General features: G+C 38.4%; 1 protein-coding gene across 1 annotated transcript; it reads left to right on the top strand.

The window, feature by feature from the left end:
* Nucleotides 1–21,126: 21,126 nt before the first annotated feature.
* Nucleotides 21,127–50,697, top strand: LOC149207431 (uncharacterized). Its single transcript, XM_089395717.1, has 2 exons — nucleotides 21,127–21,493; nucleotides 49,440–50,697. The coding sequence occupies exons 1-2, from the start codon at nucleotides 21,412–21,414 to the stop codon at nucleotides 50,435–50,437; spliced, it is 1,080 nt and encodes a 359-aa protein (XP_089251843.1). The 5' UTR covers nucleotides 21,127–21,411; the 3' UTR covers nucleotides 50,438–50,697.
* The last annotated feature ends 21,392 nt before the right edge of the window (nucleotides 50,698–72,089 follow it).

Genomic DNA, 72,089 nt, shown 5'->3' with positions numbered 1-72,089 from the left:
TGCTAAAATGGATTCTCATACAGAGCCTCCATGATCTCACCATCCATAAAATTATCATCTTCATAATATTTCTCAAGGCTTTCAATAAAACTATAAGCATGCTTGCAATAGTCATGAACTAAATTTAATGATGGATAAGATGCTTGATATCTTTCAATAAACAAGGCATGAAAATCCTTTAAACAGTAAATACAGGCCTGCGGCAAATTTTCATACCAGGATTGAGCTGCACCTTCCAGAGTGGCCAAGAATATCTTCATCAAGCAATCTTCAGGAAAATCCACCTTCAACTTGCGAATATGCATATGAAATCTAACTAGATGTAAAGCAGCATCCTTCTTACCATCATCATTAAATGTAGGCAAATTCCTTGACCAATCTACCTTCGGAATTTTATTTGGAAAACCAGGGATGTGATCTCGGCTCAGGGGAGCATATCTTCTTGCAATCCGATCCATCTTGAAAAGCTCAAAGCTACTGATCTCTCTGCAGTGAAGTCACCATGAAGCACAGGTGGCTGGATTCTTCAGTGAAAAGAGTCGCCAGGTGAATGATTTCAGCCTTGTCAGTGTCTGATCGTTGTCCACTATCAACAATCAGATCTGAACTTGATACATGTACTGGGGTAAAATGCAAATGAAGTGTTGTATTCACAAGCTCACGGAGATGGACTGAAGCAGCGTTTATCTACTTCCGCTTATGCAAAGCAAAAGCGTTTCGAAGGCTACCTGGCATAACTTCAGGCTCCGTCTAAGACTTATGAAACAAACACATCAACCCACAAACAAGTTTGTTCTCCCCAGTATGGTCGCCAATATGTTAGCGCTTGAATTTGGCCTCAGGCTGAAAAAGACAAAATCCAAGGCAACATCAAACCACTTAGCCTCGTAGCTAGCCCTACGGGGCAGGAGAGGGCTCTCTCCGGGTCTATCTCGGCAAAAGGTTTTCAAAGGGCGGAGATGACCAATAAAGAACACTGATTTTAGGTTAGTAAACTAATTGAGAAGGTTTGATTTCAGATTTTTAGGGTTTTGGTGGAAAACAGGGGGAGAGCAATTTTGGGTGCGGGGATGAGACACAGCTTTTGCAGAGGTCTTTTTGGGGCAAGGTAGGAGATTGTCTTGATGCCTTTGATTTAAGTGAATGGATAGGAATGACCGGTGAGGAGCTAAAGAGAGTAAGAAACCATCGAGAGTTCTCTTTAGACAGAGGAAAACATAGATATTAAGCAAACTTAAAGGCAGAGCATATAAATTATGAATTCTACCTTAACACTTCATTTACTTAATGTGCAAAAAAGAAAAGTGGGAAAATGAGACACATAACAAATCTTACAAGTACATGAGAGAAGCACACCATCAACACAAATAACCACAGGAATCCCAAATAGTGCTGCAAAACCCTGGTCTTTCCTTTGCCAAAATTGCAGAGATACAAAGTGTAATACAATAGAAGCTTATCCCTCCAGAGTCCAACCTCTCCTACCTCTGAAAATGATTGAGAAAATACATAATATAGGCAAGCCAACCTCTTCCCTTGCCTCTAGGGGTCGAGCTCATCATCCTAGGAGCTGTTTCAACCAATTCTAAACAAAGCACTATAATCTAGGCAGTCAAAACAACTTGCCTCTATAAGCTAGGAAACCAATTCATTCATTAAATGTTTGCTATTTTATGAATGAATCTTCTAGAATAGGTAAATAAGTGTCATGTCAACATGAAATTACATCAATTACATCAAGGAGGATGAAAAATCACTCCAAAAAGTCAAAACTAGTCAAATCTGCGTTTTGCTAAGCTATAGGTGAAAATCTGGCAAATTTCCCTGATGCGTAGCGCCCCAATTCTCAACGCGTAGCGCGCCTTTGAGCCAACGTTTGAGGCACTTCCCGGCATCAAAATGAGGAAAAAGTAGGCTTGTTGGAAAGGTTTGGATGTCTAATTTCCAACCCAGGTGGAATTTCTCAATTTGGTGTCCATTTGCCCCTCCAAAATTGCAATCTCCCAAGACTGCTTCCTGTGTGTCCAAAAAGTGGCAGAAAGTCATTTTTTGCATGTTTTTTGACCTTCCGAGGGCTCAAAACCTGATGAAATGTCTTGGTAATTTCTGAGCAAGTGTAATTTGTCATGAAAAATCCAAAAATGCTGAGTTTTTGAGGAATGGACTTGCCCATCTTCAGGGTAGCGCGCGGCGCGCTATGCGTTGAGGGCAAAAACCTGTGTTTGGCAAAAAAAATTCAAAATTGACCAAAATTGCTCCAAATTTTTTGAAATTTGAGTTGGGGGTGTCTCATCAAGTACCATGCTCCTTCAAAGAGGCTTCGGCCAAAATTTGGAGTGGATCGGGCCTTTTTCTCCGTTTTAGTGCTTTGCTCAACCTCCTTGGATCTAGCGATTGTATTTTTGACATTTCTCTAAAACCATGACACCTGTGTAAAAAGTGAAGGAGGTTTTTCTTCCTTGGCCTGTTGTGGACAAAAACCTCTCTCAGTTTTCCAAAATTCATCTTTGATTGCTCTGAAACATCTTTTGAGTGAAACTTATCCCGATGTGTGAAACAAGGAATTTTGTCGAAATGAAGCGAAATGAAGGGGATAAGAGGCTTCTAAATTCTTGGGGAAATTTTTGGAAGTAGGGAGGGATGTTAGGAAGTAGGGGAAAGTGGAATCGTAGAGATCGAGTGAGGGGAAGGGGTCCAAAAGGGCAAAACACAGGCCCAACCTAGAAAATTGCCAGGTTGTAGCAAGAAACTAGGGTTTGTGCAAAAATGAGGAATTTGGCGGATCTAAGGGATGGGAAGCATTTAATAAGGTACTTTAAGGATAGGGGAAGGTGTATGAACATCAAGATACAAGTTTTGCCGATGATTTGACCGTCCAAGAGAAATTGCCTTCAAAACCCTAGGAGAGGGAAATGACCTTACCTAGGCGCAACTGAAGCATGGACAAGGTGTAAAATGACTCATTAGACACTGAGATGATAATGAAAACCCTATGAATGATGATAGACTCAGCTGAATAGTGACATATATTGGCATTTGGGCAACTTTGAAAAGAGTGAGAGCAAACCCTAGACCTAATGCCTAGTGACCAAATTTTGCTTGAAGACTCACTGAAATGACAAAATTTGACCTTGACACTTCAAAATCACTTTGTAAGAGCACGTTTGATCACTGGAGGAAGGCTGGAAAGACTGACACTAACAAGTTCAAAGGATCAAAGAAGAAAGTTAACCTACCCAAGATTGAATACTACAACTGTCATAAGATGGGTCATTACAAAAATCAATGTCCTAAGAATCTAAGGAATAAGAAGAGAGATAGGGAACAATCAAATATTATTAATGAAGCTCCACTTACGAAGAACAATATTGAAGAATCAGAAGTCAAAGACTTATAATATTAAGTCCTCTCTTAGATATCCTTCTTAGTCTTCTATTCTAAGTTTTGTATTGTTTTCCTTTATGTTTTTATTTCTAGAGTTCACGGGTCTAATATGTCTTGTTATAACATTTTTGAATTATAAGTTGTAGGTATCCCTCCTAAAGATTGAATTAAGAGGGAGCCTTCACCACTTTACCAAAGGATAAGTATATTGTTTTGTGTTTCCTCCTTTATGTTTGATTTCCTCCTCACATCAAAATTTGTTCATATTGTATGCTAATAACCTTTTCTTTATATTTTCCTTGGTAGGAAAGGTTGCAGGATACACAAAGGTTATGGAGGAGACTTGAAGCATGAAATAAGTTTTGTTACAAAGGAGGCCCTTCAAGAATTGAATTCCTACAAGGTTTGTTAAAGAACAACTCAAGGTATCTCTTAGACTACAAGTTTTGCTATAAAGTTCTCTTCATGCGAAATGTATGATCATTATTCTTTTGATTTTTTTCTTTATATTACTAACAATGTTATGTCTAGGATTTTGAATCTTAAAGATTATTGTTAGGGTGATTAATAATTAGATTGAATATGCCCTCATTTTATTATCATTTGATCATTCTTATGAAACCCTAACTCTTAGGGTTCAATGTAAAACCCTAGCCTCTTGATGCTAAGGGTATGCCATTGTTAAATAATGAAACCCTGGTCCACTTAGGGGTTGTTGATGAAGTCTAGAACATATGATGAAATCCTATTATTTTGAAGTTTAGGGTTTTTGGTAATGTTATGGTAAACACTATATTCCTTTATGGTTTATTGTTTTTGTCTAGGTTATATAATGAAACCCTAGATTTTTAGGGTTTGGTAAATTAGGGTTTATGGAAAAAACCCTTATAATAACTAAAGTAAGATCCTAGGAATGAAACCCTAGGTGTATATTTTTTAGCATGATTGAAACCCTGGTTTGATCAAAATTGTTGTATATCTAACTTTGATGTATTGATATTTTTATCTAGGTTTTACCTAATAAATATTGATATGAGATGCTAATGCACGATAATGAAACCCTAGATATGTATATGCAAGTATGTTATCTTGATTGAGATTGATATTCTAGGACATTATCATTGATATGATTTAGTTTTGATGATAAAATCTAGGTTTTGCAACAAACCCTCATAGAATATGTCATGTAGTTCTAAAAGCATATTGTTGAAACCTTAGATGTATATCACTATGATTGGATCTAAGGCTTTATGTCTCGAAGACGGAGTTTAGGGTTTGTGACAAAACTCTAGAAAGTAGTTGAAGTATAGTATGTAAAGGGATGTAACCTTCACTAATTATGAACCTATCTAGGTTTAGGTATCTAATATCTAAAGCTTCAATGTTTTTACGTTTCCATTATAATGGCATAATTTTAGTTGACTTCATGCTTCTATTGGTTGTACTTGCTACTAAAGTTTTGAAGGTACATAATCTTCAAAGATATGTTTGTAATTAAAGATGATGAGCATAATGAAGGAAGCTATAAGAATGATAATGATCAAAATGACTTCGATACCGTAAGAAAGAATGAAGCCTTGAAAATTTGAAGTTTCTCCGATGTTATAAAAAGAAGGAAGTTGTTGATCTTCTTAAGTTGAGAGGGATATTGAAGAAATGATATATCTCTCATGTTGATAGGGAGGGCATATGATGACAATCATAGGAAATACCTTCAAGAAAGAATGAAAGTATTGCAGATGGATTTGCAAACAAAATACTTGAAGAAAGATGTATATGGTGCTATTAAAGAAGTGAAAGAAGAAAGGAAGCTTCCAACAACTTGTATATGATGATGATATGAGTAGCATTAGGATTAAGAAGGACCCGAAAGGTTTGTGTTTACTTATATATGTATTTGAAAGTTTGTTTGAAGCATGCTTGATTGGTTAATATATCTAGTTTAGTTGATAAGGAGAGATGAAGCATCTTGTGACAACAAGATGCTTGGGAGGACATATGGTCAGCCAATGTGTTAATGTCTAGATCCCGAAGTAGAAAGGGCATTGTTGGTCATGGTGCTCCAACCTTGGATACACACCTAGATCCTTGGGTTAGTGATAGAGCTTAAAATCTTGATGGTACCTAGAGTGGCTAAAGCTCGAGTTCACCTTAGTCCCACTTGATTAGAGTACCCTGGTCAGGTATCTAATTTGTAGCACTGCGTGCTATGACTCTTCATAGAGTATATCATTTTGAGATCTTCCATATACCTCGGTATATATGTAATTATTAATACCTCCCTAGTTAAGAGGGAGTGTTGAAAAATGTAACTAGTCATGATGTAATATATTTGTCAAAAGAAAGAAAAATATTTTTTTATTATTAAATAAATTGACTTATTAAAGCATGGGTTTATGCTTGGGTCAATGGTTTATATGTCAAATCCTCCATTGTAGGCTTCTAGGATTTATGTCAAGTGTCCTTGTCCATGTCATATTGTAAGAAAACCTTCTTGGGCTTCATTTGTCAAGAAATAAATTTATTTTAATGTAAAATAGGTCAATTAGGCCTCCTCCACCAATCTGGCCTCAAGGAAGGACAAGTCGGCCTCATTAGAAGAATTTGACCACCCAAAAGAACTATATATAAGCAACAACTCAACTTATTTGGAGGAGATCATCAACAAGTTTGATCTATGAGAACTGGAAGCAGTAAAAAGGTACGAAAGTCAAGGAAGAAATAGGAAATCCTAGTGAAGGACAAGGAGGTATTTATCAAGTTGAAGAAATCAAAATTTTCTCTCTCTTGTCTCATGCGTGTGAAGGAACTAAAGTTGCAAGAGAGCTGAAATTGCAGTCTTGAAGCAGGGTCAAAATTCTAATGCAATATGGTCGAAATTTTTTTCTTTATGCAATATTGATGCAATATTGTTGTAGTTGATCTTTGAAGGTTGGAAGAATATTTTGAGGGTTGACTTGGTGGATGAGGAAGGTCTTTTTGTCTAAGTTCTTGGTCTACTCAATTTGAATTTCTAGTGGAAGAGTTTGACTGGGTTTTCCCCTATAGAATGGTTTTAGCCTTGGTTGAGTGCCTACATCAGGTGTCATTGATATTTGTAATGCATCCTCCCACATTTACCCACTTTCACCAACTTTCTTGGGGTTAACATGAGTTGAGGGTCACTATGTTATGACTCAACCTCCTATGTGACCTTAAGGAAATGGAGTCGACAACTGAAGACCTTACTGACCTCTCTCAGGTGCCACAGGACCTATAGGAGTAACCCAACCCCTCCAGGTGTCCAACCCCTAAGACAACTGACTTTTTCCCTGACCTTGAGCCCCAGTCGCTCCCTTGCCAAGGCATTCATGTGACTATGGTTTCCCAGTCGCTCCCATAGGCTTGCATCAATGCGACTCTATCCTTTTTGTGCCCGTGTTGTGCCAGCAACTACGGAAATTAAGGGTACTTTCTAGGGTTGGGGCTAAGACTCTACCCAGAAATCCATGAAACTTCCATAACTCATAAAATACACGAAGACAATTCTTGAAAACCAAAACTCGAACTAGGACTTGACTTGACCATCCCCAACCAAAATTGACATTTTGTCAAACACTTGGTATATATGCAACCTATAGGTCATGAATGTAAGTATGAACATAAGGGATTGAAAACTTAACTGAGGTTTAACAACAAGGATCTCTACCTTCTCACATTAGTTGCCATATCAGCAAGTAGGTATTGCATTCATTGTTTATTCAGTTACATGTAAAAACATGAATAGAGCCATGACTGAGAACTGTCATATAACCATGCTTATAACCAACATACAACCAGATAAATAACCATAAGAGAACAACCATTAAAGCCACATAATAACCAGTACATTTCCTTACCAAAAGCAAGAGAACTTAGCTTTTATTAAACATAGGAAATTACCAACTAGATTCATGACTTCCACGTTCCACCTGACCATAGATTGGCTGAACCATATCTTTCTTTCAGCCAATCACCCCCGTGCCATATTCCAAGCATGAATGTGGGATCTCACTGTATAACCAACCCAAAGACAACCAAGGGAATCGAGAGGTCAAACCACCTCCACCCTCTCCATACGATGATCACACCTAAACCGGTGTCGAGATCACAAAAACAAACCGAGCTTGGATGCCTCAAAATTTCTTCGCCATCCTTAAGGATTTTTCCTATCTCCACCCTCAGGATTTATAGTGTATCTCGCCATTGCTGGTCAAGGGATTCCTATGCCTTTGGGAATTTTCCTGAGACTACCTCACCCTAGATTCTGAAACCATCCGACAATCCAAAGCTCAAAATCGAAAACAATCCCATCACACCATGACTGTCTGGAAATGACAAGGCCAGGCTAAAATCTACTATCGAATCCCAGAAAAATCCATGCCAATGACAACAAAAGAACCATATACCAACATGAACATACCATGCATGTAAAAACCAACTAGGAAATCACACATGAAATCTGTTACTTGCAAATATTACCGCTGAAGCTACTTGATCCTTGCCTTCCTTTGCTTTCCTTGTACTTCTTTGATTTTCTTTTCCTTTCCATGTGTTTCCTTTCCTTTTCTTGCTTACTTTCTTTCTTTATCCTCTTGGGGCTATTCTCCTCTCTGAATCTAATTCCAAAACTGAACTGACAAAAGGTACCAACTGATCCTCATAAGCCTTTTTATCAATGAGGCTTATATTTTCTTCAATTTCCATTATTTTCCTTCATTCTCCTCCTCACATGCAACCTGTGACCTTTCACCTTCCTTTTCTCCTAATTTCCATTATTTTCATAAATAAAATGCCAAATAATGAATATTTTCCTTTCCAAATCCTTTGCCATTGCCTTTGCCAATTTCCCTTAGCCATAAAACACAACAAGTGATGCCCACTAGGATATTTTGCCCAACATTTGGCTTGTAATAATTTTCCCTTGCCCATGGTCTTATTTTACCTTTATTAAATTTTATTACATGAAATTTTAACTTGGGGCTACTACAGACCCCTCCCCCTTAGGGAAACACCGTCCTCAGTGTTCAACCACATCTAGACCCAGCAAAACCACTAAAGAGAAAAAAACATACTGCCTATGGAGCTTTATAACCCAACTTGTTGTAGTATTTACAATAATGTCATGCCCAAAAGAAAAACCATCATGTAAAACATGATAACCATACCACTTATTGGAGCTTTATAACTTAGCTCATTGTGACATTTACAATAGCAACCATAGATAAATATGTACAAATACCAGGACTCATTTTCCTTCACCGAAAAATAATGAAGGATACATAGCTCACATCTGATCAGTCATCTCCCATGTAGCTTCATTGGGCCCAAAGTGCTTCCACTGCACTTTAACTTGCTCGAGTGCTCCATTCCGGAGCATGAGATGTTTCTGCTGCAATATGCATTGGGGTTCCGCTTGTAATTCTCCATCTTTCTCCACCCGTAGTACAAACCAATCAATAACATGATCAACATCCTTTACATATATTTTAAGCAATGAAACATGAAAAAAATCGTGGACTTTCACTATCAGAGGCAGTGCAAGTCAATAGGCCATTGGTCCAATCCTCTCAATGATATCAAAAGGCCCAAAATACCATGGTGCCAACTTGGCATGTGATTCAATCCTCAAGGATCTCTTCTTAGGCTTGATGCACAAATACACTTGCTCCCAAACTTGAAACTCTTTAAATGCCCTGTGCTGGTCTGCATAACTTTTATGCCTATCATGTGCTTCTTTTAGATTCTTCTTTATAATCTACATTTCCTATTCCATGTCTACCAACATGTTTGGTCCAATAAGTACCTTATTCACTGGATCACTCTAGCTGATGGGAGTGTTACAAATCCACCCATATAGTGCCTCAAATTGACTCATCCTCAGTGGCTCCTGATAATTGTTGTTGTATGCAAACTCAACCAATGGAAGGTACTCCTCCCATCTCCTCTGTTAATGCATGACATAAATACTCAACATATCCTCCAATATCTTGTTGACCCTCTATGTCTATCCACCTGTTTGTGAATGATAATTTGTGCTGAAGGCCAACTCTATCCCCAATCCTACAAACAACTCCTTCCAAAACTTGGTGGTGAACTTGGCATCCTTGTCCAACACAATCTTCTTCGGAACATCATGCAATCTCATGATCTCCCTAATGAGAACCTGTGCTACCTCACTAGCTGAATAAGTAGTCTTTACTAGAATGAAGTGAGCTACCTTGCTCAACCTGTCTACCACAATCATGATAGAATCATGTTGTCTTGATGTCCTCAGAATGCCTGTAATGAAATCCATGGAAATGACCTCCCATTTCCACTCTAGAATTGGAATAAGTTGAAGTAATCCACTTGGATGCTTACACTCTGCTTTGACCTGCTGATAGTCCAAACATCTCACCACAAACTCTGCCACTTCCTTTTTCAGATTCGACCAGTAATAGAACTTCTTAACTACTATCAACGTCTTTTGATATCTTGGGTGACCTAAATATGGTTTTACATGAAACTCCCTCAAGATAAGCTTCTTGAGTTCATTGTCATCCGACACATAGATCCTGTCCCTAAATCTCACCAAGCCATCTACTATAAGATGATAATCCACATCCTGATCACCTGTACCCTGTTGTAACCTATACATAAGCTCCCTATACTTGTCATCCTATTGTCCTGCTTGTAAGATCCGATATTATAAATCTATCCCATATGAGCTCACTACTGCAACATGGTTCAACTGCACTTTCCTGCTGAGAGAATCTGCAACCCTGTTCTCATTTCCCTTAATGTACCTGATCTCAAAGTCAAACTCACTAAGAGTAGCCAACCATCTGGCTTGCCTAACATTCTAATTCAGATGGTCAAACAAATATCTCAACCCATTGTGATCGCTCATCAACACAAACCCCCTACCAATAAGATAATGTCTACACATATTCAAGGCATGAATAATAGCTGCCAACTCAAGATCATGAGTCACGTAGTTATTCTCGTTCTCATTCAGTTTCTGAACTCATAGCATATCATGTGTCCCTCCTGCATCAACACTCCACCAAGTCCTCTCTTGCAAGCATTTGTACTTACTGCAAATTCTTAATCTGGATCTGCAATATTTAACACTTGAGCATTTTTCAACAACTGCTTCAACTGCTCAAAACTGGTTGCACAATCCTCTATCCATTCAAACTTCTTACCTTTCCTTTGCAATGATGTAATGGGATATGCAATGTGTGAGAAATTCCCAATGAACCTCAAGTATTAACCTACTAAACCCACATATGATCTGACTTCCTCCACATTTCTAGGAGCTGACTACTCCATGATAACTTTTATCTTCTCTGGATCTACTGCTATGCCATTCTTGGAAACAACATGTCCCAAGTAGTGTGCTTACGTTTGGAAGAAACTGCACTTGATAAGCTTAGCATATAAATGATGCTCTCTTAGTAATCTCAACACTACTCCTAAATGCTCGGTATGCTCTTCCTCATTCTTAGAATATTTCAAGATGTCATCAATGAATACAATAATAAACTTATCTAGATAATGACACAACACACTATTCATCAAACACATAAAAGTAGCTAGAGGATTAGTCAAATTGAATGGACCTACAACAAACTCATAATGCCCATATATGGTCCCGAGGCAGTCTTGTAGATGTCCTCTTCTTTGATGTGTACCTAATGATATCCTGATCGCATATCTATCTTTGAGAACATTGTTGCTCCCTTCAACTGATCAAACAAGTCATTAATCCCTGGCAATGGATACCTGTTCTTGATTGTCACCTTGTTCAGTTGTCTATAATAAATGCACAATCTAAGAGTACCATCCTTCGTCTTCACAGATGATACTGGTGCACCCAAGGGCGATGCACTTGGTCTAATGTATCCTTTATCAAGCATCTCCTTCAACTGCAATTTCAACTCTACTAATTTTGGAGTGCTCATCCTATAAGGTGCCTTTGATGTTGGTTCTTCCACTGGTACCAACTCCATAGAAAAGTCTACTTCCCTGTGCGAAGGCAAATCTGGAATCTCTACTAGAAACACATCCTGAAACTACTGCAATACAAGGTACCTCTTGAAGATTTATGCATCCTCAACATCCTTATCCTTGTCACTAGAAATATGAACTGAAAACATCACACACCCATTCCTGCAACTACGCTTAGCCCGCATAACTATTACCATCATCATCGATGTAGGATTTTTCTTCCCTTGCAAGATTCTCTTCTCTCTGTTATCATGCAGACACTCAATTGCCTTGTCATAGCAATCTACTTTGGTCACGTGGAGATACATCCAATCCATACCCAAAAGCATACTATATGATCCCAATGGAAGTACATTAAAAAGTGATACTGTAGGCATACCATTCAAATCAAATGCATAAGATCTTACCCAATGATGAACTCTCTTCTTCATCCCTGTAGCCAACTTCACCAACCAAGACTTTGCATGTACTTCTTTTCTCAAGCCACACTTATCCACCAGGTTAGGATTAACATAACTATAATTAGATCCAGGATCAATCAAAATAGAAATAATTTGATCACAAATCTTACCATCCATCCCAATGATAGATGCCTAGTGATTCGCCTGCTTGTTGTCCACAACCGCATAAATACGAGGAATGCTATGACCAACATCCCCAACTATTTGTGCCTCCTGAGCACTATAGATTTGAGGCCTACCTCCATGGTACAATGGACAATCCTTCTTACGATGATCTTTGCCACATATCCAACATTGTAACGATGCTCTACTATCACCTCTAGTCTGCTGCTCTCCAGGCTGCGACACATGTCCCTTCTCAACTACACTGAACTTCTTGTAAGGAGAAACATTTTATTTCTCACCTGCATCTTGAGGTCTTCCCCGCTTCGGTGGCCATTTTCCTTTGACTTTATCATTTCCTTTCAAGTCACGTTTAGGCTTAGCTTTTCACTTTGACTGCTCATAACAATGCTTCAATTTACGGATGGCTTCCTCTAACGATCTAGGCTCATCAAACTCAATCTAGTCTCTATATGTTGTTGGCAATCCACTGATGAATCTCTGAATCTTAGCCTTCTCCTCCTTGAGATATGGCACATACCTCAACAAATCCAAGAATCTACTAGTGTACTCATCATCTGTCATAGAACCCATTTGTAGCTCATAAAACTCCTTAGCTCTATCATCATAGTACCTCTCCGATAAGTACTTCTTCTTGAAGAGTTTCTCGAACTCATCCCAAATCAACTAGCCTTCCCAAATTCCCTTGACATTCTTCACATCTTCCCACCAAATATATTCCTTCTCTTTAAGACTGAAAGTGGCTATCTTAGCTTTCATGTTCTCTGAGTAGCTATGCAATCTAAAGAACTTCTTCATTCCAAGAAACCATGCCTCTACATCTTCTAGCTTCTTCATCTCTCCATCAAATGTAGGAGGCTTCACCTTCTTGAACTCCTCAGGAAAATACTCACCCCTCCTATAAGGATGATGATGACAATGACTGTAATGATGTCTCCTGGATGAGGAACTAGAATGATGGCCATACATACCAGTCCTCTTGTCAGGTGTATCTAGTGATCTGCCACCTCTAATTGTATCCCCTCTATGCAACTTGTACCCTTACCAAGATCTACTATGATATGCTCCATTAGTTTTCTCTTCCTGCTCTTAACTTATTCTCATATGTCCCTATCTCTGTAACTCTAACAAGATCTGAAGGATTGTTGCATTAACCTCTACCTGCTTCTCCCGAGCCATTGCAAGTCTTTCCTGAGTCTCAACCAACCTGTCATTATCTGCTTTGCAACTTATGATCTTTGCCCTCAAGCTCCTTAATGTATTTGTTATACTAAGAGAATACTCTTCTCCTTGCTGCCCATCTGATTTGTAGTGAGAGTCACAGGAACTGAAGTCTACCATTTTGCTTGTCATCTTGAATTCTCTTCTTTCTGCAAGGTTACCATGTTAGATAAACCAAATAGATACCAAAATCAAATCCATAATTGAGTGATGTTCAGGGAAGGATTATCTCATCTGCAAGACCAGTCCACATTAGCATGTACATGTACAATCATAAACATATATGTGTAATAATATAACATCACAACAAAATCATGCATGGTCATACCAAATGTATACCCTGATCCCATGCATGACAATCACAAGCTTGACAACATCAAACTTATCCAAAGAGAGCGAAACCATGCTCTTATACCACCTTGTGGTATCAGATATGATCCAAAGAGAGCGCAACCCACTTTGATACCACCCTCTAATTCCTCCTCCCACATTTACCCATTTTCACTGGTTTGCCCAGGATAAACATGAGTTGAGGGTCACTATGATATGACTCAACCTCCTATGTGACCTTAAGGAAATGGAGTCAACAATTGAAGACCTTATTGACCTACCTCAAGTGCCACATGATCTCTAAGAGTAACCCAACCCCTCCAAGTGTCCAACCCCTGAGACAACTAACTTTTTCCCTGACCTTGGGCCCCAGTCGTTCCCTTGCCAAGGCATCCATGTGACTATGGGCTCCTAGTCGCTCCCATAGGCCTGAATCAAGGTGACTATGGCCTTTTTCTGACCGCGTTGAGCCAGCGACTGCGAAAATTAAGGTTACTTTTCAGGGCTGGGTCTAAGCCTTTGCCCAGAAATCCATGAAACTTCTAGAACTCATAAAATACATGAAGACAATTGGAACCAGGACTTGACCTGACCATCCCCAACTGGGACTAACATTTTATCAAACACTTGGTCAATATGCAACCTACAGGTCATGAATGCAAGTATGAACATAAGGGACTGAAAACTTAACTGAGGTTTAACAAGAAGGGTCTCTACCTTCTTGCATTAGTTGTCATAACATCAATTAGGTCTTGCATTCATTGTTTATTCAATTACAAGTCAAAACATGAATAGAGCCATGACTGAGAATTGTCATATAACCATGCTTATAACCAACATACAACTGGATAAATAACCATAAGAGAACAACCATTAAAGCCACATAATAACCAATACATTTCCTTACCAAAGTAAATATAACTTTGCTTTTATTAAACATAGGAAATTACCAACCGGGTTTGAGACTCCCATGTTCTGCCTAACCATAGATTGGCTGAACCATATCTTTCTTTAAGCCAATCCCACTGTGTCATATTCCAAGCATGAATGTGGGATCTCATAGGATGACCAATACAAAGACAACCAAGGGAATCCAAAGGTTAAACCACCTCCACCCTCTCCAAACTGTGATCACACCTAAATCGGTGTCGAGATCACAAAACCAAATCGAGCTTGGATGCCTCAGAATTTCTTCACCATCCTTGAGGAATTTTCCTGTCTCCATGCTCAGGCTTACCGTCTATCCCGCCATTACCGGTCAAGGGATCCCTAGACCTTTGGGAATTTTCCTGAGACTACCTCACCCCAAATTTCGAAACCATCCGATAATCCAAAGCTCAAAACCAAGAACAATATCATCACACCATGGCTATCTGGAAATGGAAAGGCTAGGCTAAAATCCATTGTCAAATCCCAACAAAATCCATGCCAATGAAAACAAAAGAACCATATACCAACATGCACATACCATGCATGTCAAAACCAGCTAGGAAATCACACATGCAATCTGTTACCTGCAAGTATTCCCACTGAAGTTGCTTGATCCTTGCCTTCCTTTGCTTTCCTTGTCCTTCTTTGCTTTTCCTTTCCTTTCCTTGCTTGCTTACTTTCTTTCTCCTTTTGGGGCTCTTCTCCTCTCTGAATCTAATTCCAAAATTGAACTAACAAAAGATACCAACTAATCCTTAGAAGCCTTTTTATTAATGAGGCCTCTATTTTCTTCAATTTCCATTATTTTCTTTCATTTTCCTCCTCACATGCAACTTGTGACTTTTCACCTTCCTTTTGTCCTAATTTCCATTATTTTCATAAATAAAATGCCAAATAATGTCTCTTTGCCTTTCCAAAGCCTTAAGCATTGCCTTTGCCAATTCCCCTTAGCCATAAAACACAATAAGTGATGCCCACTAGGATATTTTGCCCAACATTCAGCTCGAAATAAGTGTCTCTTTCCCGTGGTCTTATTTTACCTTTATTAACTTTTATTACATGAACTTTTAACCCGAGGCTGTTACAGTCTTGGTGTTTTGTTTTTTATGATTGCTTGATGAAACAAAGATAAAAGAAGAACATAATAACAAAATAATATCACAAGTAATTGTCAACATAAGAAAATATTCTGCCTTTCTGATTTTCTAATAGCGTTGGCATCCTTAGACATTGTGTACTACCACTCAACTTACATTTTAGACCATTTATTTTTAGAAAGAGTGAGTTTCACTTTCATCTTTGTGACCTCACTCATGCAACCTCTAAGTCCCCTTCTACTCTCTACTAATGCACACCAAATACATCATGTAAGGAAACATTTACATCCTTATTTTAACAATTCATCTTGTCATAAAAAGAAGGATATTTGAGTTCGCATACCTCTATTTTTTCTAAAGAACCATGTCCCATCAAAAGGAAATTCTCCAATGACCCCAATACAAGCACTGATGTTACTTCCACTACCAAGGATGCCCAATAACCTTATTTCTTGTAGAATTGGAAACCTTGTAACTTGGAGAAGAAAGACAATATTGCATAAAAATCTCCAATAATGCCATAAGCCAATAAACCATGCCTTCATCTTGAAATTGAATGATAAGAAACTGCATGGCAATTGAATATATTAACTCCATCCCTTGCCCTCACACAAATGAATTGATACATGAAGAGTTTGATATATGCCATGTCAAGATATTTAGATAGTACAGATGTCATGGAAGGGGAGGAGGAAATGGACCCCAAACCCCCTTTTGTTAGCACATTCCTTCCACTAATTCAACTCCTTCATTTGCTTTTGAATTTACTAAGTGATTAAGTTTGTGTGGTACCTAAAGGAATGAAATAGTTTCAAATTCCTAATTAGAGATTGAGATCTATTCATGATCCTTGTTAGGGGATTAACCTTTGTAGATGAAAATAAGTACATATGGCTAAAGACAATGGAGTCTCTTATCATTATGGGTTAGCTTATTACTCTAACCTTGAACATCACTATTTCTTGATATAAAGGCAATGCCTTCACTTCATTGTTTAAAGTTGTCTATTAACCCTCATTTAAACTTGTTTTTTTATTTTCTTTCCAAATCTAACAATATCTTTATACTCACTTTCCTTATTTTAAATTTCTATTTTATTCCTAAATTCTTTAAGACAAAATTAAATGCACTTTAGAGACTCAAAATTTAACTTTAACATTTGAAAAAAAAAACCTATACCCACACTATAAACCTAAATACAAAGAAGATAAGTAAATAAACTTCTATATTTTTAAGACTTAAAAAATCACTCTATATTTAAGGCCATAACGCACACAAACTCTTTTAAAATGTGCAATTGCGCGCACACATATATACCTATTTAAAGCCATAACGCACACAAATTCAGCTTTGAAACACACACAAACTCTTTTAAAATGTGCAATTGCACACATATATGAGTAAGAAATTAATAATGATATTTGCACAAATTGAGGTGCAATAAGTAGTTGCTATAATTATTCTTTAAGTGGATGTTGTTACAAAGTGTAACTCACACAAAGTAAGTGTTTGATTCTCTTCTTTCAATAGTGGATTAGTAAAATACAATAAAAATGGGGTGTGAATTTGCTTGGAAGTTTCAAGACTATTCCTATAGAATAAATTGAGTACAATAATAATATTATGTTAAAGGGATTTGGGTTGGCTTCTAAAATAGGGTGGCAACATTCCTTTTATTTAAATATTCCTGGTAACATGTCCTTTTACTGAAGTTTAAAAGTTCCTTCTAGTAAAGGTTTTACGTAAGAAGATACCCAAGTAAGGAAACACATTTAAAAAAATTATAATATTTAATTTTTATAATTTATAATTTAATTTTTTCAAATGGACAAAGAAAATTTTACTCGAGAGAAAATTTTAAGACATAAAATAAGTTTATGAAATATTGAAATTTTTAGACATAAAATAAGTTTATGAAATATTGAAATTTTTGAGATAGTATTTTATTATTATTTAAATATTTTTAATAAATTAGATTAGTATCTTAATTCTTGTTTTATGGTTTATAAAAAAGATATAATTATTATTGATTATATTGTATTTAATTATTTCTTTGCTAAATAAAATTGATAATGCTGAAATAAATAATGATAATCAGTTAAATTTTAATCACCAATTTATATGGTAAGTTGAAAAATAGATAAGACATTTAATGAAACTAAAATGTATGATATAAGAGCTTAACATGTTTTTATCAATTTATAAAAGTTGTTTAATTGTTATATGAAAATGACAAAATTGAGAATTTATATGAAATTTCATTTCAAAGCCTTCTTCTTCTTTATTTTTGAAGGTGGGAAGACTTATCATAATTCGATTGTCAATTGAAAATGAGGACAACCCTCATGGGTTGATATTTACAAATGCGGGTTGACTCATCCCCACTATTCAAGATAAACTGCGCCACTTGAAATAACTTGCCACTAGTTCGTAAGGGGTTAAAATTTCACTCATTCCAGATGCCTATGGGTCTTGCGGTATTAGCATGTTTCCTTACATCTAAAAAAGACAAGCCCTTAGCCAATTAGAAGCAATTTTAGGTCTTACTCTAAGGCTAGAACACAATTTTAACCTAGATAATATTTGTGATAAAACAAATATGCCTTGTGGTCATCACATATGATACCTCTAATGGATCATGTGTTTTGTAGTCATTCTCTACCCTTAATCCCATATCTGAGACTAGATATTATCCCTAGTTGCAATTTAACCTTTCCATCAAGATGTAAATTGCATTCAAACTTTCTTTATACTTAGAAAAGTAACATTGCAAGAAGAGATTTAGAAACAAAAGAGAGTAATAAAGATATTAAAATTAAATATGATAAGTTCTTGATAACAAAAACATCAATGCATTTTTTTCCTTTTTACAAAAGCAATTATTTTTGCATCACAAAAGTGTTGCAAATTCATTAGTTAGCATAATGATACGAAAAAAACTATCATACAATTTGAGCATTAAAAGATTTCTTAAAACTTGTTGTGAAACAGGAAATAATGTCTTGTGCAAAGGACTCTATTTTTACTTGTATAAATCCTATAAAAAATTCCTAATACTAGATATGTCTTGTAATAAATATCTACCTAAATTATTGGAAAATGTGTATACTATTTGCTTCCTCATTTTCTTCTAGAATGTGTTGAAAATCCTAAGCATCCCTAATCATATCCACATCCATTAGTGGTTGTTGAATAGAGTCCTCCTTTTCGTTTTCTAAAGCCATGGAATCCATAGACATCTTGAAACTGGAGGCAAACTATTGGGCATTCTTGGGCATGCTTGTGATCACCTATCTTAAAGCCAAGCATTTTGCTTCAAAACCTTTACTTTTTCATTTTTATTGTATCAAATTCTCCATTACAACTACATAACCAATAATGTAATTCTCTTCATGAACATGATTTTTACTATTACTGAAAAGATGGAGGTCCTATCATCAACAATTAGGTCCTTGTGCCTGTAGAGAAAATTATAGATATCTAGGATCTCACAACAAAGATTATGCCCCATATGACTGCCACCAATAATGAAATTCAACATTGAGCTCAATATCTAGGACAAACCCTTCAGTTTTCCCCTCAATTTGCTAATGAATTCCTTCCAAACAAAGAAAGTTGAACCTAAGACTTACCTGAATTTTGCAGGGTACCCTATTCCAATCCACAATCTCTAGGGACAACCCATGGTCACTTGTAGTGCTATCAATGTATGAAGGGCAAGTCCAATTTCCATTGGGAATCCACATATTCATTGAGTCAAAACTAAATGTGAAACATAATAACCACATATATGAATCAGGAGGTTACTAAGATTTCCAGAGCAAACACTATATGAAGGATATCATTCAAAGTTGTCAGCTGCTTGGACAAACCGAGACTTGGACTTTTCCTGCAACATTCATAATCCTACATGCACTCAAAATAATAACAAACTCCTTAATTATGCATGTCCTCCATTAATATTAGAGTGTATGAGGGTACTTCTAAAGTTATGAAGATTTTAGTGCATTCTTGTGATTTGATTGCCACCTATCGATTCACTTGAAATACTATATCCACGTAAAACTTTATTTTGGACATTCAATTGAATAATTAAAGAATTGGGGAGAAAGAGAAAGCCTACTTTTTTAACATTCCCATGACAGGTTTGAAGGCCTCATTTACTAGATGCTTTACCTAGTTGTTCCAAGCTCTTAAGACATGGTAAGGCCCTAAGAACTTAAAGTGACTAGCTTCGTTTTGGATTTGTTGAATGATTTTATCAAGTTTACCATCCATTGAAGATGAGGCACTTCGTATATGCCTTATGAAAACCTGAATCTCCTATGATAATAAGATTCCTAATTCTCCTTGAAAGAGAGCAAGTACTTCAACTTGATTATTATGGCTCTACTCAACCCTCATTCAAAACTTACTTCTAGATTTCCATCTAGGTTAAGTATGCCACCCCCAAACTCCTCCTTACCTTATGCCTGCAACCTCAAGAAAAACATCAATATTTAACTAGAACAAGAGAACTTTATAGAGTTATGTAAAACAAGGCTTGAATTTTTTTTTTGGCTAAGATCATCCCTGGAAAAGATAAAGATTTAGGAAATATTAACATAAATAATTGGAACTTCTAACTTGCAAATTCTATATTTCCCCTCAAGTTTTGGAGGATATCCAATCCACGCATCACCACATTAAGGTGTTTTAAATTAACAATATTAAATCTAACATTAAGCACCTTGTTAATAGCAAAGCTGAAGACATTAAAGAATACCAAGCTGAGATCTCAAAATTTGGGAGTCTAATCTTGATGCCTCATATTCACATATTTTCAATCACACTATCAAGCAAGGCTTCCCTAACAATGATTTGGAGTTTAATTGTCCTTATTTTCAAATCAAGAAACAAGGTTAACCTATCTAATTATTGAACTATCATTATTAAACCCCTTTTAGCAATATCATCTCACTTAATATTTGAAAGGAAAAAGAATATATTACTAGAAGACAATAATAAGAAGGCCAAAGGACAAACAAAGTTCAAGAATCACCATGATACAATTGCTCACCTTACTACCCTGGGGTTTACGTTGAATATTATAGAGACAAAAACAAGATTTGATCTATTGTTTCAATAATTTTAGAAAAATCTTCAAAATTATACTTAAGTTATGAAAAAGACTAAAAAAAATTAATATCCCTTCAAAGTTATTATATAATATTATGATTAAACCCTATGAAAATATAATTATTAATATACAATTTAATAATATGAAATCTATATACATTAATTATAATATTGATATTAAATAAAAATTACCTCTTTATCCCACTTTTTTTAACTCCTATTGCAATAAACTTCTAGCAATATTTATTTATTTTGTCATTTATATTATAAAATTAAAAAACAAAATAAATATTACCAAAATTAAAACTAATATTCATAACATTTATGAAAATACTAACATTAAACAAATTCAAAAACTCGATAGAATTGATTCCCACTTCCTTAATTTACCCACGTAACGCTTATTCTCTCTCTTTATTTATCAAATAAACCTTAGTACGCACGGAACATTTTATTCTATTTCTCTTATTTATCGATTAAACCTTTAGAAAGTAACACAGCACCACCACCATGATTCTGATGAGGCCTTAGTAGCCGTATTTCCATGGCGGCAAATTAACTCTGTTCAAGTTTAGGTTAAATCTGTTACAGCTTATGGAAATTAAATTGCGTGGTTCGCTCTCATCCTCAATCCCCATGAGATAATGAACTCTTGAAGTTGGGGAGTCCAACCCGTGGTCAGCCTTTCATGTGTGGGACGTTACAGAGACCCAAGGATCTGAAATATCCCCCACATGAAACAAATGTTTCTTCATACGAGGACGGGCGTGGCCTTCACTTCATCTCGCACAGGCACCATATGTGGACTTGAACTCGGTTAGTCATCAAAATTTCTTTTCGTTAGCTTCATCAAAATGCATTTGAAAATCAATCGAATGGGTAAATTTGGTTTCTGCATTTTCGCCTTCTAATTGCTTATGAATTTCTATCTGCCTTCCCTATTATATCATGTGGACTCTGGTATTATAAATTAACAGCTGTATTATTTGGGGCTTTGAATACCTTCAGAAAATGCTTGTATCTGGTTCCTACGATATTAACTGTAATGAGGGTATATGGCTTCTAGGCCTAAAGTTTAGACATAATTTTTTGGGGGTATTTTTACAGAAACATGGCTCGTACAGTGGATTGATGTGGGCTCTGGACTTATACAATGAATGGACTCTTCTACGTTGTGGATAGTTTCAGAGAACCTATTTTTTCCCCTCACTGGAAAAAATCGTAATTTTGTCAATGATAACAAAATTACATTTTTCAGTTATTCTGGTTTACAGGAAAACATCTTCACTAATGTTGCTATAAAATTCATCTATACCATCAACTACCTAGCTTCTCAAAGTTGATTCTACCATCCTCTACATCATGAACTTATGGCTTATCCACGATATAAACAACATCTATGAGCATACTAATCATATACAACAGTTTCTATATTCATTGTATTCAAATATACGGGTTTTCAAGTCAAAAACTAGTTCAAATATAAAAAATCAAAAGAGGACTCTACAGTTACAAAAATTGTCTACATCTCAGCGTTAGACGAAAAGCAGAAACAGGATATATGCCAAAAAAAAATTCTTCTCAATGTTGATGATAATTTCTGAACCAGCAACCTGCCAATTAATTCCCTCTCACCAGATTTACGTCTACTAAATAAAAGCACAGCTGTGTTTTTCACATAAACAAAAAATATTCAATGGAAGCACATTAAATTAACCAATCTCACATAGACACACACAAGTTTCTGCCCAATCACAGCTCTTCATTTTATTAGTCAGAACTTACTTGGGTTCCTCTACTGGGAAAATGGCCCAAACTGAGGAAAATACATACAACAATTTGGATCTGATCCAGTTGATCAAGCCCTAGACTTGGCTGATCTGGATCTCCTTGCTGCCCCCTTTGCACTTTCCTCGGAGCCAACACACTTGAGTAGAATTCCTTCTCCACCTTGTCACTAAGATGTCATTCTCTCAATCTTGTGCTGCTGTGTGGTGTCGTGTCTTCTCCCTTGGTCTAGTCCTTTTGATAAGCTTGAGTTATGACCAAATTCATAGTGATTGATGGCTGACATTATATCTCACCTCACTTGCAACTATCAATATCAAATGAGGCGAGATCCAATCTCGAACATCAATCATTGTGGATTCAATCATAACTCAAGCTTATAAAAAAGGGCTAGGCCAAGGGAGAAGATACGACACAAGATTGAGAGAGAGATTTTCTCAAGTGAGTGAGATACTCATGTGTGTTAGGTTCGAGGAAAGTACATGGAGCAACAAGGGAGATCTAGATCAGCCAGATTGAGGACGGATCTAGTGTGTGATTTGTTGGATTAGATCCAATGTATTGTTGTATATGTAATTTCCTTAGAGGGCCATTTTGCCAATAAGGGAGCTTGAGTAGGTTTTGAGATTAATTTAATGATGAATGTTGATTGGGTAGAATTTGTGTGTGTGTCAAATGTGCGATTGAGATTGGCGATATTTTGCTTCTGTTGAATGTTTATGTTAAAAATCCAATTGTGCTTTTATTCAATAGATCTGAGATAGTCCGCTAGAAATTAATTGTTAGTTGTTCGGTTCATGGAAATTTAACATGGTATCAAAGCAGATTCAGATCTCCATTTGTGATCGTGTTTGGGGATGAGACTTGTGACGAGGGAAATTTTAAGCAAGCCTGGCATAGTGGGGCCATGGACTAGGAGGACTTCTTGCAGGAATGAGATCTCGGGTTTGAGTGGCGGCCACTTGATGATGAGTCGTAGAGCATCATGCTAGGCTATACTTCGGGGACCACATCGAGTCCCAAGGGTGTGGTATTGAGCCACTGTGGCATGTATGTTGTGTCCCTCAATGCTGCTTTGGCTCGGGAAATGAAGGATGGTATTGTTTACCTTTGGACTTTGCCCGTGTTCCACTACAGTGGTTGGTGCTATGCATGGGGCATGGTAGCATTCTGCAGTACCAATATTTGCTTGTGCCATATGACCACCCAAGTGATCTATGTGTCCATAGTCGAACATAAGGTGATCCACTTCTGTGTGGCACCAATGGTCTTGAATTGCGTAGTTAATTATGACCCCTAGGATCAAGTGCCCATTCTATGCGATGTCAATGTGATTATAGTTGGATCGTTGCCCCCATTGTCTGTCCTGGTGAAGATGGAAGAGCAAGGCTTCCATGTGATGCACACATACAATTTTAGCGAGACTTGTAGGCCATCTATCGTATGTGCATGGAGGGAGGAGTGAGACTTGATTCCTCTGCGGAATCGAGCTAGACTAAAGGCTTGGAAAGATGTGTGCTACATCTTGATGGAGGGGTTGGATGTGGTGAATTCAGATAGTATGGTACTCGTCTTGACCAATGGTAGCATTGTTAGGGAAATACGCAGTTGTGATGAGGGGCAACATGGTGATGAAGGGCTACCTCAAGAACCCGAAGGCCAACCAGTAGTGCTTCAGGGGTGGGTGGTTTCTCTCTAGCAAGGTGTAATCACATCAGTCGCCTGGGTACGAAGGAGATCTAGATCTACTGTGAAACCAATAAGATTGATCAGTGTGCTATGGATGGGCTAGTTAATGGAGGAAATGATGTGGGGTGAGTAGGGAGCCACTGAGAGTCGTGAGAAAAGGTGAGCAGTTTTTGCGAGGATCTGCATAGGAGGTGATGCAAGACATAGGCCATGAGTCGAGTCGTAGGATCCTAAGTTAGTTGCCATCGCAATAACAAGGGGCTAGCGCAGAGATGTAGAGAAAGGTGCTGTTGGGTGTGTAGTAAGTAGCATTCGACAAAGACAACAACAAGATGAGCTATGTAGGGTTAGTGGTCGCTAAAGTAAAGGAATCGGGCTACGAGTGCTGTGAGGAGACAAAAAAGAGGATCTTTCTGCTTGTTCCATAGGCAGAGTGTCATATTGGGCATGGTCGAGTAGCTATGGGACGCAATGGCAAGCAAGAAATCAAGAGGTCAGTTTTGGCTAGTGATTATACAAGGTCGCAAAGTGGTGTCAGAGTGCAGTGTTTCCAGTGTGATTGGTAGAGGTCAGCCCTTAGAGAGAGACCATCCTTGTTGAGGGTTTGGCAATGGATTTTGCGGGTCTCTCAAAGGACCAAGACAAAGCCACAAGGAAGATTTATAAATCACCAACAATGGTAGAAGGACTTAGCACAAGGGCTACAAATCTAGACATGGAAATAGACCAGAGGGTTTGGAGAAAAGCCATGGTGAAGAGGGATGCTCAAGAGTTTGTGGAGGCTCCTAGGAGCATGTTTAGGGAGAGCAGACTTTCGAAGAAGATATAGAACTGGGTGGTAAGGAAGGCTTCCAGTTCAGAGGTGGTAGCCATTGTAACTGATGCAGTGTGGAACATTGTTCTAGTACTGGAGCCAATTCTAGGTGGTAGAAGGACCTCCCTCGCTAAGAGGGAGTGTTGACATTTGTAGCTTGGGTAGGTACTTCTACATAGGGCTAGGTGTTTGGGCTTGGATAAGTTGCTTAATGGACCCTTGAACCTTTGTAATTACTTTAATAGTTAAAGTAATATCCTTTATAAGGAAAAAGTGAGTTTAATCTATTTAATGTAAATGTTATTTGCATTAGTAAATTAGATAAATCCCAATGATCTATCTCAAGTGAGGCGAGATCTAATCTCAACCATCAATCACTTTGAAGATTAGGGTTGTCGATTTGGTCATAACTCAATCTTATGAAAGAAGGGCTAGGCCAAGGTAGATGACACAACACCAAACAACGACACAGGACTAAGAGAGAAATTTCCTCAAGTGAGTGAGATACTCATGTGTGTCGGGTTCAAGGAAAGTGCATGGAGCAACAAGGGAGATCTAGAGCAGCCAAATCGAGGATGGATTTCTGGGTTGATCTACTGGATTAGATCTAGTGTATTGTTGTATATGTAATTTCCTTTGAGGGCCATTTTCCCAGTAAGGAAGCTCGAGTAGGTTTTGAGATTAATTTAATGATGAGTTGTTGATTGGGAAGAATTTGTGTGTGTGTCAAACGTGTGATTCAGATTAATTAACATTTTTCTTCTGTTGAATATTTATGTTATCTTAGATTTCCTTAAAACCCAGTAAACTGATTCACAATTTTCAAAGTTTAAAACCCCAAAAACACAAATAACTGATATTTTGGAAACTTTAATTGCAAATGCATTGAGTTTTCTAACTTAACATGTGCAATGGAAAAGAAATCAGAAGACAAACACATCAACACATAGAACACAAGATATACATAGGAAACCCCAACTCTGGATAAAACTTGCAACGTTGCGTATCTTTATTATTTTCTTTAGCAAAGGATTTTTCTTCTGAGAATTACAACAAGGGAGAAACTTCTCTTTTATCACAAGAATAATTGATCAATCCTTTAAGATGAATCAACCCCCTGCCTGCAAACTAGATCTGCAAAATCCCTGGGCAAATCTGCTAAATTGCGCACGTGTGCGAGCGCAAATTCTCTCTCCTGCGTACACATGCGATTGATATGACTACATTGGGGCTGTAAGAGCTCGACCCTCATTCAATTTCTTCTCTGATATCACTATGATCTATTGAAGCCCTTGAATCTTCCTTTGTTGATCTGCCACACACTGTGCATGCTCAACTAAATTGCCACTAACTTGCCCCATCTCCTCTTATAATTTCGATTTCAACCATAATCTCCCTCTCAATGGTTGAGATTAAATCGTGATCAATGGTTGAGATTAAATCACAAGTCAACTTATGTTAAAATTGGCAACTAGGGCCAAACTCCACATGGGTCATCTTATTTATGACAACTAATATTTTTCTTGGATTCCTCTCTCTGAGAAGTGTAGGATTGATATAAAGACCATCCGATTCTGACATGTACAAATGAAGTTATGATTTTATTTTGATTTTGGTCAAATTGTCAAGGTCGACCAACAAACTTATGTAGGCTCAAAAGCCCAACAGTCACGTCTATTCATCTTCAACGTTGCATATAAATAGAAGGTGATTTAGCCTCATTTGGACACACTCATCTTCACACTTCTCTCTCTCTCTCTCCTCATTGATTTGGTACGGATTTCTGGGCCTCTCTCTCTCCACACGTTCAAAATTTCAGGGGAGCGAAATTTCAGGAGGCCAAAATTTTAGGAAAGCAAAATTTCAGGAGGTCGAAATTTTAGGAGGCTGAAATTTCAGGAAAGCAAAATTTCAGGAGGTCGAAATTTCATGAGACCTAATTTTTGGATAGTTTGACCAAGCGTTGACCTTCTTTGATTGCATTTTTGTGATGGCTATCTCTGTTTGGGCTGATCGCAGGTGGGTTGTTTGACCAGACTTTGACTGGGCTGAATTTGATTGTTTTGAGGGCTGTTTTATCTTGCTGTTTGGAGGTCGAAGTTGACTGAAGTTGACCGATTTGTTGAGGGTTAAATCTGCCCTGTTGACCAACGTTGACTTTTCTGGTTAGGCCTATTTTGCTACTGTTATAAATTATCAGATTTGTAAATTGTACTATCTCTCTTTGCTGAACTATTGAAGACGAAAAGAAGATTTGATCAAGGGTTCCCCACATTGGGGTTTGTCCCTGGCTGGTGCCACATCTCGTGTCCTCTTGTCTTGGCTTGTCTTCTACTGTTTAGGTTTATGTTCTATCTGCATTTTACTATCATGTTGATGTGATTGCTAATAAGAATATTGATACTGGGCTAATAAGGAAATTGAAGTAAAATTGCTCTAAAGCATAGAACATACCATTGTCGCCTAAAATTAACATGGAATCAGAGTTGAGGTGAAGACAAAGCCCAAGCAAGAGTGAAAGAGAAATCACCAAAGATAGTTGGACAAGGACAAAAGGTTCAATGGCTTCCTCATCCTACTTCCTGACCAATGTTTTAAGACTCCGACTCCGACTCCGACTTGGCCGAGGATCGACTCCGACTCCAGCTCCGAAACGGTAATGACTCGGCCGGCTCGATTTCAATGACTCGGTCGTTGTAAAAAATACATTAAATATTTATTTTTTTTATTAAAAAACATAATTTTAAATATTTTAAACATAATTTTAAAGATTTTCATTCATGTTTCCAAACACACAGCATTATAATATAGATGGAAGACAACATATGATCAAAGTAGGCTCTTTGCTTCTGTTCAATTTGTACATTAAACCTTGACTGTCAATCTTGACATTGTCACTAAACTATACAACAACCACTGTTGCCCTCGACACAAACACTGCAATGCTCACGAATGAATATGCAATAGGGAGCTCATGGCGCAGTTGCTAAATCAACTATGCCAAGCTGCTTTCAATCTTACACTGCTGCACTGGTGCCGAAAGGATGTATCAACAAATATGCTGCGAGCAGTGAGGCTCAGAGCTAGATGTCTTAGGTCAGCTCTATGACCTTGAAAATATCTCAACCTCTGCCCAAGGAGGCTTACTGGCATGCGTCTTATAGCTGCTCAGATATAGCAATGAAGCACCTTCCAGAGTGCTACAACAATGATGAAACATAAACCTTTACTGCCCCCTATCTTAGAATGAAGGACTGTTGATGAAGTAAGCCAGAATATGTAAATGAACTCCTGATCATGAGACCAATTTCGATGATGATAACCTTACTAATAACTATAGACAAAGACATATTCTTCTACAAATCTTCAACTTCAGTCAATAAGAGGAATGCTACTACATACAGTGCCTCTGTCTTTTCACTTAGAATCATCAAGACTCACAACTGCAATGTGAATACCCTTACTGCAAACCAATGAAACATGAACCTCTCACTGCTGCAATATAAGCCACTGAACCTTACACTGTCAGAAGGTGCCTACCATTAATTTCTAACTGCTACTATTGGAGGCACTGCTGAAGTAATGATTGATGACCGAGTCAAATTGGATCCGGCCGGGTTGACCGAGTCATGTGTGACTCGGTCAACCGGACCGGTTACTTGGCCGGGTCACTCCTCCAGCAATCGACTCGGTTCGAAAACCGAAACGGCCGGTTTGTAAAACACTCTTCCTGACTGAAGACAAACTCCATGATAAATCTGACTATCATGGATGGAAGATGTCTCTTGATTTGACCTTGGAAGAAAAAGAAGTGATGGACTATGCGCAGGGTAAAATCCCTGAACCTCCTTCAAATGAACTGGCTGCTGTGAAGACCAAGTACAATAGGGTTGAAGTCAAAGAAAAGAAGGTTATTAGGGATACCATTGACAAGCATCTGGTGGCCTGCATCTTTGAATTGAAGACCTCCAAGGAGATCTACGACAGGTTGGTCGACATGTTCAAGGTTAGTAATGCTAATCAAATTCAATTTCTCAAGAATAAGTTGAAGGATGTTAAGAAGGGCAGGGACGAGGATATTCAATCCTATTTCTTGAGGATTATTGAGATCAAGAATGATTTACTCTCGATTGGAGAAGTCATTCTTGATAGGGAACTTACTCTCACCACCCTTGGAGGACTCCCACCTGAGTGGTATGTATTTAGAACCACCGTCCTCAACAATGATCGAATTCTAGGGTTTGAAGAATTGATGTCAAGATGCATTCAAGAAGAAACAAGAATGGTGGAGCAAGAAATGCCTTCTAATAGAAGCAACCCCATTGCATTCTCCGCTCATGCCAAAAGGAGAAATAATGTAGGGTCTAAAGGTCATTTCCATGGAAAGCCTGGATCTAAGGGAGGAAGGAAGGGCAGGTGCTTTGTTTGCAATAAGTTTGGCCACTATGCAAGGGAGTGTCCAAATAGAAGGGACACATCGCATGATGATGATCACAATCATTCCAGGGGCAACTTCAACAACAACGATCAAAGGAATGGCAGGTCCAATGGCAAAGGAAAAAGGAATGCGGGACATCAAGGAAATGGTCAACCCTTAAAGAAATCAAGGAACTCAAGGTTTGAAGAATCGAATGTTGTTAACAAAAAGCAAAAAGAGTACTATCTTATATTGGCCCTCTCCTCCGGACACTTTGGGAAATTCAGTGATTGATAGTGGTGTCTCAAGGCACTTCACTAGATACAAGGAAGCCCTCTCTGATCTGATAGAAAAGGATACAAACTTGGAGATCATCCTTGGAGACGATGCCACCTATCTCGTGAAGGGTGTAGGAAATGTTACCCTTCAATTGAATCAAGATAACACTATTTATTTGCAAGAAGTACTATATGTACCTGATATCAAGAAGAACGTGGTGTCCATTTCAGCCATGGAGGACAAAGGATTCAAGATGGCATTCATCGATGGAAAGGTACGTGTTTGGAAAAGAAATTTTAAAGATGCTTTTACTCTTGGGTTCAGGGTTGATACTTTGTATCAAGTTGGAGGAAGTCCATTGGGAGCCATGTCTTGTGACACATCTCTACAATCTGAACTATGGCACTAGAGGTTTGCCCATATTCATTATAAAGCCCTACCCGATGTGAGACAGATGGTGATAGGTATGCCCGAGTTCAAAGTAGAGCATGAAGGTGTATGTCCGGGATGTGCCAAAGGAAAACTTACAAGGGGACCATTCCCCTCAAGTAATAGCAAGACCACAGATATATTGCAATTGATCCACTCCGACATATCTGGTATGATGCCCGTAAACTCTTTGGGAGGATACTTATATTATCTCACCTTTACGAATAATTATTCTCACAAGACCTAGATCTACTTCTTGAAGAAGAAGGATGAAGTGTTCACCTGGTTTTGACACTTCAAAGCCTTGATCAAAAACCAATCCGAGAAGAAAATCAAGATATTGAGGACTGATAATGGGACCAAGTATGAATCCAATGAATTCCAAGATTATTGTAGAGAAGTTGGCATTAAGAGGGAGACTACAACGCCATACACTCCTGAGCAGAATGGTGTGGCTGAAAGGAAGAATCGCTCTATTGTAGAAGCAGTTCGTGCCATGCTTCATGATCAAGGCCTTCCGAAGTTCCTATGGGCTGAAGTTGCAAATACGCTGTGTATGTTCAAAATCGATGGCCTCATCAAGCATTGGACTCCAAGACTCCCGAAGAAATGTTCATTGGTAAGAAACCTGATGTTTCTCATTTTAGAATTTTTGGAAATCTCGTATATTTTCATGTGCTGAAAGAGAAAAGAAGCAAATTGGGTGCGTCTGGGAAGAAAGGAATCTTTGTGGGCTATAGTGAAAATTCTAAGGGATATAGAATTTATGTGGCTGGTCAAAAGGAAGTTGAGATAAGTTATGATGTCACCTTCGACAAAGATATGGCCCTCAGGAAGATCAACAACCTTCCTAATCTAAGGAAGGACAAAGAAGTTGACATCGAAAATCAGGGTGCAAAAGAAGACGAAACGATGCCTGATGTTGATGAACCTATGGATCCTATTGATCCTCCTCCTCATGAGCCCTCCTCCTCCAAAAGGAGACCCTCATGGCTTAGGGAGACTCTCGAAGATGCCGAGAGACACATTGCACCAAGGGGGACTTTCCGTGGAAGCAAGAAGCCGAACAGGTATCAAGGATATTTGATCGCCATGAGCACTATCGTTCAAAATGACCCTTCATCATTTGAAGAAGCCGTGAAGTATCAAGTATGGAAGGATGCTATGAATGAAGAATACGAGTCAATTATGAAGAATGATGTCTGGGATGTGGTCCCTAGACCCCAAGACAAATCGATTGTCACCTCTATGTGGCTCTACAAAATCAAGCATGGAGCTGATTTAAGTGTAGACCCTCTCATTCACAAATGTAAGAGGGAGTTGGCTTCTGAATTTGAGATGAAGGACCTAGGATCGATGCACTATTTTCTAGGGTTGGAGGTCTGGAAAAAGCCAGGGGAAATTTTCCTCTCTCAAGGAAAATATGTTGTGAAGATATTGGAAAGATTTGGGATGGTGGACTACAAGCCGGTGACTACCATGATGGAACTTAACTTTAAGAAGTTATGTGGTAGTGTTGCTGGACCTGAATTGGGAAATGCTTCTGAGTATCGTCAACTCATAGGAGCATTGATGTTTTTGGTAAACTCCCATCCGGACATATGTTTTGCAGTTAACACATTGAGCCAATATATGGTTGAGCCTCATCATATACATTGGATTGGTGCCAAGAATCTTCTGAGATATCTTTGGGGCACAATCACTCATGGACTGAGATACACTGCCGGAGATGTGAGGCTGCATGGTTATTCTGATGCTGATTGGGCTGGCAGTGTGGTGGATCGCAAGAGCACTTCTGGATGTTGTTTTTCTTTGGGTTCTGCTTCGATATCCTGGATGAGCAGGAAGCAAAAATCGGTTGCCTTGAGCACCGTTGAGGCCGAATACATAGCTGCTAGTATGGCCTCTTATGGAACTCTCTGGGTGAGGAAGCTCTTCAGTGAGTTGTTTGGACATGTGCTGGATACCGCCGTGATCCTTTGCGACAACCAGAGTGGAATCCGATTATCAAAGAATCCCTAGTTTCATGATCTCTCCAAGCATATAGATATCAAGTACAACTTTATCCGAGATATGGTACAACGAGGAGCAATAAGGCTCCATCACATTGGGATTGATGAGTAGGTTGTCGATATTCTGACTAAGCCCCTGGGGAAGGTCAAGTTTTTGGTCTTCTGAGAATGACTTGGAGTTGTGGACAGATCCTCTTATGAGGGTCCTGTATGAGATGGACATTGAGCTCTGGGAGCTCCGGGGGGCTTGGGGTACTTCTTGGAGCGATGAGCAACCATAAGGTGAGTGGTTCAGCGTTCCCCTAGTGGTTTGCTGTGTACAGGGTGAGTGGTTCAGCCTTCCCCTACGATACCCCTTGGCGACATGTAGGCAGGATGAGTGGTCATCCTTCTCTTGCTGAGACATCATACCTATGCAGTCTGGAACTCATGGGAAGTACCTCTCATTTGGCCAATGAGTAGGGAAATGAGGATAGGGACCATAGTACTACCAATGGACACGTCGTGTACTACCGTACCCCCTATCTAGGATGACCCATATTGATTTGGGGTCAATTGGAACTGACTTCGGGTCAATAATAGTGGTATGAGACACTCTCTTTTGATTGGAACTAACTTCGGGTCAGTAAGAGTGGTATGACACACTCTCCTTTGATTTGGATTGACTTTGGGTCAGTAGAGAATGGTATGATACATTCTCGATCACTTCTTCTTCTTCATAGTTTAGCAGAGCAGAGCAGTGCATTGATGGCAAAGATAGTATAGGTTGGTAGATGGATTAGCAGATGGAGTTCTCCCTAGTTGAGAGGGAGTGTTAAAATTGGCAACTAGAGCCACACTCCACATGGGTCATCTTATTTGTGACAATTGATATTTTTCTTGGATTCCTCTCTCCGAGAGGTGTAGGATTGATCTAAAGATCATCCGATTCTGACATGTACAAATGAAGTTATGAATTTATTTTGATTATGGTCAAATTGTCAAGGTTAGCTAACAAACTTATGTAGGCTCAGAAGCCCAACAGTCACGTCTATTCATCCTCAATGTTGCATATAAATAGAAGGTGACTTAGCCTCATGTGGACACACTCATCTTCACACTTCCCTCTCTCTCCTCATTGATTGGGTATGGATTTCTAGGCCTCTCTCTCTCTCCACACGTCTGAAATTTCAAGAGAACGAAATTTCAGGAGGCCAAAATTTCAGGAGAGTGGAATTTCAGGAGGTTGAAATTTCAGGGGAGTGAAATTTCAGGAGGTCGAAATTTCAGGAAAGCAAAATTTCAATAGGCCGAAATTTCAAGAAAGTGAAATTTCAGCAGGCCGAAATTTCAAGAGACCGAATTTCTGGACATTTTGACCTAGCGTTGACCTCCTTTGACTGCATTTTTGTGAGGGCTATCTTTGTTTGGGGTGACCGTAGGTGGGTTGTTTGACCAGAAGTTGACGGGGCTGAATTTCATTGTTTTGACGACTGTTTTATCTTTCTATTTGGAGGTCGAAGTTGACTGAAATTGACCAATTTGTTGAGGGTCAAATTTGCCTTGTTGACCAGTGTTGACTGTTTGGTTAGGGCTCTTTTGCTGCTGTTATAAATTATCATATTTGTAAATTGTACTATCTCTCTCTGCTGAACTATTGAAGACTAAAAGAACATTCGATCAAGGGTTTCCCCACATTGGGGTTTGTCCCTGGTTGGTGCCACATCTTGTGTCCTCTTGTCTTGGCTTGTCTTCTACTGTTTATGTTTATGTTCTATCTGCATTTTACTATCATGTTGATGTGATTGCTAATCTGAATATTGATACTGGGCTAATAAAGAAATTGAAGTAAAATTGCTCTAAAGCATAGAACATACCATTGTTGCCTAAAATTAACAACCTAGGAATTTTTAATTTTTCCTAACTTTAGGAAATAGTTAAATAATTAATATTCTGCTAATGTGGTAGTCCTTTGGGTTCTTCTACTACTCTTAGCACTTAGACAAGCAGAATCCTTACTTCTTTACCCCAATCAACACTCCCTCTTATAGAGGAAGGTGTTTTGCACTACACCCAACTTCTCTTTGAGGTATACACATTTGGTTCTTGGCAATGCCTTGGTCAGAATGTCTGTTGTTTGCTCCTCTGTTAGTGCGTATGAGAGTGAAACTATACCTCTTTGAACAACATCTCTGATGTGGTGATAATGTATGTCGATGTGCTTAGAGCGATCATGAAACATTGGTTTTTCAGATAGCTTCATGCAACTCTAATTGTCACAGTGTATCACTGTAGGCTCCAACTCTGTCCTAAACACACTCACAAGAAGCTTCCCTAACCGAATAGCTTCACACCCTACCAAACCGACAACCATGTACTTGGCCTCGACTGAGCTCAATGCGACTAATCTCTACTTCCTGCTGAACCAAGAAACAATTGTTGATCTAACACTGAATGTGCAACTTGATGTGCTCTTCCTGTCTGTGGAGCTCCCTGCCCAATTTGCATTAGTGAAGCCCTCAAGCTTCAACTCGTCAACCTGTCTATGCCACAACCCATGCTCTACTGTTCACCTGAGATTTCTCAACACGTGCTTAGCGGAAACCCAATGTGCTCTGGTAGGCCCAACCAAAAACTTGCTCAAGAGTTAACTGCAAAACATATATTTGGCCACGTACTCACTAAATTCATCAACGACACCATCATCTGCCGGTAAAGTGTAAGATCTACTTGCTCCGATTTGGATGTATCCACCTTCCTCCATTTTGTGACTAGAGGCGTGGTCATGGGCTTGCAATCTTGCATGTGAAATCTCCTTAGAATCTACAAGGTGTACTTGCCCTGTCCCACAAAGATCTTGCCATCACACTGCCATACCTCCAGCCCGAGGAAATAGTGCATCAGTCCCATATCCTTCATCTCAAACTCGCCTGCAAGATCTCTCTTGCACTCCTAGATGAGCTTGTCTGCGCCTATTAAAATTCGATTGTCGACATATAGCACCATAATATGCGGCTCACCTGCAACAATAATGTAGTAGAGGTTAGGGTCCACTTTACTCTTGGTGAAGTCTAATCCTTGAAGGTAACTGTTTATTCGAGCGTACCATACTTGTGGAGCCTGCTTGAGCCCATATAAGGCTCTCCCGAGTTTGCAAACGTGTGTCTCTCTGCTGCATGTCTCAAATCCCTCTGGTTGCTCAATGTAAATCTCCTCCTCAACAACCCCATTGAGGAAGGTTGTCTTCACGTCCATTTGGTGGATCTTCCACCCCATTTGTGTTGCAATAGCTGCAACCACTCTGACTGACGAATACCTGGCAATTGGGGCAGAGGTCTTGTCATAGTCAACTCCCTCTATCTATATGAGAACCCCTCAGCCACAAATATTTCCTTGTACTTCTTGATACTCCCATCAAATCCATGCTTGATCTTGTAGACCTAGTGAGAGCCTACCACAAATTTGCCCTTTGGCCTCAACACCACTTCCCAGACATAATTCTTCATGACAAAGGCATACTCCTCCACTATGGAATCTCTCCACACTTGCTGAGTGGTTGCCTCTTGATAGTTGGAAAGATCGGCATCCAACGACACTGCCATAAGTGCTAGATATCCTGTGTACCTTTGTGGATGTTTGCTTTATTGAATTGATGTACTAGTAGCACCAACTTGCTCTTGCGCCTCCTAGATCAATTGATATCACCATCTTGCTCTCCTCTCGTAACTAGGAGTCACTGCCTGAGTGGGCTCCACTCTCTCCTCCAACTGTGTGTCCCTGTCGTCCTCATCTTGCCCACGCTCAATTGTGTTCAGAGGTATTGGCTGAGCCTCTTGCTTGGGAGCTTGTTGCTCCTCCTGCACTGTAGTCTACCCACGCTATAAGGACTCTCTTCTAATGATTGTCTTCTTGTGTGCTGGAATGTATACCCTATACGCATTTGATGTCTTGTTGTAGCCCACGAAGATGCCCTTTTTTGCTGTGGGCTCCAACTTCTTCCTCTTCTCCTTTGGTACATGACAATGCACAAGGCTACCAATATGCGAAAATGAGACACATCTGATTTCTTCCCTGTAAACACCTCTTCCGGTGTAACTCGCCCCAACACTCTGTGTGAACTCCAATTTTGCAAGAAAACTGTTGTATTGCATGCCTTAGCCCAAAGAAACTTGGGCAGTCCCTGGTCATGCAACATGGCTTTGGTTGCTCCAACTATGGCCCTGTTCTTGCGCTTTGCCACCTCGTTTTGTTGAAGATTATATGGTGTGGTCAACTCCCTCCTGATGCCGTCCTTAGCACACAACTCCTTGATTGTGTTTGAGGTATACTCCCCACCATATCGGGTTCTCAACCAAGGACTTTAACTCTAGAAACTTCTAGAAGACCTCATCGTTCTTCTTCATGAAAAACATCCAGTTTCCTTGATTATAGTAGCATTACTACTTTTAGCAGTTTTTTGGGTCCTGAACTTTTGGAGCTGTTTTGACCCCCTAAACAACGTTTTTTTGAGGTCCACAAAAGGCCTTGCCGCAAACCCTATAGTACTCGGAGAGATCTTTCCAATGAGGTATTGTACGTGCCAAACAAAGATCATATGACCAAGTTATGACCCCATAAAGTTGGCTGCCCAACTAACCCTAACGAGGCCCACAAACTCTTGGCGTTCCATCTCTCAGGGTTTGGGTTTTGGTTGTTTAGGGTTTCCCTTTGTTGTTAAATAATAAAAAGGCCCTTGAGCCTCATTGTAACACAGTTCAGAGGCATGTAGCCGCCACATCTCTTCTCAGAGATAAACTACCATCGCTTGAGCTAGTTATTTCCCTTTTGCTTGTAAGCATCTTTCAATTTTTTGATATTAATGAAATGAGGATTTATTTCTACTACATCTCTGTGTTTATGTTTATATTTGTATTCTGTTGCATTCTTGCATAAGTCAGGATCAGTGGTAACAGAGCGGTCTGCTCTTTCTCTGTTTTTCTTTGCATATCCCCAATGAGGTTAGGGTATAAAGAGTTAGGGCTTGAACTGGTTGAACCTTTGCAAAACCAGCCTCGCAAACCCTGACGGCCTCCCATGGCGGAAGAAAAGAAAGACGAGGGAGCAGGAGATCCTTTCAAAATATTGCTCGAGGAATCCCTCGAGCGACAAAAGAACGTAATGATGGATAACTTTGCCTAGATCCTTCAGCGGCTACCCACAGGTGACACATCTTCATCCAACAGCCACTCTGGAGGCGCCACTCCCTTTAAGGTACAAATCAACTTTGACATTCCCATATTTGAAGGCCAGATAGATGCATATGCCATATATAGATGGTTAAATATGTTGGAAGGATATTTTTTGGTTCATGACTTTTCCAATTGGGAAAAGATTACTTTTGCACTCCTCAAAGCCGCCCCCCATGTCAAGGATTGGTGGGAAAACCACTGTGAACAAAAGGACGAGAGGGAACCCTCGCTATTTTCAGCCACACCCATTTGGAATGTTTTTCCGAGACACCATCAAGGAACAATATTACCCTGTCGGGAGCTATGAAGATAAATACATAAAGTGGATCACAATATGGCAAGGAAGGGACCAAGATGTGCTGGAGTTCACAAATATTTTTCATACCATCCCCATGAAGTTGGGTATCAAGGATTCTGAGTGGCATTTGGTATTCAAGTATCGCGACTGTCTACACAAGTACATCTAAGGCGAGATGGAGCTCTTGGACATCTCCTCGTTTGCTGCCGCCTATTGATACGCTGTCAAGATCAAGCAAAGATTTAAATAAAAGAAGCGAGACTTTGGATTTGCGAATCTGAAGCAAGGGAAAGGCGCTCCCAAATCGTAGATTAAAGGACAAAGCCAAGGCGGGGCAACCCAAGACAACCCGCCGAAGCCACAAGCAAAGAACAACACCACGAAGACAAAGAAGGACACAGGGAAATGGTGTGAGTTCCATAAGAGCCCCACTCACAACACAAGTGAGTGTCGAGCCAAGCAATCACTGGTGGCCAAGCTAAAGGCTTTCAAATTAGATGCATGTTCCAACTCTGAGTCAGAACCTGACAAGGGGAATGACAAAGGGAAGCAGATTATTGATGCAGAGCCTAGTGCCACCGTTGCCACCACTAAGATCCAGAAGATTGAGCCCGAAGATCTAGAGGAGGGGGAGCGGCTCTTCCACTCACAAATGTGGGTGAAGGGTTCTCCACTGCAGTTCATTGTCAACAACGGAAGCCAAAAGAACCTCATTTTAGCAGAGGTTGTGAAGCGGTTGGGCCTACTGACCACACCACACCCGCAACCATACACCATCGGGTGGCTTCACCAAGGACGAGATCTTCGCGTCAGTCAACAGTTCCACCTTCCCTACAACATCAAGCTCTTCACAGAGGATGTACTGTGTGATGTTGCTCCTCTTGAAGTTTGTGATGTATTATTAGGCCAACCATACTTGTGGAAGCGTCATGTTGTGTATGAGTTTAGACCTCACATTGTTATTATTTCTTTGGGCAATAACTTATATAAGATACCGGAGGTAGCACCGCCTACCATCATCTCTTTGATCTCTGTGAAGCAATGTAGTAAGATCATTTCCCAGACCAGGGAATTCATCTTCCTTATGATTCACCCTCAAGGAAAGAAGACCGTGGCCACATCCACAGCCTCCAAACAGGGCTCCTTCGCACGACAACAACAGATGGACAAGGTCGTGGAGGAGTACAGGGACATCTTCGCCTCACCCACAAGGGTACCCGTACATTGTTAGGTCAAGCACTCCATTGATTTGACCTTGGGCGTGCTGCTACCCAACGGACTGATTCACTGACGCTTTGTTATGGAGAACGATGAAATTAAGAGGCAGATCCAAGAGTTGTTGCAGAAATGGCACATTAGGCCAAGTTCATCACCCTATGGGAGCCCGATTGTGTTGGTACAGAAGAAAGACGACACTTGGAGACTCTATATTGACTATCGAGCACTGAATAAGATCACTGTTCGGAATAGGTATCCAATCCCACAGATTGATGACCTTCTGGACCAGCTCAAGGGGGGCAAATATTTCAGCAAGATTGATTTGAAGTCCGGTTATCACCAGGTGCTAATCGAACCCTCCGATGTGTGGAAGACTGCGTTCAAATCCAAGGAGGGCCTTTTCAAATGGTTGGTCATGCCTTTCGGGTTGATGAATGCCCCCACAACCTTCATGAGGCTGATGTACGACATCCTGATCTTCAACCAGAGTTGGGAAGAGCACCTACACCATATTCGGCAGGTCTTCCAAACCCTGTGACAACACAAGTTGTGTGCCAATTTAGAGAAATGCACTTTTGGTATGACGCAGGTTCAATATTTGGGGTACATCATTAGTGAGCGGGGTGTGCATGTGGACCCAACCAAGATACACGTTATTCGAGATTGGCCAGCCCCAACCACTCTGATAGAGCTACGTAGCTTTCTGGGCCTTGCCAATTTCTAATTCTACCACAGGTTCGTGTTGGGTTTCTCTCATATCACTTGGCCTTTGAGTCAAGTCACCAAGGGTGGAGAAAAAGCAAAGTTATTCTGGTTCGAATCCCAACAAAAGGCATTTGCCGAGTTGAAGCATCACCTCTGCTCTGCACTAGTGCTCACATTACCATACCTGCAACAACCATTTGAGATTGAGACAGATGCCTCTGACTATGCCATCGGAGCAGTTCTTACTTAGTAGGGGCATCTGGTGGCATATCACAGTGAGACACTTTTAGATAGTCCGAAAGTATCCCACCTATGACAAAGAGATGTATTCCATTGTGCAAACCTGCCGACAATGGAAGCATTACATTTTGGGGAAGGAAACAATCATCCACACAGACCACCGACCCCTACAGTTCATATAGACACAAGGAAAGTTGCAAAACGATCGCCATCAGAAGTGGTCCACATACCTGCAACAATTCCATTTGAACATCAAGTACAAGAAGGGCAACACCAATAATGTTGCAGACTGTCTCAGTCGACCACCGGTTATGGCGTTGACCACTGTGCTCGACTCTTGTGGAAACGAGACTTCGGGGTGGCTGCATCTTTACAAGAGCGATCCATAATTCGACAACACATACCAGATGCTCCTAGAAGGCAAGCAAGTTCCAGATTTTCACCTCCAGGGCACACTCTTATTCCACTTGGGACACTTTTGTGTTCCTTCATGCGAGCGTGTCAAGATGATTTGGGAGACGCACTACAACTAGGGCGCTGGACATTTCGGAGTAGAGAAAATAGTGGCAGTGTTTCATAAGTATTTTGATTGGCCGAACTTTCGACAGGATGTTGGGAAGTACATCAGATCTTGCACTGCTTGCGCCATTGCTAAACCGACAATGAAGAAGCAAGGCCTATATAGTATATACTCCTCTGCCCACTCTTAGTCGGCCTTGGGAATCCATCTCCATGGATTATATGTCGGGCCTTCCTTCTACTAAGCATGGAAACGCCTGTGTTTTCATGGTCGTCGACAGATTCTTTAAGATAGCCATTCGGCGGTTTGCAAGAAGAGTATCACAACAAAAACCACCGCTAAGCTCTTCTTTGAATGAGTGTGGGTACACTTTGGGATCCCATAGTCTATAATCTCAGATTGGGATAGCCGGTTCCTGAGTACATTTTGGTCAAGCCTCTGGTCAATGTTGGATACCAAGCTCACTAAGTCCACGACCTTCCACCCCCAAACTGATGGCCAAACAGAAGTCAATAGGATGATCGTGATGATGATGATGTTTATATCTATATTCTGTTGCGTTCCTACATAAGTCCGGATCACATAAACCCCCCAGTCTCCCACAACTGACAACAAGTTCCCTGCAAATGACCCACCCAATCCATTAACCAAAGAATCATAAACCTGTCCCCACCCCCTCTCCCTGCTGAATACTTTGCAATTGCAGAAATTATTTGCAAGGGAACCAAATCAAATAGAGGCATGCCTTTAGAAATTGCAGTATCTTCAGAAGACTCCTTGACATCTTTTGACACAATTTTTGGATCCGAGACTTCAACAATTGACTTCTATTGCTCTGACCTAGCCTCCTTCAAAACCAAACCTGACTTTTCTTTTGCAAATGCCTCTTCACCCACTAACCCTTGTGAAGGCACTAGAGTGAAAGCGATGCATTAATGTGGTGCTAGGACAAATTCCTCCTGTAGGGTATTCTTTTTGCCTCCTTAACAACCACATCACCCTTTTCTTTCTCCCATGCTTTTGGCACAAAATGCTTCTTACAGTCTTTAACCACATGTCCATAGAAAGCGATGCATTAATGTGGTGCTAGGACAAATTCCTCCTCTAGGGTATTCTTTTTGCCTCCTTAACAACCACATCACCCTTTTCTTTCTCCCATGCTTTTGGCACAAAATGCTTCTTACAGTCTTTAACCACATGTCAATATTCATGACACTAGTCGCATTTGAAGGGCACATTATTGTAATCCAGAATCTGGGTGGAGGAGTTATTACCCTTTTGTAACTAATCCAGCATCTGGGTGAAGGAGTTATTACCCTTTTGTAATACCATCTCAGTGTCAAGGCCTTCCTGAATGTCAGTAGTGAGTACCCATGGGAATTCGAGCAACAATCATCGAACTAGAGCTTGATAGCTAATATCTTACTTGTAGAAAATTCCCAAAGAATTACCTATAGCCCAAAAAACCTCCAGCGACTAGAATTCAATTGGTTGCCTTGGAACCTTCACCCAAATAGGCACCACGTCCATCCTCTAAATTGAGCTTCAAAGAAATGAGTCCATGGCTTTAGGAAAAGAATGTTTGACCCCCAATGCCAATCTTCTTCACTTCACCTTCAAAGCAAAAAGTAAAGCCCCATCCACCCACAAGCCAGAACAGAATATTTTGGCACATAACCTAGAAAAGGTTTCCATATCTTTTTCAGCCACCCTTTCAAGAAATACTTCCCTACCTTCCTCCCCAATCCCCAAAACCTCCAGCAGCCAGATCCACTACCTCATGCATATGCATGTTGTTGCCTAAAACAACTTAACTTGAGCTGACTTCAGTTTAACACTTTTTTCCTTTTCTTACCAAATCATCACCAACAACTGCCCCCGTTGTCACAGCCTCTATTCCAGAATCCAGATAACTCAGCACCTTATGAAACTAGGGGTACTGAACTGGGCATAACACGTTGCAAACAACAAAGGGAAGGAAAAAAGGAAGTGCTTCCACTCACAACTTCATTCATTGGCTTTCCATAAATTTCAACAAAGGCCCTCAAAAGCATTACCTTAAGTTGCAACCAGAGGACAAGAGAGATTGTTTAAAGAAAAGAATTTGCCCTCAATCAACCCAATGACAGATCCGAAAGAAGAAAAGGGCCCTTGCCATGAAATACCATGTAAACCACAGCATGAGGAACCGGTACTGCCAGAGCCCCGTCCACCAGCTTTCACAAAGAAAATACCCAAATCTGGAACTCAATACTTAGAACACAACTAAGATCCAAGTGAAGTTGGGCTTAGGATATGGGGATGCACATTTAGGGTTGATCTTATGTGCCCCTGCCAGCCCACCTGATCTGCATCTGGCCCATCCATTGACAAGCCTGCTCCCATCGCCACCTCCACATACCTAGCTACAAGTGCACTGTCCTTGCTGCCAGAAGAGGGACATCAGCTGAAAGCGACCAGATATTGCCTCTAAAACATCAGCCAAGGGATTTGAAAAAGACCCACTTGGTGAGCATGGAACATTATTTTCTAGGATTAACACTGAAGACCCTCCACCAATGCAGAGAGAGATGCATATGTCCTGGCCCTTGAATGGATTGGAGTGTAATCCACCAACTGAAGATCCATCTAGAGTTTTTGAAAAAAAAACCTATTTGTCTGATTCCTGGAACATTGCATTCTGCACATGCCATACTTGGATTCTGGCTAGTGGTTCCATTGTAAATGGTTGGTTTCTTTTAATTTCGTAATTCGTGTAGAATATGTACTCGTTATTTCAGTATTTTAATTACTGTTCTGTTAACTGATTTCTTCATATGTGCATGGGGTTTGAATATTTCTTGTTTGAAGTTTGAAGCTAAGCTAACAGCTTTTCTTGAAAAAGGGGTCTATCCTTGGGGTGGCATAATTGAGCACTTTGCTGAACGTTTTATCTGGGAAACTGTCTCTGTGCTATATCTGGAAGCTAATCGTTAGGATTTATCTTCACATCCATTGGAGGGTCTAATGTTCTTCCAGAATTTGACCATTTTCCATTTTGAGCTAGGGAAGCTCAGGACTTAATGATAACTCCTTGCTTATTAGGCTCACATGTTCTCACTGTTGTTTGGGAAGTCCCCATTGGCTCTTTACAGTGTTTTGATCATCATGGCTTTGCTGACCATTTCAGTAGATTAACATGGTGGCACTTGAAAGTACTGTAAGAAATTACTTGAATTGTTATTTTGTTAAAGGATATACTTTGTGTTCATGTCATGTTTTACATTTTAGAGATTCAATATTAAATGTTTGATCAAATGTCTGGAGGAAATATGTGTTGATGCTGTGCAATATGGCATAAATGGGATGTAATATTGCCAACCATTTTTGTGAGAAAGATGTCTGTCCCCTAATTGCTGTTCAGTGCTTGACCTTGATGTTTCTTTACTAGCAATAACAATTTGTAAACACTGAAAATAGAACTTGATTGAGAAAATCCCTTGACATAATTGTTTTTCTGACTGATGATTATTGCATATTTTGATTCTTGAACCTTTCTAGATTCCCAGTGTGCTCTACACAACAGCGGCAATGGATTGCTTGGGGAAGCCCCTTGTTGTTCCTGAAATGGAAGGGATGGCTTGTGAACATCCCCTGCTGTCCTCAAAATGCAGGGGATGAAACTTCTACATGTCCCGAACAATGGGGCCAACTTCCCACCATTAAATAGCAACAACCATTTTTTTTATTCCTTTTTTGCATGAGAGGGATCCAACTAATATTTTTAAGGCTCCCACTTTTCTTCTAAGCCTTTTACTTATTTTGATATTATGTATGTATGGAAAACCCCCTTTTTCCCAAGAGAAAAAGCATAACATTTTTATTCCAGAGAGTGAATGTCAGTGTTACATTCTGCAAATGTCTCAACAACCTATGATACCTTTGATCCAGACTTCATCTGATAAAACTAGCCTTCTTCTTTTCTGTTATAGAAAGATAGTTAATTGTCTATGATGGGTCACAACATTGCTCATAGATGAGCATACAACAAGAGCATTAAGTATGCAGTATGTACTGGTTGATATAAAACTTTCTAGAGAGAACACTGAAAAAATCAGGCATACAACCAAGATTCCAAACGTGTCAAATAGAATATCTAAAAACAGTGTTGTGGAGGTAAAGGGGTAGACACTTGAAGACCCAAATGCCGAGATTTGAAATGACTCATCAATCATCCAATGACCAGTTTTGATTCCCCAAAAATCTTCAAATCTCACAACCCCTTTTCCAGTGCAATATTCATTGAGTAAACATACCCACTACTCTTCCTTGTTGTTGGAACTTGGAACCATTCCCCAAATCAACTGAAAATTCAAACATCCGTGTATCCAAGAAAAAACAAAATTCCTCAAGCTCCACTAAGGTCCATGTTTCCTGGAGAAGCATCATTGAAAAAATCCCATGGGGAGGATTTATCAATGATTGGTGTCCCAATGATCCTTTGAACTTGTGGTTTTGGAGTAACTTTCGTACCTTTTTCTTTTTCCAGAGAAATAAACCCGTAATTTCGTTCAAAGTAACTTTCATACCTTCACAAGAGAAAATGAATTTTATAAAATACTTGAATTGGAGAGAGAGATAACTCTTGAAAAATCTTCGCATTCCTAGTAACTCAGTCCTCACACCACTACTGTGCTAGTTTCCATTAACCCTATGAGAATTCTCACATCAGGGGAAACCTTTCAAGTGAAATGACAGGTGAACCTTAACATGGTCAATGCCTCCATGATCTCTACACAAAAGCAAAGACTTGGCTCATGCCAAGGCCTTTTATGAAGAACATCCAAGTTCAGAGCTTTATTAGCTAGTGCTAACCACAGAAAGATCCCAGACTTCATTTGAGCTTTAACCTTCCAAACTTTTTGCCACCACCAAAATTCCTCTCCTTGGACATCATAGCAGTATAGCCCTAGCAGTGTAACCCCTGCTAGTGTTGTAGGACCAAATGAAAGAATCATGTTCTTCATCGAGCTTCATTGCTTTGGAAGCCAATGACTGAATATATGCCCTCCATTCCTCAGCTTCTTGCCCCATCACACTTAATTCTCTTTGTTGTTGTCCAACCAACAAAACAAGAAGTAGCTCGCAAAGGACTAGATATATGTGAAATGGGAAAGTGCCATCTGCCTCAATTGGAGTCAAAGATTATCTAAGATCCTCTATTTTGCACATCAAACTAGTCTAATGACAGTAGGACCTTTCTCCCAGCTCCAATCAGGCAAGTTAATTGCCTACAAGAGGAAAATACAATACAATGCCTTCCAGCAGAGAGGCATTATGAATCTTTTCCAAGGGTTTCTTATCCAATTTTCAGCAGAGGAGCAATATACTTTTGAACCAAGGCTTGTTGCCAAAGTGCTTTTGTAGAGATGAACTGCCAGACTTGCTGCCAAACCCTTGCCAAAATTGTAAATTTTCTTTAATTCCCAACCTCCACTAGTTTTTTGGGCTTAGAGGATTCCACTTAGCTAAGGTGAGTGCCTTCCTTCTCTTTTTTCCTTGTCCAAAGAAAACTAAAGCATTTCTTTTGAATCCTATTGAATATGTCTTTTGAAATAAACACCAAAAGTGTGCCAATATGCAGGGAATTGCTTCGAAGACTGATTTGACCAGTCTTCCCACCAGAGATAACGAGTGTCCTAAGGGGTCACTCTTTTCTCTATCCTTTGTTATAGCCAGAGAAAATCATAGAACCCATAGTCATTTGGCTTTAATTCAAATCCTACTTCAACTCTTTGTCAAATTCCTAAGACCAGAAGGGCATTAAAGTCATAATCTCTCTCTCATGAGAAGTTGCCATCCCATCTAAGGAAATAGATGACTTTTGAACATTTATTTCCATTCCTGTCGCTACATCATAGAGTACTAGAACTTCCTTATACCTTCTTGCATCCCTTAAAGAACATTTGCTAAATAGTACTATATCATCTGGAAATAATAGATGAGTCAGCATGTGATTGCTTCCTATTTTGATACCTTCGAGTTGGCCAGAAATCCCAAGGATATCAAATATTTACTTATTTCCTTTGCTAGTAATAAAAATAACAAGGGAGAGAGAAGGCATCCTTGATGAAGTCCCATAGAAGGGGAGAAAAACTGAGAAGTGGAGCCAATAATCAATATTGCAAAGGACACTGACAAGACACACACTTCTATACAATTGAAAAACCCTAAACAAAAACACACATGAATTAGAATGAGTCGAAGATACAATGTGTCGATTTCATCAAAACATTTAGCCAAATCTAATTTAATAACAAAGGATGTTATTTTATTTGTCTTGATGGTTTGAAGACCTTGAGCAACTCTAGTTACTCATGGATTTGTCTGCCTTGCAGAAAATCAAACTGCTATTGTGGAATTACAAAAGACAAGATAAGCTTCACTCTGATAGCAATAACCTTAGAAATAATTTATAAATTGTGTTGCAGAGTGAGACGGGCTCGAAGTCATTAAAACTATCAGGGGAATCCTTTTTAGGTATCAAAGTCATTTTTGCAATAATTTGATAAGGTATCACACTATCTTTGTAACCCATCCATGGTGGAGGATAAGAGGTCCAGAGTTGTTCCCTGATACTGCAAGATCTTTTCCCTTTGCACTAATCTCATAGAGCTCGCCTTTAGCTTCACACAGGATGACTTCTTTCTTTTGCGATGGACCATCCCTAAACAGTTAGATCTACCAGTGTTTGAGACACTTCCCCCTTTCATTTCAACAGGAGAACCACTAGATAACTATTGAAATGATAGTCACAATTTCTCCACCTCCAGATTTGGAATAAAAGCCCCTTTTCCTTTCAAAAAAAAATCTTTGAAGGCCAAAAACCCTCACCAACAGTGGTGTTGATGGTTGTAAGGTAAGAAAGGATATACTGTCAGGAGGCTTGATTGAGAGTAGGTGAATGGATCTATGGTCCATTGAATAAGTCCATGTGAGTGGATCTATGGTTAGCATTGCTAAATTGGCTTGAGATCCCATCATCGACAATACCATCAGTGCCCTTTGACTGAACTTCAATCCTCCAATGTGCTAGTCTTTCCTTGTGATTTCTGTGATGTGACAGGTGACCAGTGTGAGCCCTTTGATACCCCTTCCGCCCTATGTGGACCATTGCCTAAGTCTTCCATGCCAAGTTTTTGGACCCTTGAATTAGGACGAGAGCAGATCTGCAAATCTAAGTCCTCCTAGAAGCCTAACTGCAGCACCTTTCCAGTCACAAACCTTCTTGCATCTCTCCTCCTCCCCCTACATATGGAAACTTATAAATTGAAAGTTGTCATCGAAGACTTCTATATCATGATCTGTGATGTATGGATGTGTCATTATATGATATAGGGTTTGCCTATTTAGGTTTCTAACTGGATAATTGGATGTAAGTGTGCTTATTTATGATTAATCATAAATCGCTGATAAAATGATTTTTGGGATGTCCCATGTACTGTGCCTTGCTACCCCCCGAATTTTGGGGGTCTTTGCTGCCATCCATGCAACTTGTCCCCTGGTCTCCTATCTTTTGAAACGTAGGAGGCATTTAGTGGTAGATCTACTAAAGATATATTGTACTTTACTAAGCTCAAAACTTTCCTGTTTCTGGGATTTGAGTTTTCTATTTCCTGCCATGAAACTACTAATCTGTCATTTGAAGATCGTAAGTGGATAAGTCTAAGTTGAATCCAGGTATTACAATTTGGCGAAATCGGGATTCACACAATTCTGTTAGGAATTTAATTTGGCCAATTTTTTGTCCCAATTTGGGTTCAATGTGGTCAATGTAGTCAATGTATTGTTGATTGAATCTGAATCTGAATGAGCAGAAATTTGCTTTGCCATTTATTTTGGTTTTTTGGATTTTCACAAAAAGCCTAGCACACCAAAAAATTGCATCTCTCTCCAAAATATCCTCACTGTTGCTATTTATCGAGGGTAAGCCTACAAACCACATGTACTTGACTATTCAGTTAGCTTTGGCCTGCTTTGGCACTGTATTTGAGGAATTCACTGAGCTGTGACCAGAGATTTTACTTGCCAGTGCCTGCTGGTATTGGAAATTTCAACTTTTGAAGTGAGAAAGACTGAAATGAGGTAGGGTTCTATAACGGTTAACCTATGTTCTCGGTTTCTAATTTCTGTCAGTGTTTAGTGTTTACTATACTTGGGTTCTGTAACTTTGAAGTTCTGTTTATAAGCCTGTAAATGCCTGCTGCAGTTACTAGTGTTTTTAAAGTGTGTGAGAGAATTTCAAGCAGCAACTCTTTGTTTACAGTTTTAGAGCGTCTATTGTCTTTCCCTTCCAATTCAAATGGATGAACAAAACAATTGCTGGAACATCCTGCACGCCTCAGTACTCAAAATACTTGCTTTTTAAATGGACACCATTGGACTCCCATGCCAGGAAAGGCCATAATTTCTTATTCAAAATTAATATGCCTGTATTTTTAACAATTATATCCAGGCAGAAATATTGATATCCCTGAACATATCACTATTGATGGAAGGTTCAACAAGGCTTCCTGTTATGAATTTATTACTGCTTCATTAGTGACAGTTTCTAAGGGTCAGTCTCTTGTTCACCCATTAAAATATGAGTTCTGTTATGAGATTGTAAATAATTCATTGATGTTTTCCAGTGAACCCTCTGCAATCATGATTGGTATTAATTCCTCAAACAGGAACCATAAAATTCCTTCGGGCAAAGTACTCTTGCTTTTATGATTTGAACTAGTTATCAGATTATATGATCTTGTTAATGCAAGGCTTAATTGTTCAACTTGAATAGAAATTAAGTTTTAACCAAATACTTAATCCACTTAATGGTCTTTGCTAATCAGCCTTTTTGGCTACTGTGTTATGTTTTATCATGTGAAAACATAGCCGGAATTTGCTGTTACCATCTTACATGTTATGGCAGATTTAGTTAGGAAATCTGCTTAATCATCAAGTTTATTCGGTACTCTGGGAAGACTGTCATCTTGTTCTGGATATCTGTCTGTATAACATGCCTATTTGTTTGCTGAGTTGTTCCTGTTCTTATTGTAATTAGTTATGTTGATTTATATCCAAACGTGATTCACTTCTTTTCTGATCTTATCTTATAAATGACCCAGTTTTTGCTAGGAAGTACAGCAGAGCAATGGACTTATGTGGAAAACAGCAAACCTTATGGTTTACAACATTTTCTAGGGATATAAGAGTTCACAGATATTCTAATGGTTTCAAAAGTTCACATATCGTAAGTTATCGATATAAATGCAATTTTAGTGAGCCTAGAAGACTGGGATATTGTGCTCAGTCCTTGTCTCATCCAGAGCCGTATGAAAATACTTCAAACCCAGCAAGTGTCTCCCAACGTTCAAAAGAATGGTTTGCATTAAGAAAAGACAGGTTGACTGCCAGTGCATTTAGTACTGCCCTGGGTTTTTGGAGTAACAGGCGTGTTGAGCTCTGGGAGGAGAAGGCCTTTTTCAAGGATGGTTTTGCTGCTAATGCAGCCATGTCTTGGGGAGTTCTCAAAGAGGATACAGCAGTAGAAAGATACAAGGAAATAACAGGAAACGTTGTGGAGGAATTTGGGTTCCAGATATATTTTGAGAATGATGAACTGCTTAGCTGGATGGGGGCATCTCCTGATGGCCTTATTAAAAGTTGCCCTTCTGATCTAGTTGGTCTAGCTGGTCTAGCTGGGAATTCAGAGCGTATCTTGGAGGTGAAGTGCCCATACAATAAGGGGAAGCCTGAGCTGGCACTACCTTGGACCTCAGTGCCCTACTACTACATGCCTCAACTTCAAGGTTTATTGGAAATTCTAGATATGAGCTTGATGGATTTTTATTGTTGGACTCCCAATGCAAGCACTGTTTTTAGGATTCGTAGAGATCCTGACTATTGGGCTTTGATTTATGAGCCACTGAAAGAATTTTGGTGGGAAAGTGTTATGCCTGCTAGACAAGCTTTTCTGACTCATGGAGAACAGTTTGCGTACAAATATATGCCTTCTCCACAGCACAGAGATACAAATCGCATTATAGCTCAGAGCAGAATATTGGCAAGAAAAGCCCCTTTGATTTGCAGGGAAATCAGTGGGAATGCTGATTTTTTCCTATAGCAAATTTAATCTTGTCAGATATGTAACGTAAAGATGAATTGGGCACAGAAATTTTCTTTGGACAGAACACTGAAATGATGCAGACTCTTAAGAAGGAAGAGGGTAACCGCAATTAAGATTTTACATTTCAGTTCCCCATAGATACAAATTGTAATTGTAACATATGACTCATAAGCTTTCAAGGGCATAGTCAACTTGTTCGAAAGTATCCTGATTATTTGGCTTGCATATTTATATACGAAGTTAATTAATTGCTTGAATTTATCTGTAAATTATCCGGACTAGTAACTAGTTATGGCGATCGGAATATTTTTTGAAATTCCGGTTACTGCGAGTGCTAACAACCCATAATACGAGATGCAACTAGTTTCGTTCTTCCATTACATGTTGATCACTGTGATAATTTTTAATGCTTAAGAGATGTGTTTTGTACCCACTGTAGTGGGGCCTATTTCCTGAGTATTAAGTATGCTGCAAATATGATCAACAAAATCGATTCAAAATTTTGGAAATGTTCTAAAATTCAATTATTGCAGACTATGTTTTATTTTTCGAAATTATTTACTTTTCTTTCTATGTGACAAAGAGGGGAAAGTATTCCTCAAGGTTAAAGGCCATTCAACAAGAGGGTTTGAAGTCATTAAAACAATACTTACTCATTATGTCACTTGTGGGAATTGAACTTGGGTGGGGACGACAACCATCATTCCTTCTAACCACCCGAGATAAACCCAGTTGACTAGAAAAAAAATTACTTAATATGTAGTGTTTTTTGTTTAAGATATATCACTGAAATTAATTGCTCATAGGATGTCACATGGAAACCTATAAAAAACAGAAATAATAAATAGCTGGTAGAAATTTTGATAATTGAACAAGAGTTGAGAACAGGATTTCCTGAATACAATTATCATACATTTATTTGAATGTTAGACTATCAAAATAATATAATAGGTGCTTCAAATTCTGCATAATTAATGAAGCTTAGATTGAGAAACAACAATTGTGCATAATTAATTTATATTCACTATTTCAAGCAGGTAAGAAAGATGCACTCAAAAACATTTAAGAAAGATACAGGTAAAAAAAATATTTCTTTCACCTCATTTACTCTTTCCATAATTGGGATTAGCATTGAATTCTCTATTCCATTCTTCTCATTTGCGCAATTTATGATTAACTTGGAATGTTCTCATTTGCGCAATTTATGATTAGCTTGGAATGTCCAAAACTATGGAGATTTGGGAATTCTTTATTTGTTGCAATTTTAAGAAGAAATCAGAGAGTATAATATTCAGCTTTATTTATTAGTATGTAGACTAACATCAGTTTTAAAAGAAATAAAATGCTTCTCATGGATCTTTAACTAGTGCTATGAAAAAAACTTAAGTTGTTGATTTGTTTGTTTGGATTGGCTAATTTTTTTGACTTCTCAGCTTTTAATGGTTTCCAAATTTTTCCATATGCAGCTGATTTGATGGCACAATTGGATATGGAGAATTTTTATTTTATTTTATTTTTTATTATTATTTTTAAATATTAGAATATCATGTTATTTTCGAATAGCCATCTTGCCCCTGCTATGACACTCGGTAGTGCCTCATGCTGTGCTTGTACCAATTTTCAAAGCATTCATGATCAATTTCTCCGTCTCATTTTTCTCCACTGCTTGTTAGATTCAAGATCTTATTCTATACTTCTGTGGTATACTAACAATGGACCAATATGGTAGTGTGCCATTTTTGTGTTTGTAGAATTTTCAAAACATTCAAGAATAGTTTCTCCATTCCATTTACTCTACTTGTCACACTTAGAATCTCATTCTAAACTTCTCCAACATAGGAACACTGGACCAGTAAGTGATATGTAGACTCCCCTTTGCATTTGCGTAGAATACCTTTCCATGGATCACGTCAAGAATTGTTTTGATAATTATTTTGAGTAATAATTTTATTAGAAAATGCAAACAAAAGAAAAATCTTGGTATCTAAGGGACAATTTAGCTTACATACAAATTTCAACTACCTTTTTTTTTTTTTTTTTTTACATCTTGGCTTCACTATATACATTCCCAAGGGTTTCTTCCTTGACCATATTATTACATATTCCTTATTTTTGAGTTTTCTTGCATTGTATTTCATGGTTTAGTTAAAGTTGTTGTAGTGCCCCACTTTGGTTAATTGACTTGACCATATTATTACATATTCCTTATCTTTGAGTTTTCTTGCATTGTATTTCATGGTTTAGATAAAGTTGTTGTAGTGCCCCACTTTGGTTAATTGACTCTTATATGACATTGACCTTGATACATTATTCTTTGAGGACCTCATGTTGAGGATCCAGATATTTGACACTTACTATGAGTGGATGTAATAATAATTGTTTTTCCAGTTGGATGTGATGATGATAATAATTGCGATGCACACATTTTATGACTATGTCTAATCCTGTGATGGATTCATTGTGTTTGTTTACATTAGTTCTTGCTCTCAATTACGAAGATGTTAATGATTATGTCATGATGACGATTTAGCATACAAAATTATATTGGTGACTAATATTATGAATCAAATATTACTGATGATTATTGAGTGTGGAAGGAGACTACCTAGTTGCACTTTCATGTGATGAGTCGACAACCTCTAGTTTTGTTTGAATTACATACTATTGTCTTAGAGTTTTTTAAAAGTTCAACTTAAAATTTTGCTATGAATTCTAATGACATGATAGTGGCGACAAACACATATTAGTTGCTTGGCCGAATGACTCACACATGGGTGATGAGGCTGTACAGATAGATGGAACTTCATGGAAGGGGTGGACAATGTCCCTGATTTCACTTGCTAGTGTTCTTGCCGTGACTCAGGCTAGAAGGTGTTGGGATACCTTCATCTTGAAGATCATGATGCTGTGGGGCAGACCCTTGATTGGGTCGCTGATGAAAATTTTACTAGGGGGCACACATCAAGGCGGATTCCTTAATCGCAACACCATTAGTCTCACTATAGAGGGTGACGTAGGAGAGGATAGTGGTCTTCGTCGTCACGCCTAATTTTTCTCATTGTAGTCACGAGATGCTTGAAGGGCAAATGATGTGGTACCCTTGGAACTTTAAGAGAAGTTTTTGAAGCGCACAACTGACTTGACACCCTTGGCATCAAGAAGAAATTGATTGGCCTGGCATCCTTAAAACTTCAAGGGGAAGTTCTTGAAGGCACGACCGATTTGGAACCCTTGGCATCAAGAAGAAACTGCTGAAATATAATTAATATATGATAATCATACTAATTCACAAAATGTAGTAAGTGAGGTTGTAGAACCAAGTTAACTAAATCAAGAGTAAACCTTGAGTTAAAGGGAGAATAGGAAAAAAAAGATTGGACCAATTAAGTAACTCTACCCTTCCCACATTTGGAAAATCTTAGGTTGATAATGTGCATGTAAAGTAACCCCTAAGAATGTAAGTGTTTAATGAGTGAAAAAGGGAAATGGACATAAAGTTAATTAAAAATATTAATTTTAGTATAGTTTAAGCTCATTAATAAAAGTGAGTTGTGAATGAAAATAAAGAATAATGATTTAAATTAGAGAAATTTAGTTTCATGAAAGAAATTCCATGTGGCAAGAGCCAACACAAGGATTTCTATCTAAGATTCAATTTGAGATAAACTAAGCGGTAATTGGGGAATCGAATATGAGACCTACCAGTTGATTTTAGTAATGAACACAAATTGAGGAGTATAAAAAGGAGATCAAGAGACAACTTGGAGAAAAAATAGGAACTCATGTTGGGGTGAGAGAAAATATTAATTTTAATAAATTTAAGTAAATAAATTAGGAGAACTTTGGTGGGAGACTGACACGTACATAGGTGAATAACCAAACTTTTAGATTAATAAAGATAATTATTTTTGCGTAAGTGACAAGTGTCACCTATGAGGCCTCCTATAAAAGGAGGAGCAAGCTATGGGAAGATGAGATTTTTCCCTATTGTTGGATGAATTACATAATGCTATTGTGAGTGACTATGAAGCCTATAGTGAGTTTGGTGAGGTGGAGGTCATTAGAGAGGGAACTCTTGAGCCAAGAGTGCTCTCCTCCATCAGCTAGTATTCTTCCTCTACCTTACAACCCCATTGCAGCTCGGGGGTCCATGGGGAAGAAGAGTACCCAAGGAGTAGGTTGGGAGGTCAACTAGTGAGTCAGTGACGTTTGGCTGGGAAGAAACATCTTTCACGCATGTACATAGACATCAACAAGGGAGTGCAAGAAATAACAAAGCTGAGATCGAATCTCCGCCCTTGGTGAATAGTACCTCGTGTTTCCATAAAGTTGTATCACATGTTTATTGTTGTATATAGTGATCATAATGTAAAAGTAAAGGATACGATGCTGAGTTTTAATTTTGAACTATGAATGAATTATTCTAAAAGAATTCTTTATATTGCATCATTATTTATATTATAGTAACTTATATCTTGCCTCTTATTTCATTAATAAAAATGTTAGTATGATTTCCTACGTGCAATAACTTGATGGTATTATCTATGTTTGATATATATATATATATATATATATATATATATATATATATTAGTGCATATAATTGAAATTAGCATCATAGGGATGGTCCCTACACTTGATATCCATGCCATGTTTGAACCCTTGAGGCCTTATGGGCCCACTCATGCCTATATAGTTTTGTTAAAGATCTACTATGTTCTACCCTAAACTCTATATGAGCGTTGTCATCTAACCCTTAGATTTAGAATGATGTTATAATCCTTCAAAGTTTGCCCCCTAATCCAAAGTTTGTGTTTAAGTCGGCTCCATCTTAAGATTTTGGGTTAGCTTCGGTTATTTTTGGCACTTTAAACCTACAATCTTTTTTCTTGTTTTTGTTGTTAAGGTCATCTAGTGCATTTATACAGACCAGTCAGCTCCACATTAGACCCTCCACCATTGAAATTCTTTTTCTTAACAACCATTCACTCTATTTTAAAAAATAAGTGTTCACAACAAGTTTAAAATAGGTACTCTATAGTCCTTAAAATAATAGGTTGCACTGCTTTCTTTTACTACTAAGAGATTGAGGGTTTCAAGAGGTATTGACTACCATATAACTATATAAAGAAATCCTTCTTTATTGTACATGACTGTTAACTTGCCCCAAAATATGGTCCTAATATCATAGTTTCGTTATATCTATCTATCTATCTATCTATCTATATATATATATATATATATATACACACACACACACACACACACACACACACACACACACACATCCTTTGGTGGACTATGATAAATCCTTTATATTTGATAAAATATATCTCTTGTGTTAGTTACCAGATCAAGTGATAAATCTATCATTTAGATCCTTATTCACTCCCTAATTTGCATTTGGTTGCTCCATGCTCGCTATCACACTGATCCCGCACCATTTTATCGCTGTAAATGCACATTAAATAGATTAGAATGCTTTAAATATATCTATGTCAATACTATTTGAAGATATTGGAATTGCCCCAAGAAGCTTATATTCCCTTGCCAACCCTACTATCATGCGACTAGCTATAAATTACCCTGCCATGAGCTATACTCCTTTGGAGAAGTAACCCTTTCTTTACCTGTTATAAATTGTTTCATGCTAGTGAATGCTATAATGTCATGATAAGAGGATGATTTTACCAATTCCTCACCGTAGATTCTTAACGAACCTCCTAAACAAAATGTAGATGCAAATTGATAACATCTCCAACAAATTTTCTCATCATTGCATGAAATATATTCCTGTAGATTCTTTTGCAATTGCTTTGAGGGAAACCAATCAAATAATAATTGGGGAACAATCTCTTGCCCTTGACTTCATTGATTAATGAGCTGAAATTTTTTCATGGGTCGCATGTTGATCCATCAACCAAAGATATGGATTCAGCTGCTTCATATTGGCCCGAATTGGCTGATATAGTGTCCAAATTGGTCCACTAAAAAGTCTGGGTTGTTCACCGAATTGATCCTAGGCCCTATCCACTGGACCGTGAATCAGATTGTCCACCATAGAGCTAAGTTGAAGATTCAATCTTATGGGTCGAACTGCTTCCTAACAGCACTGCCTGCATTTTATTTATTGGAGTAAGGAACAAAGTGTAGAGCAAGCCCTGAAAATATGGAAGTGCAATTTAGAGCATGAATACTTGGATCATATACAAAAGAAGGAAAATATTCAATCCCAAAATAGAAACTTCAAATAGTATTGCCATATAATAAGGACCTAATTAATATCTTGGTTTTTCTACTTTATAGATTCTAAGATTCTATCCTAGACCCAAGATCGTGGAAGAAAAACACGGTATCAGAGCGTGTTTGAGCTACTGAAGGACAATGAATTAGAGTGTGCACAACGAAGCAACTCAGAGGGAGTTGTGGGTGTCTAGATCATGGATCAAAGGGTTCAACTGAAGACATGGAGCTGTGGTCTTGACTAGCTTGGTAGCGAGATTGGCTAGGAGTTTTGGTGGATTGGTGGTGAGCCTGGTGAACAACAGTTTGTTGTAGGGAAAATTGTTGATCATGGACTTCCGTTGATTTGTCATGGATGGTTGGGACAACTTGAGGGTTTCTTTGGCTTGGACGAGATCAGGTTGATCAAGATGGCTTCATGTGATGGACTACAGGTTGGAAGATTAGTGTCTTCATTAGAATGTGATACTGCATATCTAAGATTGGAGGGATTTGAAAATGTGGTATTTGATCTAGGAGGATGAGTGCTTATAGGATAGATCCAATGGATATCATGTAGGCTAAGAGGGAGTCTAGTTTCAGAGGGAGCAACCCTATGGAGGTTTGTGATCTTCAGGTTCAAATGTGAAGAAGCAGAGACACCACCGAGGTTGCCAGATTCATTTTACAGGGTACGTTGCCAGATGGACTAGTGTCGTCAAAGATTATGATGGTTACATTATAGTCTTGGACGTACCTCCCTCAATAAGAGGGAGAGTTGACATTTGTACCTTGGTAGGTACTCCAAGCCTTGAGGATTGATGGTTTGGAGGAAGGAGCTCCACAAGTGGCCTTGTGGACTTGAAACCGAATCTTGGGATTTTGCACCCATCGATGTTTGGGCCAAAACCATGGACAATTTTGGACATGAGATGGTTGGAGCTAGTAGAGAACAACGAGGAGAATCCAACACTTTGAGAATCGGTGAATTCCGAGATGTCCTTGATGAGATATGACTTTTTGAAGTTGATAATTAATTTTTTGGGTGTTCAAGTCATGTAGGCTTGAAGTGAAAATACCCAAAAGTCATGTCTCTTCATGAAGTCATTGAGCCCTCTTGTTTGGTATAAATAAGAGGTGATTTCAAGTCATTTTAGCATCCAAATGTGCAACAAACATAGAAGATAAACTTCAGAGGTAGTCACAACTCTAGAAGAAGGCATACCGAGTTTTCGTAGACTGGGTTTCCACAGGTAATGAGTTTCCATAGACTGGGTTTCTGCAGGATGGGGCCGTAGTTTGACAACATATTTGAGGTATGGTGATGTTGATTTTATGTCGAATTCGTTGCCAGTTGGATGGTCCTAGTGTGGACATATTTGTTGAAACCTATGGGAGCCATGTGTTGGGGTTGTCTTGAGTGTTAAGAAACCCCAACTAGGAGCATATTTCGCAGTGGAGTAATGGGTGTCCTAGGAGAGGACTATTAGTGAAGTCTGTTGGCATCCAAGAGGGGGGTTTCCTAAGTGTGAGGATTCCCTAGTCAGAGGTAAATGCTTTTAACAAGTCTTGGTCACTCATGGACTATTGGATGGCACCGCGAGAGTGGACCAAGTGTGAACGTGATTGGGCATTTATGGTCTGCTGGAGGACAACATGATAGTGCCCAAGTTGGAGCCTAGTGTGCACCATATTCATGGACCTAAATGGTTGCTAGAATTGGCAGTTGTTGAGGTCAAGAGTTGACGAAACAGAGGAGCAGTTGAGCAGCCCTAAACTTGTGTGTGGAGAAGGACTTCTACAACAGATGATGGGTAGTCCTCCTAGCTCGTGTTCATTGTGGCAGATGGACATCTTGCAATGATAGGTGGCAACCCTCTGTGCCCTATGTTGGACTTCATTGGAGCAACACAGGAAGACCATAGTGGGATGAATTCCTTGAGTAGCTAAGGAGCAGCAGTGGGCACGAAGGGATTCCATCTATCACTGCAAGATGTCCATCTACCACAATGAACACGGGCAAGGAGGACTGCCCATTATTTGCTGTAGAAGTCCTTCCCCACACACAAGTCTAGGGCTTCTCAACTTCTCCTCTGGTCCATCAACCCTTGAGCTCAACCACTGCCACTCTAGCAACCATCTAGTTCCATGAAGATGGTGCACACCAAACTCCAACTTGGGCACTATCACACTGTCCTCCAACAAACCATAAATTCCCAATCACATTCACACTTGGTCCACTCTGACGCGCCCTTCAATAGTCCATGAGTGACCAATACTTATTGTAGCATCTACCTCTAGCTAGGGCATCCTCACAATTAGGAAACCCTCCTCTTGGATGCTAACAAACTTCACTAACAATCTTTTCCTAGGACACCCATTACTCAAATGCGAGATCTGCTCCTTGTTGGGTTTTCTTAACACTCAAGACAACCCCAACACATGACTCCCATAGGTTGCAACAAATATGTCCACACTAGGTCCATCCAAATAGCAAAAAATTCAACATAAAATCAACATCACCATACCTCAAATCTACTGTCAAACTGTGGTCCCTGCCTGCGGAAAATCGACCTATACCTAGCATGCGGAAACACAGTGCCTACGGAAACCCAGTGTTCGGAAACACACTACTTGCAGAAACACACTACTTGTGGAAAACCAGTCTATGGAAATACACTCCCTGTGGAAACATACTCTGTAGAAACTCGTTGCTACGGGAACCCTGTCTGCGGAAACTCGCTTCCTACGGAAACCTAGTTTGCAGAAACTTGCTGCCTACGGAAACTTAGTCTACGGAAACTCAGCTTGCCTTCTTCTAGAGCTGCGACTACCTCTAAAGTTGATCTTCTATGTTTGTTGCAAATTTGGATGCTAAAATGACTTCACATCACCTCTTATTTATACCAAACAAGAGGGCTCAACGACGTCATGAAGAGACATGACTTTTGGGTAATTTCACTTCAAGCCTACATGATTTGAACACCCAAAAAATTCATTGTCAACTTCAAAAACTGATATCTCATCAAGGACATCTCGGAATTCGACGATTCTCAAAGCATTGGATTCTCCTTGCCATCCTCTATCATCTCCATCCATCTCATGTCCAAAATTCTCCATGGTTTTGGCCCAAACATCAATGGGTGCAAAACCCCTGGCTTGGGTTTCAAGCCCACAAGGCCATTTGTGGAGCTCCTTCCTCCAAACCCTCGATCCTCAAGGCTTGGAGTACCTCCCAAGCTACAAATATCAACACAATAGTAGTCTACAATTCATGTCTTATTCTACGACCCCTATGCATTAGGTGTTTGAATCACCAATATCATTACCCCTTTCCCATTGTGCCACGTGCGGAAATTTGGTTGTTATAGTGCTTGATCATTGAAATTAACCAGTCTCTCAATACTTAATGTGGATGAATTATGGCACCCGAAGTTTGTCCAATGCTTTTAGTTGAACGCTACTAGTCAAAATGAATGAACTAATATATTCTTGATCCTTGACTCACACTCGTTAGCTAATTTTCTATAAGCCACTGAGGGTAAATATTAACAAGATTGTTAAATTGGAACTACATATCAAATAAACTAATATCTAGGCATGCAAAGTTAATTTCTTTTAGTTGTGTTAGTTAACTCTAATGCCATGCACCAAGTAACTAGTTGACTCACCAAAATTTGGGCCAAAGCCTTGAGTTGGTTAACCGACTATCGCTCTACATCTCTCATCTCTCGAGGATGGTAGTGACAATTTCCTTTTTGAGAATATTTAAGAACACATGATTTCATAGATTTTTATTTATGCAAAAGTTGTCAGTATCATGGAAACATTATTGAAGCCAATATTTTAGAATGTTATCTTAATAACTTGGCCCACTCTCCATATTTTGGCTTTACATGTTTGGGCATATTTTGAACTTTTTACTCTTGTAGTTGCTACCAAAGATAAATTTATAATCTAAGGTCAAATTGGGTGCCCACTTATCCAAATTCTCAACTTATGTCATAAATCTATCAAGTTCATCAGTTGTCGATATGATAGAATGAGAATGGGGTTCAAATTATATTGTATTCAAAATGAATGAGACAATAACCAATAAAGACAAGTTTCCTCATGTTTCTAGAAGAAACAAGATAAATTTATAATCTAAGGTCAAATTGGGTGCCCACTTATCCAAATTCTCAACTTATGTCGTAAATCTATCAAGTTCACCATTTTTAGATATAATAGAATCAGAATGGGGTTCAAATTATATTGTATTCAAAATGAATGGGACAATAATCAATAAAGACACGCTTCCTAGTGTTTCTATGAAGAAAAAGAATACACTAGATGAGCTTTTATAAAATAAAAAAAACTAACATCGTTGTAGTAATTGTGGAATTCACAATCGCTACATGATCAACATCAATGACTCTCTACATCGGATCTACTTAAAAAAAAATGACAGAGTCTAGCAATGTTGAAGTGATTGTGAAATGCTCAATCGCTGCACGATCAACCTCAATAACTTATTAATAAACAAAAATAACTTCTCGATGCATTGAATTTGCAAAACGCTTTGCCGCACACAATTATTGGCTCATTCCTACCATGAACCAATTTTTTTTTAACACACAGTGGATATGATAATTAGAACCATCTATTATTCTGCTGGTACTCTAGTGGGTTTTAGGAGAGTATGGAACAACCAAAGAGAAATACTTTTCATAATATATTAAAGTTATGTGATGTAGGTGAGATTCATTGAGGAGATACGGTTGTTATGAGTTTCTCTATGACCACCATCATGAAGATTTGTGATTTTGAAATCACAACCGGAAAGAAAGTGGATATTTAGCAAAGCGCAATTTACCTACATCGTATATTAGACTGGAATGCATGCAATCACACAACTGTAAAATCGTTGAACAATTCTTCATGTAAATCCCAAAGGATTTTCCCTACGCTTGCTCATGTACCATGAACTAGAAGTCATGTCTTGTTTATCACAACAGTGTGAAACGGATGTACAAGGGTTCCAAAGGACTCTAAATCCCGTCGCTTCAACATTGCTAGGAATATTGGGTCCCCACATTTCTAAAACATGAGGCATCCAACTCAGTGTTATCCTCAAGTAATCAAATCATATGAGAAACCATTAAAACCTATGTAGATCTCATATACACTTACCATTTGCATAACATGTTTGTTGAAGCAATTTTTCTTTACCGCAAGGTTGAAACCTGACCATTGAGATTGCGTTGAGATGTTAACAGTTGCACTTACTAGCAAGTGAGTGAGTTAAAGCAAGGCGCTGCCATGTTAATGGGATTACAATGATATTTTTGTGAACGTCTCTTGTTACTATATTTTTTTGGGAGGTCTTGTGAAAGATTATCCAAGTACGGTGCGCTTATGTTACAAAATAATATTGGTTTAAAAAGGACTAAATACAATGTGTAGAATTATTTAGCCTGTCTTGAAACAACAACAACAATTTTAAGTAACTTTTAACATTCTCTTTTCCATATGATTATAACGATTATTATAATTACATAAAGAAGAATCAATAAAAACAACCAATTGCACCAGGACGCAATTTTAATTAACATAAAACTTAAAATATCATAATATAAATAATTAACATAAAACTTAAAATATCATAATATAAATAATCCAGAGCTAGAACACTTACAACATTTGTATTGCATTGATTAGATTTTGTTCATTGAAATTGGTTGTAGTCATTTGTAGCATCTTTGGCATCTCAAAGTTTTAAGAAATATTGAACTAAGATACTACCAAAAAATATCATTCCTAATTGCTTAGAATTAAAAGTTAGGTGAAATGATAGTATACAATATCATAATTAAAAGTTGGTGAAACGATAATATACAATATAAGTGTATACATTATAAGAGTGATAATAATAATGAAAAAGGGAAATACATAATAGAGATTAGATCATTGCCCCAAAGAACACATAAAAACACATGAAAGGTCAATAAATAAGTTTAATTAATATTGACCTTGTAATTACTCATTGAGCCACATAATAGTAAATACATAAACGCTGTTTTGATCTTTGTGTGTTGTGTTTACTGTCACAATATTATTGAAGAAATTCATTATTGCATTGATGTATTCATTGTGAGTTTTTTTTTAATTATTATTAAACTTGACTAAGTATATGGAAATCGATTTCCATGGTTCACTAGTTACTATCAAAGGCATACATAATCCTTGCTGGCTAGTTTAAAATGGAATATAAAACACATATTCACAAACTTTTCTTTGTTTGATCCCATCTTTGGCTAGTAGAAATACCTTTTGTTTTTACTCCATAGTGTCTTGCTATTTTAGGATGATAAACTTATTTCACTAGTTGAATTTCGTATCTGCCTTATGGCATAGTTAAGTTGGGCTTTGAAAAAAAAAACTTTAGAGAGATGAGATTTTTTTTTTCTCTTTTTGAGATTATTCCTAGCCCTTAAATGATCTCTTCGAAGCAACATATAGCTCTTCAAATTTTTTCTTAGTTTCAAACAATTTTCTAACTAATTAAAACCAAAAGATTTTACCTCAAGCAATGTTCTTAATGCTTAAAGTGGAGGTCTTGAGATTTTTTAAAATTTATTTATTTATTTAATTTTTTTTTTTTTATCATACCCTATCCGAGAGTCAAATTTCTGCTTGTTAACTCTCTTCAAGTTTCTTATGAACCTGAGTATTTATGAACCCAACAAATATATACTGGTAGACTAAACTATTATGTAAATTTTAATATGAGTCGAAATATTATGAATCCATAAACTATTTAATGATAGACTTACATTACTAGGATAACAAGCCAAATAAAGCCAAATATAGTTATAAAAGGATAGATAAATTTGTAGATAATAATGAACATTAATAGATTTAAAAAATAATATGAGAGATTAGATTCTCAATAACAGAAGCAATGAATTCCACAATATTACAGTAATAACAACAATTATATATGCTAAAAATACCAAGCAGTGAACATTCAGAAAATCTATCTTGAAAGATTATTAAACCTGAGTTAGAATAGAACATGTCATGGATCCTCAACAACACAAACTTAGACTCTCCTAAAAAGAAGTGGATGTCGATTAAGGCACATAATTATCCAAGATAGTATGTTTGATGTCCTAGATAATTTTATTGGTGCCACATCTAATTAGCAGCATTAGATGGTTGGGATAAACATTTGGGAACACACATTACTAATACATTCCCTTGGTAAAAGAGGTATGCTATTGTATTTTGCAAGTTGAATCTATTCGAAACGTAATACCATCATAAATCAATTTTGTTGATTATGCTAGCATAAAGATGTTCATTTATTTCATAAAGAGAAGTGGTTGCACTCCACAAATATTATGCATCCCATACAAATACCTTTAGCTTCTCTACATGCAATAATGAAAATCACTTTAAATATGGAAATTATAATAACACACTTTGTATAATTTTGGATTAAAGGAAATTTGGACCATAAAATCTTACGTTTAAATTTTTTCATATTAGTCTAATGAGACCTTTTATCCTCGTTGTAATCTCCATGGTTGATGTAAAACTGTTTGTAATAAATAGTCGATTATTGTTTTCCTAACCATAATAGTGTTTGCCCAACAAGGACAACGACACTTTTACAGATTTTTCACATTTCTATTGACCTTTCTAAGGTTAAACAAACTTTAATACCAAGAGAACAATGCAAAAACCAATACCTATTACCGATACATTTTTCTATACTTGATTAGAAAACTTGGAGCAATTATCACTTGCAACACTTTAACTCTAACCTGAACAACTGGAATTGCTAATTTATGAGTAAGGAACTATAACATACCGAAAGTGGATAAGCTCAAGCCTAAATTCATAGTTGGCAGAATAATACATGCACTTGATACCACCACGACGATGGCTACTGGTCTAGTGAGTTTAGAACTTTACAAAGTTATGTTAGGCCACATTGTTGAAAAATATTACAACACTAATTTTTTTTTTTTGTATGGATTATGATCCTTTGCTACACTTAATGAGCTAGTTGAAAGTGGTGAACTCGAAGTAGTGTGGAACAAGAGAATTTATTAGTGTGTATTCTGTTCAAAGCTAGTGAAATTGAAGGATTTTACATATATATTGGTATGGCTGCATGATTGGGTGAAACTGCATCTTTATGTAAACACATAATTTTAATTAACTAAAATTCCTGTTTTTTAACTATTGGACCCTGTCCTCATTATTAGAACTCAAAACAAGTTAAAATCCCGTGAAAACTTTCAAACACTATTTTGCTAAACTAGCAGAATTACTTGATTTACCCGATATTTGGAAAAAACCCAAATTACTCACAGAACCCAAAGGAATTAAAAAACTCTAGTTCAAACTTTCTCGGGTCTGAACTTTGTATTAACCCACGCGCTTATTTACCACGTGATCACTGTCAGATCGCGTCCCTTCTTGATGAATGGTTATGATCAACTCAGAATCCAACTGGATTAAACCACAATTGATAACTCATCGGTTTGAAAATGAAATTAACATATGTGCATTTTTGTGCGTGATATCAATCAGATCTGCCTCCAATCAGATGACCTAGATTAACTAAGTTATTAACTCAGTTGTATAAATGATTGTGTCCGATTTTAGAGTTAAACTTTAGCGCTTTATTGCACACGATATTCGTTAGATCTATGGATCTGTTGATCAGACGATTTCCACTCTTCTTCTGGATTTAATGCGAATTTGTCAGGTTTCTGCCAAGACTTAGCCCTTCTGCTAAGTTTAGTCATTATCTAAACTATATTCACCAGGATCTCGAACACATCCAAGCACAACATTCACGCGATATAAAGGAATTTAGCCTACCATTTAATTAACCAACGAATCAAATCATATCATATTAGATCACGTAGAACCATGTTTTTACACACAAAACTCCTTTTATTCAAACAGTATTTACATATATGTACAGAACATCTCGTGCTCTGATGTGTTCACTCCTCTACTTAGCTCACTCTAACACTCTATCACAGAAACTCTGTCTAACCTCTAACTCTCTCTCCTTTTCCTCTCTAACCTTTAATTATTCAAAAGATCACAATTTATACAAGTACGGATTCATGAACCAATTTAGTTCAAATCCAACAATCTCTCACTTTATCCTAAAGTATCTTTTCAACTCCACTCTTTTATTAAACAAATCCTAAATAAATCTTTTAAATCCATCAAACCCTCACTCTTCCTAGGATTACTCAACTATCTCTAAAATCTCTACATTCACGACATATTCTCCACAATTTAAATTTACAACTTAAAATCTCCTCAACTAAACTAAACTTAGGAAAATAAATAAAATGATTAAGGGAACCCACTCCCTTTAGTAAATGTGAAATAAGACTCATGGGTCTTATAAGCTTGGATGAATGCTCCTGCATCAGACTCCCCAGGTTGAAATAATCCATGGACTCTTGTTCATAAGTCACCCAACTGCTCTTGTTGCAAAATTCATCAGATTTCATCTTCCAACTGGCTGTCTGACCTTTTCCAATTGCAGGTGCATTTACTTCCTTCTCCCCTTCTCCTGGATGCCAAACCTTACTTTGTAACTTGCCATCTCTTTCATCATGCTGCTGCTTTATTTTTTCTGCCACTATTTCTTTAGTCCTTCCAGGTTTCCAAATCTTATGTTGCGGCTGTCCTCTCTCTTTGTTGATGCAGATTTCTTTTGTTAATTTCTTTTCTTTGCTGGTTCTCTTCTTAACTGAATTCTTCATCCACAATTTCTCATTTTTCTCTTTACACTTTGCAACCTTTCTGAAACACATGGACCTTAGTTGAGCTCCACTATCAACTAACTGTTGTACATTCTCTTTTGCCATAGAAACTATGAAATTTCTGCCCAATTTTACTTCACCCCTTCCATTTACAACCTGTTGGTTGCACTTTACAGCTTCTCCTTCATTGCTACGAAAGACAATTGTTTCCTCTATATCATCAGGTTCACTTAATAACTTTTCCAGCAAATTAAATCTTCCTTCATATTCAATAAGCATGTTATTTACATATGGCTCCTCTTTCCTGTATAAAACAAAATTTCCATCACAATTGTCAAATTCAAAATTACTATGCTTTCCATTCTCCACAGATAATTCTGTCATCAAATCTTTATGCTGATTTTCTGCAATTTTTTTTGAAACTGTTAGCAAATTTGATTTCAACACTTTCCTCTGCATTACACAGTGTTCCTTGTTCTGATACAAGACTATCATTCAACAATTCAATAGCTTGAATTTGTTGGAGCATATCATTATGAAGTATCCTCTCATCTTTTGTACTTATACCATTGCAAAAAAATGACGCTGTTTCAGAAACAAAACTTTGTTTTTCTAAAGCTTCTTCATGGTTTACAGACTCATAAAAATAAATCAATTTCAAAATCACAGATTTCCTGAACTTCTGTATCTGTCAACATCATCATACATTCTTTGACATTTTCCATAATAATTCTATCTTGATCCTCTATTGAAGATGCTTCATTATGGTTACAAACTCTCATTTACTTGTCTTCAGCTTCTTGAATTATGTCAAATTCCCTTTCAATGCCATTATTCTCAAAACTATTAAATACACGCTCAAAATACTTTTCTAATCTAGCCATTTCTTCCATTAATCTCACTTCTTCATTAACATGCATAAGCACATTGTCCAATTACTGTTCATTACCTGTCAAACCTGAAAACATACACAACATATCAGTTTAAAAAATACAAGGCTCCTCATTTGAAGCCTCAGTGATAAGATCTTCATGCTTCTCTAAAATATTTTGATAGTTCACTAAGTTATTGAGAAATTCTTCCTCAACATCTCCGATTTCTTTTTCATCCAAGAATACTTCTTGGACTGCAACTTCTTGACTATGCTTGGCAACTTCATCATGGGTTTGTAGAATACCTTTCCGCTCTACACAATTCTCTCCATCACTTAGTTTATCCAAGTAAGACAATAATGTCTTTCTCTCTTCTATGATAAAACTTTGATCCTTCAAAGTTTCCCTTGACTTAAATTTTTGAGCTGAGTTCTCTGTGTTAGCTTCTCTGCTCTTCACTTCACAAATATGCAATGCATTTATTTCTTTTTCTCTGTCCATTTTCCATTAAGTTTCTATCCATGTTAATATTCCTTCAAACATGATCCAATAAGTCTTAAATAAGAGAAGACACAACCATTCACGTATACCTTTTAATTTTCTCCACCAATTGAAGCCTTGAAATTCTTTATGAATCTCCTTTTGTGTTTTTCCTGTCTCTGCCTCTTTCACTTTTTCATGGACAGGTTCAAATTCATTAGGTTTCATACCTGCAAATTTAAATTCACACAAATAATTAATTCCAACAATATGAGACTCCCTTGTCTGTGAAGATGCTACCAACACCTTTCTCTCATGCTGCCTTGTATAGATCATCTCTTCATCACTGTCTCCTTCCCCAAGGAGAGGTCCCTTCTCTGGTTCACAAATGTATTCTATTCTTTCATTATCGATTGTTCAGAGTATTAATTGTTGGGTTGTGTTATTTTCTTTCCATGACTAGCCCACGTAGTTAACTAGGGGTTAGAAGAGGGGGGGGGGGGGGGGGGGTCACAGGGGATTCGGGGCAGTGCCCAGGAAAATTTTGGTTTTGGACCCTATATTAGGTTGGGCGGACCCACCTATGGTTTTGTGCATGATTTTCGCACAAGTTTTTTGGACGCGATGGTTTTCGGTCCATGGTATTGGCCACGATGGTTTTTAGCCAATGGTATTGGATGCTTCGACATGTATAAATATGTATTATAACATTGAAAGGAATATAATGAAAAATCAAGCTGGTAGTCCCGGTTTTGGGATCCAGGGGAAAATCTCTGTGTATATGTGTTATGCTTTCGCATTGTTTATTTTCTGTGTTTTATAATTTGTATGCAGGTAATTTCTGTACGGGGTTAAAACCTACTTTTGGTATCAGAGTTGTTTTGGCTTCAAGGGGATGCCTTTGTTGCTGAGGGGTTTTTCTCAGGCCTGTGGTAGACCCTGTTCAGTGGGAGATCTGCAAGATCGATTCTGGTGGTGAAAGAAGATGGCGATCAGTGGAAAGATAGAGATAGAGAAATTTAATGGTCAGATTTTTGAGTTGTGGAAACTCAAGATGGAGGATCTATTGGTGGATAAATATCAGTCGATCGCGGTAGATCTGGGTACTAAACCAACGGGAGTGTCCGATGAAGAATGGAAGAAGTTGGATCGGAAGGCAAAGAGCACAATACGATTGTGTGTCTCAGATTCAGTATTGCTGAATGTATCAGGGGAAGTTACAACAAAGGCTTTGTGGGACAAATTAGGGAATTTGTACCAATCTAAGTCTCTGGTGAATAAACTATTCCTGCGGAAAAAGCTGTATAACCTGAGGATGAAAGATGGAGATTCGGTTACAGCGCATTTGAATGCATTTAATACTGTGGTAAGTCACTTAGCATTTATTGATATTAAAATTTCAAATGAAGATAAGTGCATCAGTTTGTTGTGTTCTCTACCAGATTCGTGGGATAATCTGGTTATTGCAATAGGTAACAATGCAACTGCCGTACAGTTTGATGAAATAGTCTCAGCCTTGTTGACGGAGGAGATGAGACGGAAAAATATGGAGAGCCAAAATGGTGATGCCTTGTGTGTACGAGGACGGTCCCAAAACAGAAACAAAAATAAGTCATCGAGTGGGAGATCTAAATCTAGAGGGAGATCTAAATCTCTAGGAAAACCTGTAAAGGTGGTGTGCTGGAAATGCAGAAAGGAAGGCCACTTCAAAAGGGACTGTAATCTAAAGCTCTTGACAAAGGAAAGGGATTTGATGATGCTCCTTCTGTAGGGGCAAAAACCAACTCAGATGAAGGTGGGGATGTGTACTTGGCTTCTTCAAGTATTGTAGAAATTTTGAATAATATGACACTTATTCACAAATATTATCCTCATTATACACTATTGCGGAATGCATGCATAATACATAACCTCCTCTACGCTGATCATCAATTTTGCGGAATTAAAAAAATGAAACATCAATCGCATGCGCACATTAACACAGTATGCAACCCGGGGAAAGCATACAGCTGAAAACCCCCAACTATCTGTATATTATAATGATAGAGAACATGTAACAATACATAGTACAATACTCCTCACAAGTACTCAGTACTATCTCCTCCTGCTACACACAAACTAGCTCAGATCTGAATCAATCACAGGTTCAAATCTCCTCCGCTACTTGCCTGCCTCTACTGCGCAATCCAAAGTGAGTATGATTACATTCCAAGCTCATTTTTACTTGGCTTGTACTGTGCAATCCTCACTGGCAATCTCCATCAATGCATGTGCAAATCTCATGCACAACTATAGTCACAACTGACAGCTGTCTTGCCCTTTCACTCACATCTAACACCTGTCTCCACTGAACTGTCCATGCACTGAGTTAACTGATGTATTCTTTAGTTGCTTTATGAGTTAATAATTAGTGAATTAATTAATAATTAATTCACATCACTCATGACTAGTGTATTCTGCAGTTAGACTAAATACAACTAGTTCAACCAAGCCAAACTGAACACAACTCCATCAACTCCTCAATCAACTCCACCACACTCAATCACTTGAGTTCTAATTGAACTCCATCATGCAATAGCTCAACTGACCCATAATAAAAGCGTATTTCCTTCTGGCAGTTGCATGTGCCACATGTGTAGCTCGAACTGAAGTGCTCCAAGAGGATAAGATAATGTTTATAGTCCAAATATTATTAAGAGCTAATAATATCCGACTGTTTTATTTTTAGCCTGGCAGTCTAAAAATAGACTCCACCCATATGTCTAAAAATAGAAGTCCATCTATTTTTACCAACATGACCAATCATCCACAAATAGCATCTTGCAACTCATAGACCATGTTCCATATGTCTAAAAATAGACTTCGCGCCAAAAATAGCCTGTGGGCCACTTAGTGAAGGCGACTCCTTTCCACTAAGCTCCATCATCTTGTTGCATTTTCAACATTCCCTTCAACAAGATATGGATTATCTGCAATCCCTATCCTGCCTCGGTGGTATTTGAATTTTCTCCTGGTGAGCGCCTTTGTCAAGATATCAACATCCTGATCCTCCGTTGGAATGTATGAAAGTAACATGATTCTCCGCTGCACACAATCTCTGATATGATGGTACCTGATGTCAATGTGCTTAGATCTATCATGAAATACTGGATTAGCCGAGATTTTAATGCAACTTTGGTTATCACAATAAATCACTGTAGGCTCCAAGCATGAACCGAACAACCCGACCAGGATCTTCCTCATCCATATAGCCTCGCATGCAGCCAAACTTGGTGCCATATACGCGGCCTCTGCTGAACTGAGTGCCACAGATCTCTGCTTCCTGCTATACCAAGAAACTGCTGTGGACCCGATACTGAAAATCCGTCCAGATGTGCTCTTTCTGTCCGTTGGGCTCCCTACCCAATCTGCATCCGTGAAGCCACATAGCTTCACCTCATCCTCCTGTCTGTACCACAATCCATATCCTTATGTGCCTCTAAGATAACACAATACATGCTTGCCTGCCTTCCAGAAGAGCTTGGTTGGCTTAACCATAGCTTGTGAAAGCTAGTTAACAGCATAGCATATATCAGGTCGTGTATTGACCAGATACATAAGCGACCCCACCAACTATCGATAAACAGTGGCATCCATTACCTCCGCTGAAGTAGCATCCTCCTTCCTCCAACCTCTAGGAAGAGGAGTATCAACAGGCTTGCAGCCATGCATGTTGAACTTCTCCAGTATCTCCCGAGCATACTTACCCTGAGAAACAAATAGTCCATCACTGCGCTGCCAAATTTCCAATCCCAGGAAATAATGAAGGAGGCCCAAGTCCTTCATCTCAAACTCCTTAGCAAGATCATCCTTGCATGAAAGTATCAACAACTCATCACCTGTCAGAATCAAATCATCTACATAAAGTACAATGATAAGCAACTTACCCTCCACCACAATCTGGTATAGGTTAGGATCCGCCTCACTCTTGGAGAATCTAAGTCCAGTGAAATAACTGTCTATCCGTGTGTACCAAGCACGTGGTGCTTGTTTCAACCCACACATTGCTCTCTTGAGCCTGCACACATGCGACTTGCTGCTGAAGATCTCGAAACCTTCGGGCTGCTCTATGTACACCTCCTCCTCAATGACTTCGTTGAGGAACGCAGTCTTCACATCCATCTGATGAATGTGCCACCCCATCTGCGTTGAGAGAGCAAGAATCGTCCGTATGGAAGAATACCTTGCGACAGGTGCAAAGGTCTCCTCATAATCGATCCCCTCTATCTGTGAGAAGCCTCGGGCAAA

Source organism: Pinus tabuliformis, chromosome 1_2 (genome assembly GCF_031772625.1).
Source record: "Pinus tabuliformis cultivar Carrire ecotype Pingquan chromosome 1_2, CPIR1, whole genome shotgun sequence".
In the NCBI taxonomy this organism is placed as follows: domain Eukaryota; kingdom Viridiplantae; phylum Streptophyta; class Pinopsida; order Pinales; family Pinaceae; genus Pinus; species Pinus tabuliformis.
This window is presented reverse-complemented; position numbering and strand designations above follow the sequence as displayed.

Coding starts and splice junctions, on each gene's coding strand:
- LOC149207431 (XM_089395717.1), top strand. CDS start 21,412: ATGAAACAAATGTTTCTTCATACGAGGACGGGCGTGGCCTTCACTTCA. Junction 21,494..49,439: donor CATATGTGGACTTGAACTCG/GTTAGTCATCAA, acceptor TAAATGACCCAG/TTTTTGCTAGGAAGTACAGC.